Source organism: Vicia villosa, linkage group LG5 (assembly GCF_029867415.1).
Source record: "Vicia villosa cultivar HV-30 ecotype Madison, WI linkage group LG5, Vvil1.0, whole genome shotgun sequence".
Taxonomy (NCBI): domain Eukaryota; kingdom Viridiplantae; phylum Streptophyta; class Magnoliopsida; order Fabales; family Fabaceae; genus Vicia; species Vicia villosa.
The window spans coordinates 157,730,877-157,802,965 of NC_081184.1; the positions used below are offsets into that span (position 1 = coordinate 157,730,877).

Sequence of the window (72,089 nt, forward strand, 5' to 3'; positions counted from 1 at the left end):
ATGGCCAACAAATGTCTTCGGTGAAAAATTTTAATTAACGGATCCGATATCATTAAATGTATACCAATGTGCTCAAATTAAACTTTTAGTTTCTCCATTTCTTCTTTTACTGATAAGTACTTCAATTCCATGTGTTTAGCACCTTTTTAATACATATCATTCTTGAGGTAGTAAGATGTTGTAACTTCTTGTGTGACATCTTGGTTTGTTTACCTATTTGACAGTCTCCACAAATCTTCTCTTCTTCAATCTTGAGACTATGAAGACCAATGATGGCCTTTTAAGAGACAATCATCCTTATATTTTTGAGATTTATATGACCAAATTTTTGTGCCACAGTTTGATTTCATCCGCCTTAGATATCATATAAGTCGGATATTGATCCTTGGATTGTGAACACCATATATATCAGTTATCTAGTAATATGGTACCTTTTATTATTTGTTATTGATGTTTTTTAGAGACCTTACATTCATAACGGTTGAATTTGACACATGATTCTTGATAACATAAATGGCTAATGCTGATGAGATTTGTAGTGAGACCTTTAACAAGGAGGACATCTTCCAGATTACAAAGTTGTGGATAATCTAGCTTTCCATTTCCAATGATTTTTCTTTAACTACATCACAAAAAGTTACATAGTTATTGATGTAAGGATTTAGCTCTTATTCTTTTGTCCAATCAAATGTCAAGAGCAACCTCTAGCAAAATACCAACCTTCAAGAGAGGAATCACTCAAGGAAGTGTGGGCAATGTGGCTTGTAGTTACTTCTTTGAATTTCCATACTAGTTGGTGACAACCATATTTTGAGGTGTTCTTGATGGGATCATGCTGATAATAGTAGCATGGTCTACCATATAATTTGTTGACCATAATAGTGACACACTCATCCACTTTGATAATGCGAATATCTTATGCTTCTTCAATGACTATAAATTTCATATCAAACCTCTTTGGAAGATATTTGATAAATTTCTAGCCAATTCGTCATCTGATATTTTATCACCCGGAGAAAAGGAGCCAATAGCTATGTAACAGAGACATCATTAAGATTAGTAATGGTTTCATCATTTTTCATCCTCAAATTTTGTAGCGAGGAGTTGTAGTATTGACATGCAAACTTTAAAGGTGCCTTCATATGCAGTTTGGAAAGTTTCATAAGCTTATTTGGCGCTAGAGCAAGTATTAATAAGCCAAAAAATATTATTGTTACTTTCATTGTAAACAAAATTAAGAGCTCGCTGCTGCAAGGATTTTGTGTTATCTTCAACTGTAACCTTTGGAGGTATCCATCCTTTTAAGAATGTTTTCTAAGTTTAAGACATCTAGAATAGGTGACCTATTCACAGACCCTCATTCCTTATCATTTTACATTTTGAACGGAATATATAGAAACCCTAGAGCTCACCCTACAAGAACAAGGTTCATACTCTAACGCTAATTGAAATCGTATTCTCTAGAGAACAAGATGTCAGATATAATGTTGAAACAAAGTGTATGACAAGTGTAATGCATAACTAATGTAAAATGTAAAATAACACAGGAATTGGTAACCCAGATCGGTGCAATATCACCTACGTCTAGAGGGAGTTAACCTAATGAAAAGAAAATCACTATTAATAGTCAAAAGTACAAACTGGTTTGATTTGAACTTTTCTAGTTCAATGCCTCTTTCCTAATACTACCAGCGAACTTCAATCTAGGACCCTCTCCCCTAACCAGAGACTCGTCTCACTTTCACTCAAAACATTTTTCAAAGTGTTTGGACAATTACAAAAGATTATGAATGATGGAACAATGTTACAATGTAAATACTTTATTCTCCTAACTTAGAAGTAAGACACATGAGTAGAGTATTACACTAATCAAAACCCAACACTCAAAATAAATAAATACACCTAACGTCGATATGCAAGATATGAATTTCAAAATGGAGAATGTCTCCTTAAATAGCAACAAATATCCTACTTACAAATCCCATTAGAGTTTGGTCTTAAACATGAGTGAACTTCTCAAAGACGCAATAAACTAATCTTCAATTATGCTGATTGAAAATATTTAATTGATTAAATCTTGAACAAATTGGAATATTTAAAATTTAATCTTGCTAAAAGCGCTTCTAAGCAAAACTTCCTTATTCCAAAAAGCGCACAAAAGATAAAACTTGATTAAATATAAAAGGAAACGAATCCTTAAAGGTGCAAGAATTACTTAGATTATCTTGCACGTGAAGCAATTTAGGGCGAGACAGGGTGTCTCACATAATGAAGGATGTTATGTTTAACATGTTACTTTCTTACTTAAGTGTCTAAATCACATAAATACGTGATATCTCACATATTATCATAACATCTTGCTTCACATATTGCCTATAAAATGTTGTCAACAATATGTAATAACAATTTGAAATTACAAACTTTAACAAATTTGACTACTTTGATTATCAACAAATTCATACTTTAAAATTTTCAATTTAACCCTCTATCAATTTACTTAACACAGCATAATTATTATCTTTTTATGCAAATTAATTTTAAAAAATAAATAAAAGGTGCATCACAATGAAATGACTATTATTGTGTATTTGAACATTTGATTTTATGCCACTTTCAATTATATAAGTAGAACATATATATTCTCTCTTTGTTTTATAAAAGATATTTTATTTATGTTGTATTTTTTTAAATAAGTATTTGAATTTCTTTTAACGATAAAATTAATATCATTTACTTTAATATATTATTAAACATATTTAATAGAGTGGTTAAATGAAGGTTGTATTGATATTTAAGTGATAATTATGTCTTAAATTTAACAAAATTATATTAAATTAATATTATCATAAATGAGGATAATATTGCATGAAAAAGATAAGGGTGCTGCTAACCAGTGCCCCGGGGCACTGGATAAGAAGTAATAAATGATCTTTAACCACACTTTTATTTATTTGAAAAACACTTTTAATTAAATATATCTAATTATTAAGTCACTCAAATTAATTTATTCATTTATTGAAAGTAAATGACATTATGAGGAGGCAAAATATTATAACTCAATTCAATATTAACATTTCAAATGCACGTGATTTACTAGAAATAAAATAAAAAAATAATAAAATAATAAAATGTGAAGAACATCATAAAATAAATAAATAGAAACACATCATAAAATAAATAAATAAATATGATATTCCAAATAAATAAATAAATAAAAAGAATATATTTCTAAAATGTGAAGAACATGCACCTTATGCAGAAGGTATTTAAAAGCAACCGAAAATGAAAATGGAAAATAATAATATGTAACGTCTCAATTGTTTTTAATATGGTTTAAAAAGTTGGATTTCTTTTTAGTCATAAATACACTATTAATGATTTCATTTTCTAAATAATATTAATGGATTCAAATGATACATTTAATGATCCTTAACCAGTGCCCCTGGGGCACTGGTTAGCATTCCCCAAAAGATAAATTATGAGTTATTCATTCAACTTTTTATTATAAACTGTTTTAGACTTTTCACACATTTTAAAAAGGTATAAATGATTTTGTATGGAAAAAGAAATTGAGATTTTACAAAATTGTTTTTTATTAGTAATTTAAGAAAAATAAATTTAAAGTATTGAAATATAGGAGAGTAATAAATACTTAATAGTATATAAACGAAAAAATATCATTAATAATTAGTTGATATTACAAAACAACATATTTTTTATACATTTTTTAAGTGGTGTATAATAAAAAAATAGATGAATTGTTTAATAAAATACCTTACTTAATTATATATAAAAGAATATTTAAAATTACAATAAAATGGAGTAATAAATTGTGAAGGACATAAAAGGATAAGATTAATAAATGACAATTTATATAACAAATGGAAAAAGTAGTTATTTTAAGGTTTTTTCTTTATCCACTTCCTTATGGGGATCACCCCCGGCGAAAACCCCAGATTACCCCTGCTTCGGAAGTTCATTTCCGAAGTATTTTTTTTTAAAAAAAAATTTCAAACTTCGGAAGTGCATCTCCGAAAACCCCTCATTGGGGGTGTTTTCGGAGATGCACTTCCTAAAACACCTTTTTTCAGATTTTGGGGGGTTTCGGAAATGAACTTCCGAATTATGCAGAAACTGTGTTTTTTTTATGTTTTTGGAAATAGTCACGTATTTTTAATTAAAGGAAGCCGGGAAATAAAATAAGCGCATATAAACAGAATTCTACTAATATGATAAAAATAGTAATATATACAAACCGATCCAAATCCAAATAATAATAGTGTGCTAAAGATACAATCCGAAAACAAAAAGAAATAAACCCGACCACTACTGGGTATGCCTAACCCTCTTTCCCTGGGACCTCCTCTGCCGCCTGTATGCCTCCCCACGGCCCGCATCAGTGACGATCATCTCCATCACGGCGACTGCCTCTGGACCGCCCTGATGAACGACACCTCGATCAAACGCGTCCCGCCCAAGCATCTCTATCTGTTGGCAGATCGGCAGGAGATCAATGGCGTGGTCATCCTCGGCCTGCTGGTTCTCCAGGATCTCCTCGTGTGCTGGCCTAGGAGCGCCGGGAACGTCGGGTCTCAGCAGAGGATGTGACACCCGGTAGAACCATGTGACGTATCCCTCCACACTGTGCCAGTCCTGGGTGACCCGAGTGCGACGGTACTCCTCCGGTACCACATGACGCTCCCAATCCTCAAATATGGCAGTGAGCTGCACTCAGGTCACTGTGTCGGGAGCAGCCTCAAAGGGTGACCTGGGTATCATCTGCACAAATCCGAACTGCCGCATGCACCACTCAGGGAGATACCGGACCATGATGGTAGTCCCGCATGCCAACCAGCCAGAATATAGAGATATGCCGTCAAAGGGGACAAACTGAGTGTAGTCGCTGAACGGCCTCCAAGTGACGTCATCGTGCATCGTGCGGTCCAAGTACCCACGGTATGGTCCCACCGCATTGTCCCCCCTCTGGAGAACGTATCTGGCGGCCCTGAGCATGGCGTCAACGTACGCAGGATCGATGTGGAAGTCGTGGATGCGGGAGAAGTAGGAGATGATCCAGCTCTGAAACACAAACACGATAATGTATTAAAAATAAATACGAAACATAAATAAATACAAAACAATTAAAATGAAACGTACCGTAAGTAGTGTGCAAGATCCGACCAACTGCCTCGTCCTCCAGTTGGAGGCCTAATTCAGCTTCTAGTATAGGTATGCCAGAGTAGCTGCCCCCAAGTTCCACTGGTGAACGGTAGTCAGGTCCATGAAGTAGCGGAGGTAGGTCACGTCGACGTACCTCGCACTCTTGTCCACAAAGATCGCAGCGCCTACCACATGCATGTACCAGCACCGGAGAGCGCAGCCACGGTGATAATGTGTAAATAGATCGTCACCCGCATCCTCGGCATCGGCCAGCGCGTCCAGGTGGTGCTCGAAATAGCGGCTCAGTGTGGTGAACCGGATATGAGGCCCAGATGTCGTGATGCACTCGTAGTTAGCAGCTTCGGGCTCCATGCCCAAATAGAACGCCATCCACTGACTGGCTTCGACCCTCTGGATCCGGGAGTGGGTCAACAGCGGACCCCTGATCGGCAGGTGGAGAAGACACTGCACGTCATGCAAGGTGATCGTCATCTCCCCAACCGGCAAGTGGAAAGAAGACGTCTCCTTGTGCCAGCGCTCCACAAAGGCCCCCTGCATGCCGTGGTTGATGGTGGTGTACCCCGTCATGCAGAGCCCACTAAGCCCTGAAGCTCTCACCGAGTCGTTAAACCACTCAGCAGTCGGTTTAAACAGACTGAAAATCTTCCGGGCGTGGTTCACCATTTTCAACGGCTCTCTCTCCTGTTACAAAAAAAACAAATAAAAGCGTATGATAAATAGAACGTTAAGAAAATATCGAATAAACGTCTAAATTATAAACGGTTAAATAATGTAGTCTGGCAAATTATAAAAAATACCTCTCCCTCCCAGATACGCCGAGCGACGTGATCGTGGTAGGTAATCAGCACGGAAGTGTCAATGGGCCCTCCCGGGTAGCTGTCCTCCTGCTCATCCTCCTCCCTGAGTGGAGGGTCAACATCTGGTACCCCCTCCGCCTCGTGGTATGGCACTGCCACCTCCTCCTCCTGTCTGATGCGTGCTTGATTGCCTGACATATTCCTGAAAACAATTGAAATCGATTAATATGCGAGACAACAGAAAAAACTAAAAAAAATTGAAATTCTGATACACTTCGGAAGTTCATTTCCGAAACTGGGAATGGAGGTGTTTTCGGAAATGAACTTCCGAAACACCCCTGCGCGGAAGTTTTCTGCAACTTCCATGGCAGACCCAAAATCAAACTTCAAACCTATGTTTACACATTCTAAACATCCTAAATATCAGTACGAACCTAACCTAATACATTTTTTGCTATTTGTAAACACCCTAATATAAATTTTAATCATAGATCTTAGAATCAAAATGCTTACCGATTGAATAGATTGGAGGGCTTTTGAATGTAGTAGAGCAATTAGATGTGGAATATAATGTAGCCTTGGAAGTGGTTTGCACAAAAATCTCTTTGGGGTTGAGTTTGGAAGAAGATTAGGGTAAATGAATGGGGGAGGGGGACTGTTTTGCTTAATCTGCAAAACGCGCAGTATTTCAGAAATGAACTTCCAAAATGCTGTTTTCGGAAATGAACTTCCGAAATAAGACAATTTTTTCAAAAAAAAAGGCGCTTTCGGAGATGCATCTCCGAAAACACCTTTTTCTTGCATTTCGGAAATGCATTTCCGAAGTCAGGGGTAGTTTGGGTTTTTCATCAGAGGTGACTTAGAAGGTTGGGAGGTGGCCAAAGAATTTTCCTATTTTAAACAACAAAATGCAAAGGAGAGACTTTATTATAAGACGGATGGAGCCACTGGTATTTGTGACTTTAATTACATTTTTAATGCTAAAGAAAGTTTCTTGATCTCAATTCAATAAGAATGTAATGTCCACCACAAAAACTTCTACAACAATTTTAATATTTAGGTAGCTTGTACTACAAACTAATTAATGACGTGAAAAAATGTATAGCAAGTTTTTTCTTTAAGGTCCATAATGGATTGAGAAGGCTATATTTTCCATTTTTAATGAATCAAGTTTTGTTGTGTACATGCAAGTAAAGCCTAACTAGTATGGCTAATAAATGAAAGGGATGGCGATACAACTAAAAGAGTCATTATAATTTGAGACACCTTGCATGCTTTAGGCTTGAGATATTTGTGTTGATCAGTGGCATGTGGTCCATTTCCTTTCCTATGCTGTCATGTCATGTCATGTCATGATAGCTCGAGGTATCCTTTAGGCTTGAAAAAACATAATTGAAGAATTACTATAATATGCCATCATGGGAAAAGGGTTTGATCATGTTCACATATTTATCCTCTAACAAAATGTATGTGAAATTTGTCCTAATTATAGTTCCATTTCAATTACAAATGACCAAAGAAAAAATAACTATATTTGTGGTATTGTAGATATGGGTTTGATCATGTTCACATATTTATCCTCTAACAAAATGTATGTGAAAATTGTCCTAATTATAGTTCCATTTCAATTACAAACGACCAAAGAAAAAATAACTATATTTGTGGTATTGTAGATATGTTCATCTGAATATTAAAGAGTCCAACACTCTTGTGAAGAAGGATAAGAGATTTCCTACATTGAAGGAGCTTGATGAAATCTGCTAAGATTGTGTGATTGGAAAACATCATAAGGATTTCATTCGTAGAAGTAACACCGTAGAAGTAACATCAACGATTTTCAAAAGTATAAGCTTATATTTGTTAATCTTATATGTTGAATCAATAATGAGCACAGTGAAAATGTGTCGAACAACTTGACGGAATCAAAATGAATCCAAAATAAATCTCGAATGACCTCTTCATCCTTGCACACTATGTACCTAAATACGTAATGGTTATCATCCAAAAGCTTTAATTGTTGTTGCATTTCAACTCTTGAACCTCTTATCTCCTTGTTTCGGGCAAGAACACTGTATACTTGCTTGATATTTGAGACATTTTAAGGTATTTTCCGTTTCAAAGTTGCAAGTATATTTTTGGGCTGCAATGTCATGTCAAAAACAAGTCTCTTCTCTTCAGGATTAAGGCGACATGAAATGGTATGATCGACTAACTCGTAACAGATGTCATGATTATGTATACCACAAATCACATTAATTGTCCATGTATTATTCACCATAAGATACCTGCGTAACTTAAAAGGATACTCACATTTCCTCGAACCGATATCATCCCGTTTCAAATTTCGGATAGGTTTTGTGTACTTGTCACATCTTTCGCATCTCGGCGTTACAAATGCACGTTTCTACCAGAACCATTATCTGCCTCTCGATAAAACCCTGAACCCCAATTTGGCAGCCTTTTTGCGGGTCCACTGGAACATATGTTCTCGAACAACCAACTCCTGATCCTTTGTAAATTGTTTACCATTATCTACCTCGACATCAACTAGTTTAATATAGTTCTGAATGCAACATTCGTTCTTACCATTTCACCAAATTAAACATTGCACTAATCTGAAAATACAATTTTGTGTGACATTAACAACAATATGAAAATATAGTTCTGAACGCAACATTCGTTTGTTCAAAGAAAAAATCAGATTCTGCCAAGTAATGAGTAAGGAGATACATGTACATTACCTCAAAGTTTAACTTCTTAGGCTCCTTTTGATGTGAAAACAGAGGAATGTTGTTTTGAAGTAGAAAACTTGATTGAGTGTCGAAGAAGGTTTTGGTAGGGTTTGAAGAAGAATTGGTGGTATGATCATGATTGAAGCATACATGCAAGGTGGTGTTTTATTAAATTTTCCGCATGAAAAATTCATAAATGCACTTTCGAATTATTTATTGAGTTTTGAAATACATGTAAGGTGGTGTTCTTTTAAAATTCTCATTTGACAAATTTGGAGGTGCACTTTTGAATTAATAACTGAGTTGTAAAATAAACAAAATTAATGCATGTGTGAGTTCAGAGATACACTTTTGGTCCTAGTTTTAGGGAAATGGTGGTGTATCTCGCTTAAAACATGTTTTAATGTATAATAGATGCGTCCAAAGATGTACTTCCAAAATTATAAAAGTGTATTTTCGAGTTTTATTACGGTAGCTCTTCACCACTGAAGTGGGAAGAGAAATCCAAAAAAAAATCATAATGAAACTGAGTCCACATCTAACATTACCAAGAATATCAACTAGAGAAAAATCAACCTCTAAAAACAAAACAAAAAAGTGAGTCAATTTTTGCTTTTCAAAGTCTTGTTTTTTATCCTGATATATATGCATATAGTCGTTAGAAAACTCATTAGATGTTGTACTAAAATTCTTTGTCCAGTTTTATATTATTTTCAAATGTATCTCCAGCTATTTTTGTTTTCACCTCTCAATTGTTTAGTAGTTAAGAGTTACACTCAGACCTATTCTCTCCTGTTGTAAAATTGAACAATGTCATAAAACTTTCTATCTTTTGCTACTAATCTAGATTGATTCCAAGTATACATAGTCCACCTGATTTTGATGATAAACTCAAATCAAGGTATTTCAATTAGAGAGGTCTCTTTTTGGCTTAATAAAGAAATCTTTGAGAGCTTAGTTCGAAAGGTTTTCTATCTATGAAGAAACAAGCAGCAAGAAGTAATATAAAGGTCGAGTTTAATCCACATGATTCTTTAAATTAATGCATATTTCCCTACTATTTTGTTGTCTAAAATTCTCATTGAAAACTAACTATAATTTAATGTAATTTCTCTGTATAAACAGTCTTTGACTTATGAATAAACATAACTGCATTATTCTACTTTTTCTACAATAATTCAATTTAACCGTGATCATTAACACTCCTACCAGATAAACAATAAAATTTACAAGAAACTGAATAAATGAATCCGACTATGTTTTCCCCTTCTCTATCATACACATTCTGGTAAATAGGAGTTCTATGTTACAAATCAAAATTGTGTAGTTGTAAATTAAGACCACGTCAGGTTGCACTTGCATTTTCATTCTCAATTAGAAAGACCAGTTCAGCTCTCAGTAAAAATAAACAAGTAGCACAAGCTTGTATCAATACCCCTTCCCTTCCTTTCTCCTCAATCTGTACGGCTGCCTCTATAAAATCTGTCTAAGTGAATTTTACTAAGATAAGAAAACCTCATCCTTACCTGCAGCAATGCAACAATTCATGACAGATGATTCGATTACTTTCAATTCATGACAGAAGATTACGTCCAATCAGTGCAAAATCAAGGCAATGTGTACGATGCGAGTAACCATCCAAACTGTTTAAGATCAATGCACAGCCAGTTACTCATTACTTGTTGTCAATTGCCAAAGTGCAGAGGAACGCGTCAAGAAGATTGAAATCGGTTTCTAGCACTAAATGCTGTAGTTCCTCCCATACATGTTGCCAAGGGAGTGGGTCCTTGTGCGCTGCAGATATAATTGAAGTATTGTGGGCCAATCAAATAATCAATCAGTATGGAATGACATATGGCAGAGCAAAAACATCTGCTGGCTCTAAGTGCACAACTTCTGCCCATACTTGCGGTGTCTCCCCAGCCTCTGAAGTTACCATGGGTTTCCGTTCTTGCGAAATACTGTTGTCAAACAACCATTCTTGATCATCCAAAGCAGACCATTCCACTTTAGGTACTGAATATATGTGGTTTAGGTACTTGGTGTCTGGATGGGGTGATTTTGAAGATGCTTCAATTAACGGAACAGCTGGCATGGTAGTGGCGTGAGTCTTGTTTGAGGGTACTGCAAGTGGTTGAGCTTCAATGAAGCCATTTATTTTGCATTCCGTGTTTTCTATCTTAGCACTGCTGACGGCTACTTCTGGTCTATCTGAAGCATTTGGAATGGACATTTTGCAAGGTTCCAATATTCTTCCATTTTCTGTGAATGGGTGAGAAGAGGATGATCTTGGCAACTTACTCGGCCAATTCTCATTGGCTGTAAGAAAATTCAAAAATTAATTATAATCTGTCAGCCAGCATCAAAACAATGCATACAAACTCAAGAAAGTTGATACCAAATACCATGAATGAAATATTAATATCAATATCAATATAAGCACGTGACTTAGTGAAAACCCCACCATTTTATCTAGCAGGATGAAGGATATGATTATAGTCTATTAGGTCAGAAAAATACTACTCCAAACCCAACAAGAGAAACACCTTATTTATATGTTAACACAACATATAAGACCACTGTAAATCAACGAGAACAAGACTCGCCATAAATAACACTCACCATGTGGAACTCCATTTGAATCGATCTCCTTCCGCTTCTTGCTATTTTCGACACCAACAGAATTCTCGTGGCTGTTCTTGCTAATCTGTGTGAAGGAATTTGAATGTATAGGACCAACATTGTTGCTCTCAATGCCAACAGAATTCTCATGGCTGTTCTTGCTAATCCGTGTGAAGGAATTTGAATGTATAGGACCAACATTGTTGCTTTCTTTTAATTTATTCTGCTCTGTGGTTTTAACTTCAGTATGCCCCTTCGTTTTCTCTTTCTTTTTATCCCGGTCTTTGTCCTTTCCATGCCCTTTCTTCTCCTCTTTATTTTTTCTTTTTTCTCCCCGTTTATCATCTTTCTTTTTCTTGTCCTTTTCCTTCCCTTCCTCTTTCTTTTCCTTAACCTTTTCTTTTCCTTCCTCTTTCTTTTCCTTAACCTTTTCTTTTCCTTCCTCTTTCTTTTCATTAATCTTTTCATTTCCTCCAACTGTTTTGTCTTTCTTTTCATCAATCTTTTCTTTTCCTCCAACTGTTGCTTCCGAATTCCTGTCAATATACTTCCCCAAAAATTTGGGCATTCCATCGGCTTTAGGATGAAAATTGCCTGCGTGATTCTGAACTGTTGCATTTCCAAAAGGCCGTACCTCGGCATTAATTCCTTTCCCCTCAATCTTCTTAGCATCAAAACCCCTATCAGCATTAGGATGCAAATTGCCTGCGTGATTCTGAACTGTTGCATTTCTAAAAGGCCGTACCTCGGCATTAATTCCTTTCCCCTCAATCTTCTTGGCATCAAAACCCCTATCAGCATTAGGATGCAAATTGCCTGCGTGATTCTGAACTGTTGCATTTCCAAAAGGCCGTACCTCGGCATTAATTGCTTTCCCCTCAATCTTCTTAGCATTAAAACCCCTATCAGAGTTAGGATGAAAATTGCCTGCGTGATTCTGAACTGTTGCATTTTCAAAAGGCCGTACCTGGGCATTAATTCCTTTCCCCTCAATCTTCTTAGCATCAAAACGCTTATCCTTGAGTTTTTCACTGTCATCGTGCAAGGTGCCACTATTCCTAGCCAACAACCTAATGGTCCCCTCATCTTTTCTATGGTCTGCATTTGTAAACTTCTGAACCAATTGATTACTAGCCGCTCCATTATCATCCTTAATTCTCCTCTCAAACTCCAGGAGGAATTTAGAATCCTTGTTCTCCTTAGCCTGATGATTAATCTCTCTAGCCATCTCCCCATTATTACCAGTATACTGTTTGATAATTTTATTATCGACAAAGGCATCCTTCTTATCAGGCTTGATTTCCTTTTGGAGTTTGCCTGCATTGAGACCCTCAGCTTGTCCCGGAAGACCTGTGCCATCAGCAGTACTGGTTTTACTTGTATCTCTATCTCTTCCTTTGTCCTTGTCCTTGTCCTTGTCCTTATCTTTCTTTTTTTCCCTTTTTTTTTCCTTTTTATCCTTATCCTTAGATTTTTTATCCCGTCCTTCTTTCTCCCTCTTTTCCTTCTTCTCTTTGTCCTTCTTCTCTTTGTCCTTCTTATCTTTTTTGTGCTTTTTTTCTTTATGTTTTTCCTGCAAATCATATGGTCAATAGAAATATTAAGATCAAATAATGAAACACACACAATGACTTAGCAACCTCTACTCTACTCCACCTATGAGCAAATAAATAGAGAGAAAAATGAACAATATCAACAAGAAATAATGCAAAACGTGTTCTTCATCTCCTTGAATATTAAAGAAATCCAAGGAATAAATTTCAAAAATAACTAACCAACAAATCAAGTCAATTAGATACCCGCAGCTTACCCCTCAAAAATATTTTAGACAACTATAACGCCAAAAAGGGGGGAAACACACTTCTTTTGATGAATTTTTAATAAAAATAAAACTTCAGCAATATCTCAATTCTAAACAAACTTGATGACCAGATTCTCTCAACCCAACTAGCAATTCACATCTTCCTTTTGGATTATATTACGCATGTTACAGATTAAAAATAACATGTGCTACAACATTTTTAGGGTTGTTTGTTTTAAGGGAAACTCAATGAATAGATTTTTTCACTCTAAACCCAACTAGCCATTTCAATTTCCAATTCCCTTTTTTTTGGGAATATATTTCATATTAAAATTAACATGTGCTGACATTTTTATGTTTTTTTGTTTTAAGGAAAACACCGGGAAAGAAAATGGAAGCCGTGAAAACGAAAAGAAAAGTGTAAGAGCACTTGTTTGGGAGAGGGAAGGAAACAGGGAGAAAAGAAGAAAAATGACTATGGGGCCAGATAAAATATTCCAATAGGGGAGAAAAAATAAATTTGGATGACATAGTTAAACATTCTATCCACTAGGGGAGAAAAAACAAATTTTCATGACTGGGCTTCCCTTCTCTTCAAGCATCTATTTCTGTCAAAGGATAAAATAAGCATTACTTCAACTGTTCATTTCTTTCTTCACACTTCTCAATCCAACCAAACAAATGGAGAGAACTTTTTACTTTTCTTTCCTATATTTGAACAGCATATGAAATTTATTTTCCATTTTCTCTCAATACCCAAACAGAATGTTGAAGAAAGATCTTCAGTATAAATTCTGTCTCAGACATTGAAATAAAAATAAAGGAAATATCAAGCTTAGGCCATCTGTCATTAGATATTAACAGCAATAAATATGTCAGGATTATCAACTCCCAGTCTCCCACACATAATCAACAGCTTAAGAAGGGCAACTGACATGTTAAACTAAAGATTATAAAATACGAGACTCCAAAAAATATAGATGTCCAGTAATAACCAACAGATGAACAATCAGGAAACTTTAGCGAAGCCAGGGAAAACACCCTCCAATATCTTCTACTTGACCTAAAATGGATGCAAAGTAGAGTAAACTCTGATCTTTTTGCAACTAACAAAATTAAGGCACAGAACAAAACAACCAACAAAGCCTCTGCACTAATCTTCTCGATCACAAGAAGCAATCTATGCACCACTGTCAGTACAATTGTCTGCTAAATCAGACAAAAGTTTTATACTTAACTCTATTAACATTTTCTCTATTCTATAGAGAATCATGCTTAGCAAACCAAAATCTTTTTAGAATACCATAGAGTGACAGGATCAGCACTAAAATACTTTAAGAGACCACGTGAGAATTTGAACCCGCAATATTTCTAGTTCAAATTATATCTAATTCAACTACAGCTCAACCAAAAAAAACATTACCAAGAAGATATGACAAGGGATAAACATATTGTTCGGATTTTATATTTAAATAAGAATTTGATTCCAATTTTTGAGTTATAAATCCCCTTTATATTCTGGATGTTATTATAACATTTAGTGTAAATATAATATCGAGATTTTTTCCCACATAGAAAACATAAAATTCTAGTGAGAGGTACTACTCTATCCTAGAAACATATATGTTATAGGAGTATTTTTTTTCCCTAGAGGATTAATTTGGGCTTGTAATTCTTCATCATACGTCTCACCATTTTGGTTCAGTTCTTAAAATGTTGACACCGATATGCTCCATAACACAAGGAAGCTATAGTAAATTAATCATTTCAAAAATAAGGAACAGGTTGCTGCTGAATGCAATTGTGTGCTCTCAAAAGTTGAATGTATTCAACATACCACTTAAACTCACTTTGGTAAGCATTAACTAAATAATAAATGTTATCACATCTTTTTGAAAAAATCAATGTTATCACTACTTCTTGTGCCAGCACTAAATTGGGTAAAGAAACAAGCTCTAATGCCACATAGGGGAAGCTCCTAACAGGATCAATCTTTGCAAATGCACAGAAATTTGCAATTCACCAGATATTTAAAGTTGAAAATGATTACAAAAATGTTTTGAAAATAGAGAAATACTTTAGGCTCATCCATTCTATTTCAAAATACAAACAAATGTCCCTGGGGACCTATACAATTACTTTCTTGGAAAACTTTTACTCTAGCAAGAAACAGGGTTAGAAAAATAAAAGGCCATTTGAAGGGGGCTTTATTCTAGCATAGTTAAAGCAACATTTATGTTCCGATATAACTTTTTTTGTATGCATATTCTGCCTTAATTAAAAGTCAGACATTATTATTAATTTGTACTTCGGTATCAGTTTCTATCATATACATAACTTGATTATTGTCGATTACTTTTTCTCATTCAATATTAATAAAAAAACTAAGTTTACCCACACCCCCAACAAAATGAGCAAAACAATGCTATGAAAACGCTTGTCTACATATTATGAGAGACTGACCACACAATTATGCAGTTACTTCTATAGACATGCTAAATATTATAGACTGGTTTGAAGTAGACGATACACTCATCACTCCTAACATGAAAGAACAAATCAAATTCGCTTTAAAAAATAAACGCCCATTGTTTACTAAACAAGAAAAAAAAATGCCAAGGCTAGACACTAGGCAGTAAATGAAAAGATGGATGTGTATAAGGTAAGTATAGCATATAAACTTCTAATCATCCTAATATCATGACCTTCACCAGCCTTCAACAGTAGCTATACCTCAATTGAACAAGATCTTTTATATTTTCACTATGTATTAGACAATTTAAGAAAGGTCCCATGAAATTTTTGTCGGATAGCTATTAAGAAACATATAAAGCATTAGATACTGCATTATTAAATCAAACATGAATGCATGATAGCATCTCTTTTCTAGGTATACAATTTAGTGTTCCTTATAGAAAATGAACCTCATCGATCCACGATGTAGTGCAACTAACGAGAAACTCCATTTAGCGTCATAAAGAATATTATGCCAACCAACATGCATGATGCAAACATAAGAAAAGTATGTTAACCTTTTTTGGTAAGTCAACATCATCCGTTCTAGTCTTCTTTTCATACCCTGGTGGTGGAAATGGAAAGCAGCGCGACATTGCACAAAATCCAGATATGCCTAGTGTAAAATGATCCTTCCAAAATTGAGAGTGCTCCAATCAATTTCAAGCAGCACTGTTTCAGAACCGGACCGAACCAGCAACTATAATCCTGTCCATGCACCATGTCATGTCACTACATTCATTTCCGGCTTTAATATTCCTCCTTAAGCCTCTTGCATACACAAAAATATCCAAACCGCCTAGGTATACAGTATACTTGCCTTCACCAAAATAATCGAACAGCTCTAACTGTATTACTGAAAATTGATTCAAAACCAATGAGCAACAAAGCAATCACTCGGTCTAACTACTTAAAAGCCCTGTGTGAATGTTAATGGTTCAACACAACTCCAATCAGTGTAGTTTCAGAGGCACTATGGTACCGCGTAACCGTGTTAGGCTTAAATAAACTATCCCAACTCCTGCCTCAGAAACTATAAACGGACCACTGAAACACTGTAATATCAGCTTCCTTTTTCCTCTTAGAAGCCCAAAACCAAAAATACCCCCAAGTCAATAAGTGGGAAAAAAAACAGAGAAAAACCAAAAATGGTGACTAAGAAAGCCTTTGCACTGAGTCCAAAAACGGTTATCAAAATCTCAATCACTGATAACAGTATATACAATCTTGCTCCATGCTCACAGAACCAATGTTAAATACCATCTTAAGCAATCTCCAACTGTAAATACTCAAACCCCCTAGTTCCAAATCCACAATCTTTCACTCCAACAAAATCAGAGCTTTTGCCCATTTCAGGCAAAATCAACAATCACAGTCTTCCATTGAATCACACTCTCTGATCCAATCCACATCCAAATCCAAACCCTAATCACTCCCAAATTTTCCAAATTCAGTAAGTGCCCCTCAGATACGATCCAACGAAACCCTAAAAAAACACCAAACAAAAAAACTGAGTATAAATACCAAAAAAAACACGCAGAAAATTAAATTAAAAACCCTAATCCCAATTTCGAATAAACCAAATTAAACCGAATAAAGAGAATCGATGAAAAGGGAAAAAATAACGTTTGATTCGAAGCGTTAACTTGAAACAAAAAAAAAAAAACTCCAAAATTGGAGTGATGAAGTGAAATTAGGTATATGAGATTTACCTAAGTGGACATTGTAGAAGAACAAGATCTCTCTTTCACAATACAATTACAATACGAAAGAGAGAACAATAAAATAAATAATTTAATCTTATAATCTTATAATAATTTATACAAAAAAAACTATATAGATTAATTAATTTGTAATATAATATATAGTTTTTGGGATTTTTACTTTCTCTGATATGGTAGAGTTGTTTCACTCTTGAAGATTCTGGGTTTTGTTTTTCTTCTCTGTTCTCTCTTCTTTCTTTTCTCGTTAGCGTTTGTGTGCTTGAGTTTGTGTAAAATATTAATATATGTGTTTGTTGTAATTGTACACACAACACACTAGTGTTATTTTTTTTTTTTGTGTTTTTTTTTTTGGTAGTATTTTATGATTTTTCTATTACTAATGGCTATTGATTGGTGTTTGGAAGTTACACGCGAGGATGAAAGTATGTGAAAACTCAAATGTTGGGGGTTTTAAACACAAGAAAAGAAGGGCGGCATGGGGATTGTCATGGCAAAAGTTAATGGAGTGATTACACATTTGTATGTATAATCCTTTGCTTTAAATGTCAATTAGACACCACATAATAAATTAGGCGATTAGATACTAGTAATATATTATGGGTCATGCTAACGAGTGCCCCAGGGGCACTCTTTAAGCATTCTAAATAAAGAAAATATTCTTTCAAAAGTTCACCATTTCAATTTTCGATGCATTAATTACGCATATTTCCAAGAAAAACTTACTTTTTAAAGCTATTAAAGAGTGCCCCTGGGGCACTTGTTAGCATTTCCCATATATTATTTATCTATAGGTCGATTTAATATGTCTTAAATTTTGGGTTTTTCAGTTTTTTTAAAGTGGTAATTATGACTCTTTTAGAAAAAATAGCGTTGAAAAAATGTTAAACAAATTTGATAAGGGTAATTTATTGATGAATTACTTTAAGTTCTCATTAGAACGGTGTCTAATGACAGATGTAGAACTTGAGTTTATGTTAAAGGTTTCATATATTAGTGTTATTGGTTGTTTAATGCATTATATGATATGTACTAGACCAAATTTGGCACAAACTATAAGTTTGTTAGATTATCTCCAAATCGGGCAAGTGACATTGGGAAGTTGATAAGTGAATGTTTAGGTACTTGAAGGGTACAACGGGTCGTCATATCATGTTTAGCAGTAAACAAGGTGATCATTCAATTGTAGGACATGTTGATTCAGACCATGTTGGTGGTATGGATGATAGAAGGGTTACAATAGGGTATATCTATACTTTAACAAGAGGACCAATTTGTCAAAAATTATCGGTTCAATCCATAATGGTCATGTCGACAACTAAAGCATAAAATCCTTCATCGGTAATTAAGTATGCACCAGTTGCTAACTCACTATCTCCAATAGGCTAGTTCATCAAGTTTTGGAGTTTGACTCCCGGCTTAACCCAAGAGTCTTTCCAGACCCTGATTTTGGTACCCTTTCCAACTTCCCAAAAAGACATGTCATCTAAGATAGGCCAAATGCTCATTATATGCTTCCAAAGACTGGAGTCATAAGGTTTGACACTTACTTCACTACTCATCTGACTCAGCCTAATGTACTTACCTATCTGCATTTCACACCAAAGTGATTCATCACCTTTTTTTAATGTGCCATCCCAATTTTTCTATACAAGCCTTGTTCATGTCAACTTAGGGCTATGAGATATTAGGGCTATTTCTTCCAGCTTTCATACACTCCCATTTCTGTCCTCCACTGTATCATTTATCATGTGGTAAAGTTTATCTATACACAAGACAAAGAGATAATGCGATACGGGATATCCCTGTCTTGAACCTTTCTTAGTGTCAAAGTAATCTCCTTTATCTCCATCTCTGTCTTAAACCTTTCTTAGTGTCAAAGTTATTCTAGTTTGAGATTTCCCTTAAATGTACTTTGCTTCTTTGCGATAGTAATTTCCTCTTTGTATCCTTGAACCTAATAATAATATGAGTGTGATGATAGTTTTCTTTTAAATATATAAATTGCCCTTGTTTTGCATATTTACTTTTCACAATGCATCGTTATCCATCTTTTTGATGTTGACAAAGGAGAGAAATATACTCTAAGGAGGGAGGGTATATTTTGTATCTAACTCAGGGGGAGTGTTATCACTCCAAATATATATATATATATATATATATATATATATATATATATATATATATATATATATATATATATATATGTTTTTTTACCACCATCCTTGAGAGTTGCATTGTCATCATCAAAAAGGGAGAGAATGTGGAACTTTGCTTTGCAGGTAATATATCTTTAACCAAGGCATCGTCTTTTGATGATGACAACTATGGTAACAACTATAATGACAATTGTAAAGGCACTTATAAGGTCAATCATAAAATTCAACCATAAAGACAATTGATGATAAGTCAAGCATAAGTGGTTAGAGATATAAACCCAAGTAAATTGGTTTGATGAACTTAACTATTCAAATAAGGCAAACAAAGTTCATTATCTAAAGCCTCAAGTAATCTCAAGTAGTGTCAACACAAAAGATAATATCTGGCAAAGGCTTGTAGAATAAATTAATCTCCCAGGTTAGTAAGTGAATGGCCTTCTGTAAAAGTGAAGGACATCTTCGTAAAAGTACATGGTTATAAGCACGCACACACTAAAACCTTTTTTCAAATCCCTTAACCAAAAGAAAATATTTTCAAAAGTGTCTTAAAGTTGTGTCAGATGACTTAGAAGCAGTGGAAATAACTAGAGGGAAATATTTGACCAATCTAATTAATTAGGTCCTTTTGCTAATCTATTAGACCAGTTCAAACTTAAGCCCCAAGTTATTTAGACAGCGCCTCAATGATGTGCAATAACTATATATATATATATATATATATATATATATATATATATATATATATATATATATATATATCTTTTTTCCTTTTAGAATGACCACCAATGACTATTTTCATAATATAATCGATTAGACTAAAGTGTTAATCGATTAGCCAACGGTAAAAATAATTAAATGAGAATTTCGTCTTGGGCAATCCTATTGCCTATAAATAGAGGTCCCATTTCTCATTTAAAATCATCTAGAAAATATGTTTTTACACTTTCCTCTCTCACACTCTCTCTCTCTCTCTCTCTCTCACTATATGTAATAGCCAAACCCTTTTGTGAGAAAAGTAATTTGTGAGTGAGGATATCAATGTAATTTTGGAAAGGTAGCATTGTAAAATTCAACAAAGAAATTTTGTTTATACATCTTGGTTGAATACAGTCCATTTAGGGATAAAATATGTGGTTCGTAGCTAAACCCGATAAAAGCTTTGGTTAGGGATTGTGTGATCAGTTCCTATTTAGATTGAAGATTAGTTATTGTGATAATCTTCCCTTGGTTTTTAGTTATCTGATAAAACCAAGATTGATTGAAGATTAACCAATATTAAAATCTTCATAGGTTTGAGATTAACTTGGTTAAACTCTAAGAGGTTATGATTTATCCTATTAAAATAAATTCTGCTTTGAGATCAGCCTAGTTAAATATTAGATGTGTTTTGGTTATCCTGATTAATCAAAATTATTGAGCTCAGTTACTTTGGAACTCGAAAACTAACCGCTACAAGGTATGTGTTCATGGAAAGGAGACTAACCACTTCAATCCTCAATTGGGAAGAGAGAATGGCCATTTCACTCTCAGCAATTTTTTGGAGAAAAGACAGAAACTTCCATATTTATTGTCTTGTAATATTTGGTTGAATGTCAACCACCATTTTCTTGTATAAGGGGGTTCGTGAACCTTTCCTGCTAAAACCTCTCAAGTATTATTGGAAACTCTCAAGACCAAGTTTTGGGAAGAGGAGTAGATCCTTAAGTTTTGAATGAACCTCTATAATTCTCGGTGTTCTTCTTCTTCATTTAACTTTTACTTTCTGCTATTTATTTTTCCGCTGCTTATTATTTGAAAATGATTTTAAACTCTAATTTAAATTGCCAAAAGTTTTCAAAACCATGTCTTTCTAAACCACGCAATTCACCTCTCTTGTGTATGAAGCCTCAAGTCTAATAATAGATATTATTGAAGTATGCCTAAAAATCTTAAGTTACGAAGAGAAACAAGGCATGATTTGAGATACAAAAACGGGAAATTAATATGGAAGTTGAAGGAGCCCAATTGTGGGGTCGACAGGGGGTCTGGCTGTCTCCTTTCAATGATGGATGATAGATCAGCAGTGACATCGGTCGAGTTGGCTTCGATGGGATGTTGAGCTTGGTTGTTTCGGTTAATGGATCACTTAGTTAATGAGTTGAGCTTTTGTTTCATTAAGTATATGTCGGGTTTCAAAATGTATAAGTATGTATCTCCATTATTGTTGTCTTCAGAACCTTCAAACTTTAGAGCTGAAGACATACTAAATGGTTTGAGAATCCTAGTGGTAATCTTAGAGAGATAATGTAAGAGTGAAATTCTAAGAATGTGTTCTTACAATTTGGAAAACCCTTAGAGATATCTAAGGAGATTGGAAAATACTTGTAAATCCTTTGGACTTGATATAGATATATATATATATATATATATATATATATATATATATATATATATATATATATATATATATATATATATATATATATAGAGAGAGAGAGAGAGAGAGAGATTGAGATTGAGAAACACTTGGTGTAAATAGAAGTTGTTTTTGGGAACTTTGATAACTATTTTCTTGTAACTCATTTGTAATTTTTTGTAACAACTCTTGGAAGTAGTATAGTGAATAAGAGAATTGATATCTACCTTAGGGTAGATCATTTGATTGAATTGGGTAAACAAATTATTATATTTCTTGTCTTTTTAATCTTCTTCTTTCAAGTTAAATTGATCTCCTATTGCATATATAGTTATTTTTAATGAATACATTTATTTTGATTGTCATTGTTCTTTGTCCCCACACATAATATTTTTTATCTTATTGAACCTTTAAATTTCACAATAATATATTCAATTCCTTAGAGTCTTTCTACTATATAGTTAGTATTGTAATCTTCTAAGATTCATTTTGTTTTATCAACCTTCATGATGTAATTTTTTATTATATTTTTGTATGTAATTTCATTATAAATTAAGAAAGGCGATATCTCTCAGATTGAGACTAGATTGTTCGAAAATTGTAAATGTTACAAGCTTAATGTATGTTAAATGCTTGGTTATAATGAAATCTCAAGATACTCTTATTGGGACTGAGTGCAGGCATCGTTGGTTTTTTCCGAATCCGAAAAAAGTATGGTGTGATCTTTCATATACTTATATCCCCTAGTTTTCAACATCTTTGCTTCATGTCTTGTATTATATTTTATTCATCTTTAAACATTTTTGTTAAAATTCATTTTTTAAATGCTTTTAGATCAATGAACTTTAACCTAACTTCAATTTACTACAAAAATAAAAATAAACTCTGATATAACTTCACTTTAGCAAAAAAAAAATGGACTTCTCCCCATTTGTTTATATGTTAATGTTACGCTGTTTGATATGATGAATCAAGAGGACCATGACACTAGAACGGTGATCGGTGTTGAATATTATAGTTTGTCATGCAACTTTAAAACAACGATGATTTAAGAATTATGTTCTTAATACTTTAACTTGATTTGTTTCAAGATATTTGATAAAATCAAGATATGCATGGTTGAACCCATAATTTTTTATTTTTTTGAATTTGACTCTTGTTTGTTATATGTTTTTAATTTATGTTGATGTATTTTAGGTGTTGTTGATGTGTTATGTTTTTTAATTTGATTCAATTTAATTGAGTGCTTATTTTTGTTTAGTAGTTGAAAGCTCTTGCTACAATTATGAGAACACAAACATTTCTTATACAATGGAAACAACAAGAATAGAAATAAAACTCCTAAAACTAAGGGTAGGCCCATTTACTTGATAGTAATTTTTATCTTGTGGATGAAAAAACAATAATTCTTCACAAGTTGCCTCTTGTCCATAAAACACTCCATAATCACCATGTGTGTTACACATAACCAAACATGCAACCATTGGACAACAATGTTTGTCTTCTTCTATATATCAAAGGATGAAACAAGAGAGGTAGTTATAACTTGTAATTCAAGAAAGGTAGAAAATGGAGAAGCAAAATGCGAGAGAAAAAACAAAGGGGCCTAATGATTCAGGTAAAGGAGCCATTGAAGGGCTTGCAATTGAGCATAGTCCTTACTTGAATTATAAGGACTTAGAAGATTATAAAAATCAAGGCTATGGTGCTCAAGGTCATGAACAACCAAAGGAAGGTCGTGGAGCTGGAGCAACCGAGGCACCTACTCTTTCTGGTGCTGATGTTTCACTTCAAGGACAATTTAATGTTGCTGATGCTGCTCATAGGAAATCAGTTCCTTAAAAAATTGTTTATAGATTGTTATATTTTCTATGTTTGCATTTATATTTAGCGTTGTGTTTTGGATGTATAATATATTTTGGATGTTTTCTTGAATATATTTCTTACCCTTCTAATTTTAGAGGGTAGATTACTTTTTGAAACCTATAGTTGAGATAAAATTCGGAGGATTGAATCAACATGGCAGATTAAAGAAACCATATAATTGACACCAATATTTGTACCATGCACTTTTTACCATCTTTATATGGTGAATATTGTCCTTTTGTAAACTTTTTAAAATTAAAAAAATATTATTTATATAAAATATTATTTTCAAAAAAATTTATTTTGAAAACACAAATATAAAATTGCATGATTAATTAATTTCATTGTTATTTTAACCACAAAAATATATTCTATTAATAACTTATTTTATTTATAATTTATTAATCAATTTCACTATTTAATTAAATAATAAAATATATACTATTAATCAATCATTAAATTATAAAATATACCATCTTTAAATTTCATTAACCATATTTATTTTACTATGTAAGATTTTTGTAATATTTGTGTATTCACTAACTAAATTTAATTTATTATTTAATATTTTTACAATATTTGATCATTCATTAATTATATGAACTTTATTAACAAATTTTATAAATACTAGTTGATTAGTACGAAAAATTATTTTTCAATGTCATAGCACTCAATAACCAAATTATAAATTAGATCAATAAATTTATTACATTCAATTAATCAACTTTATTTTTCCACTTAAAATTACTTTTTAATACATATTAACCAAACTATAAATTGTATTAATCAAATTTTTATACATTATTAATCAAAGTTGTTTTGGAGAGAAAGAAAAAAAATTAAAATTAAAATTAAAATTAAAATTATGAACATCACTATTTATCGTATTTGTGAACAGTAATATACACCAGATTTGTGAACAGTAATATACGGTGTATGTGTAAAATTCCCCTCATCAATGAGATACAATACTGAAATTAAGTATAATAGCAACAACTGACTGTAAAAATTATATCACTACGAAAGTCTTCATTTTTTTATTGAATTAATTATGAATTTTAATTAAAAAAATTTAAGAAGTAAAATGCGTCACTTTTATTTTTCATGAGGTGTACAAAGGTAAAATCAGAGTAATCATCAATAAAGATGATAAATTATGGTCTTCTATTTCTAGTCAAGGTGCCATCAAGCTCAAATATATCAAAATGTATTAAATCAAAGAGCTCTGATTATCTAATTATTGATTTATGCGGTTATTTGGTTATTTTAGCTTATCTATACAAAAATTCATTTTTCAAAATTTATCTAACTATAACTTTGAAACTAAACCTAAACTACTCAAATTGGAAATAACAGACTTGTTAACATGACAAAGTAAGTGCCAAATATTAAAATCACATATCTTATAAATAAAAGGAGACATTATATTCATTTCAACGGTAAGTTTAAACATGTCGTCAATGGAATAACTTTTCCATACAAAATACCATTCTTAGAAATGGCGTACAAATCTTCTCATATAGTTTGTCTAAACTGAACCTTTTTCAATAGAAATCCAGACAGCGAAGTTTTTTTTTACTAATATCCAAAGCATGATGTTTTTGTTTTCTCTTGTATGCTTCAGAAAACAGTGAAGAACAAAGGAACTTGACTTATATTCAAGTGATCGAGACCAAGATTGAAAGTTCTTGTAGAAAGAAGAAAAAACTAAACAAGTGGGCAAAAGTTAGTGAAAATTACGGCCCACACGTAATAACTATGACAACCGTAATTCTTAAGGGCACAAAGGATTAGAAAATGGAGAGCGAGCCACGTGTAATTCCTTAAAAGGAGCGTAATTCTTCTAGTACCATTGAATGTTTCAGCTTCCTGACTATTTCACTTTTAAATATGCTTGTTATGGACTGAACGACCACTGCATTATTGTGACTAATCACCCAATATCAATATTTTTAGGCTATAAAAAGAGGCTTGGAGCTTCAATTTAGGGATTTAATTTTGTTAGAATTCACTGATAAAATTTGTACTACATTTTACTTTAATTTGGGAACAACTACTATTGTATTTTCATTTTATAATCAATTTCAGGTTTTATTTGCTTTATCATTATTCTACTATACTTATGCCATTGTTTATACTTATTGTTTTGTTGATTTCTATGAGTGAGTAGACTCGCATAGTCTTAGAATTATGAAAAGTGTCTAAATGACAGACCTTATGTAACTCTTAGTTTCAAACTTCTTATGAGAAGTTAAGCTTTGCTCTAACTTTTGTTTTTACGAATGTTTCTATAAAAGTAGAGACAATATCACATATCAATCGATGGTTAGAAAGATAAAGATTGATATCTTATGCATAAAAGTCTGATGATTAAAATAATTCATGAAAAATAATTTTGATTAAATTGAGAAAATCTTGTTTTCCCTTAAAAATAACTTTGTTTAATGGATCTTATGACTAAAGCAACCATGAAACTAGATGGTTCAGTTGACTAAGATACTTATATGTTCTTAAAGGAGATATAGTTCACATTTATCTATTTAAAATCTGCAAACTCTAAAATTCTAATAATATAGTAGAGATGACAGTTAATTTACATGGTCAGTCTGAGATAGAAAAATCATAATCCTAAGATTATCTTTTATTAAAACTCTGAACCTATAAAATATCCAAACCATCAAAATTATATCATTTTAGCTAATTAAATAATACAAAAGAATCGATAATCAATCATAGTCCCAAAGAAACCATCTTATTTTATTATGCGAATGTATCGTGCATTTGTGACATATTAGAGCGTGCATCACATTCTTGATAATCAACTTCTTTGGGGGTGTAAATTGTAGCTCCACATCTCCAATGACAATAAGCTCGGTAGTTTGTGAATCTACCAACATCCATTTCTTATCTTAAGTGGGAATGTATTTCTTAAACATAGCATGGTCGTAGCCGACATAGAGGGAGGCATCAGTGACGATCCACTATCCTCCTACAAGGTTGACCCCAGTAATCATAGTCATTTATGGCTCTTTAGTAGCCATGTTAGCTCGTGGTGGACCAATTGCCTTGTTTATACACTTGTGTACCTATGACCTGATTTTCCATAATTGTTATGCGAGAATTGTGATCCAATATCATTTCTTGGAGGTGGCAACAAATTTTTGAAATATTGAAGGGTTCTCATTCTTTTTGCAGTTAAAGTTCTTATCCATATAACCAGGGCCGTCTCAAACGATTTGGAGGCCCTGTTCTAATTTTAAAATTTGACCTCTAATAAAAATTTTGAGACCATATTATAAGGATAGCACGACAATTTACTAATGGCATATATAAGTCTAAATTATCAATAGAAATAGTCAATTTAGTTTATTGATTTTTTTTTGTTTAATAATAGTGACTTAATTAAAAATAATACTAATATTGCTAACTTTTTAATATATTATTATAAATAAATTTAAAGAATATTACTTTCTATAATATAAAAAACAATGGATTAAATCACAAAATAATAATGTGTTATATTTCATCTTAAAATTTAATAATAAATGAGTTGGTCATACAATGAATATTAAATATGAACTATAAATGATATATAAATTTTATAATAAAAAATAAAATAAAATTGTAAGAATTAAGAAAAATCATTTTTTTAATTTGGCTATTAAAATTATATTATATAAATTAGTTCTAAAAGAAAATAAAATTTGATTAAAAAATAAAAATTATATGAATAGATTTCAAAAGAGAACAAATATTTGATTAATCAATAAAATAAGAGAAAAAAAGATATGCACTTTGATAAATTTCCAAAATAATAAATACTAGTTCAAATAAAATAATAAAAATTAGTTTGAAACAACTACCATCAAGTCTCAATTTAAATGAAATAATTAAAATTAGCTTTAAAATGCTGCCACCAAGCCTTGAAACCTCAATTTAAATGAACTAACAAGTTACAGTTCAAATAAAATATAAAGTTTAGCTTAAAAAGTGCTGCCAGAAAGCCTCAAACAGACATAAAGTTTAGCTTAAAAAGTGCTGCCAGAAAGCCTCGAACAGACCACGTGCTTTTGCCAAGCGCTTTTCATTACCACTGCGCCATTTAATATAGCTGATTAATATTTTCAAACGGTATATTTTGATAATATTTTAGTTTTATATTTTATAAAATCAGCCAATTAAATTTGAGGCCCCGATTATTTGAAGGCCCTGTGCGATAGACCAGGATGCACGGGCCCAAATCCGGCCCTGCATATAACAATTATAATTCTTAAATGGTGTGTCAGATGGCTTCAGAGCATGACATGTGAATTTCTTTTTAGTGTTGTTTTTTTAGACAACAAGCCATAATATTCATGATATAATTTTTTTCTTCTTCCTTGATATGAAAGCGGGTGATTAGAATTTATGAAAAGAAATCCTTAATTTTAAGTCTAAGGAGGTTCTTGAAATCTTTCCAAATGGAAAGGAGTTTGTCGGGTGCGCATAGATAAAATGGACCCTTGGATCATTGGATCAAATTCTAGACATCAATTGTTATTACTCAATACTCACCACTCAATACTCAATACTGGATTAAAAACATGATCCAATGGCTTATGTAGGCTTATGCATGGTGCATAAGGAAAATCCTTATGCATATTAGCCAAAGCCGAGTTTGTCTATGATAACAACCACTTAGACAATTTATCATCTTTTGTTGCCATATTTTGAAGTGATTCCCTTCAACTTGAAATGGTCAGTTGTAGTCAAGAACATAATAATTATAACCAGTATTTCTTTAGTAGACATAAAAAATAAGGAAAACGTCTTAAAATAGTTTGAACAGTATTTGAAAAAACATTTAAAAAAAAATATTTTTCAGCCATTAAAAAAATTATGGAGATCAGTCACGGATAATCATCTCTTTAAAATGTTGTGATACTCTCAAACAATGTATAAGCAACCCTGCTATTCTCGAGATTAAAAAAATCAATATACATTGTATTCGATTTCTACGACATTGTAAGATCCGCTCTAAAAATACATTGACTATATAACAACACTTAAGCCACCTAATATGATTCAAGACTACTCTAACTTTTGAAGGAACATACATATGAAAGAACTATGGAAAATTAACCAATAATAAGTGAATCACACCCACAACTCAATTCCTCTCTTTTCTACTATGTGGGACTCTTAACACATATAATCATACCTAAATCCAAATCCAAAAATGAAGCAAAACCAATACTCCACACTAGATATCATACCAGGTACATGTATTTACTTCTGAAGATAAAAAAGCAAGTACAGAGCACAAGGACAAAATTCCTGAATTTCAACTTAAGGAGATGCATCTTCCATCATTTTCCTAAAGCTAATAAATATACTATAAAAGTTTTTGTTTATCTTATCTCTCTGGCTACTAGTGCTTCCACAAATTCAATGAACCAAAATGAAAATGATTCATTTCTCAATAGGATATGAAAACAATTAACCCCCTTACTCTTTAACAGTATATTGCCACAATAATCACGGGTTACATGAAATCCATCAAAGATTCAAGAATCAAAATAACATAGCACTAGTAGTAACAATATTAATAATAATCAAACACCTAAATCCAACAAATGAAAGAATCAATGTTGTTGTAACTTATAAACCAAACAATTCATTACACTTGAAAATTTCATGCCCAGTTCTTCAATTCCTCTTCACTCTGAACCTTCCCACTCCTCATACCATCACCACCACCACCACCATCTTCCTCATCAGAATAACACTTCAAGAAAAACGCCAATATCAAAACAACCCACTCCAACAAAAATATAACACCAGCAAGTCCACCACACAGTTTCAGTATAACCGAACCATCTTCCTCCCTCACATAAGACTTCAACTCCACAAGAAAATCCGCAGTTCTAGTAAAAACCATCACAGAAACCGAACCTTGAAAAATGGCAGTTAACACAGTGACAACCATGTGTGCGGAGTACCAGCGGGTGATGGTGGTTAGGGAGGATGACCCGGAGGCGGAAACGGCTCCGGCGATGGTGAATGCGTGGAGGAGGATTAAGAAGAAGCCGCAGATTGAGGGGAAGAGGTTTAGGGAGAGAGTGAGGAAGATGCAGCTAGAGGATAGTGATAAGAGTATGTAGTTGCAGAACAAGAAGGCTTTGTGAATGTTGTATTGGTTTTGTTGGTTCTTCATTTTTTTTTCTGCTTTTCTTTGTTCTTTCTAAATTGTTGTAATTAAGGTAAAGTATGAGATGAGATTTATGAGTACGATGATGTTTAAGGAAGTGGTTGATATATATATAAGATAAAGATTAGATTCAATGTAACGGTCTTATGTTCATTATTACTTCACTTTTGTGTTTTTGCAATTTGATTTGTTTTGGGGTATGTGACCGTTGAGAAAGGAAACAAAAATGATTTAACGGATATGAAAGAGTTTGGTTGATTTAACATTTATGTGTATTAAATATTTGGCAAAGAAAAGTGCATTAAATCAATTACTATTTTTGACCCAAAAAATCAATTATTTTACTAAAAAAAGTAATTCCTTAGGTTTACTAGAAATTATGAAATTGTATTAATAACCCTGACAAATGATTGTAGCTAAGTAGTAATCAATTTTATGTAAAAAAAGAGTTTAATTTATATATTATCCGTGTAAAAAGTAAATCATAATCAATTAAATAAAAAAAATAGTATAATGAGTGACATATTGGGACACAAGTTAAGAGATAAATATAGTAAAATTTTCTTGGAAATTGTGTAATGCATTTAATACAAGTTTATAATTAATGATTTTATTATTATTTTTAATAAAAAATTTCTATTTATGGGTTTATTATCTTGTGCCCTTGGGGCACAAGTTAGCATTACCCTAAAATAAAATTGTCTTAAAATGAATTTTATATGCAATATTAATTATTTTTTTAATTTTACTCTTTAATTATTGTCAGGTTCATTATTCTCAATACTTAATAAATAATATTTTAATAAAATCAGTATTCTTTCTCCTTCATTTATATATTTACATTTATCATAAATAAATATACTAGTTTTTAAATTTCTAACAATTTCATAGATATTAAGAAATATAATAATTATTGTATGGAAGACAAATTTATGAGTCTCTTATAAATTATCATTATTTAATAATATGCAAAAGATAAATTAAAAAATAATAAATATTCAATACTATAATAAGAAATTAACATAAATGATAATATAGTAAAGCAACTTATAATTCAAGTTTAATTATAGTTTTGCTTTCTTAATTTATGTGATTCACATAATTAACCTATCCATTTTATTCATTTAGTTATTTATTGGTCAAGTATTAATCTCTATTCTCTATTTTAAATTCAACCATTTTATCGATTTTTTAATACAAAAAATTGAGGAAAAATTAAAATTGTTTAAATTTAAAAAAGATTAATTTTGTGAATCAGATAAAATAAAGAGATCAAAATTATAATTAAGTTCATAACTTAATTTATAACTTTTTAAAAATAAATACATATAATAAAAAAAGAAATCGTAGTTGTTAATGATAGTGTTCTTAATAAGAATATGTATTGGGCACGGGAATGTATTTGGGGTTACCTTCGATGATCGGTAGAAGTAAGAAGGCGGTGTTCTCATTTATCAAAGATAGAATTTGGAAACGCATCAATACTTGGAGTGGTAGGTCTTTGTCAAGAGCAGGAAAGGAGGTTATGATTAAATCAGTCCTCCAGTCGATACCGGCCTATATTATGAGTGTATATTTGATTCCGGATGGGGTGGTGAATGATATTGAAAGAATGCTTAATTCGTTTTGGTGGGGAGGTGGTCGTAACAACAAAGGTATTAGGTGGTTGGCTTGGGATAGGATGACTAGTTCGAAAAGTGAAGGAGGTATGGGCTTTAGGGATTTTAAAGCTTTTAATATGGCTATGGTTGCAAAGCAAGGGTGGAATATTGTTTCAAAACCTGACACTCTTGTGGCTAGGATCTTTAAAGCAAGGTATTTTCCTAATTCCTCTTATCCTGATTCTAAGATTGGTAACAATCCAAGTTATGCTTGGCGGAGTTTGTGGAAGGCTAAGGAAGTCCTTAGAATTGGTAGTCGGTGGAGTATTGGAAGTGGGAGTAGTATAAAGGTGATGTATGATCCGTGGATCCGGGAGAAAGATGGATGGTGGGCAAATGGTCCGCAAGGTCAAAATGTGTATAACCTCTTTGTTAAGGATCTTATGCTTCCAACCATCAAGCAGTGGGATGTTATTAAGGTAAAACAACTTTTCGACAATGAAGGGGCTGAAGCCATTCTTAGAGTTCCCTTAGTGGAGGATGTAGTGAACGATAGGTTGATTTGGCACGAGGAGAAGAATGGGGAGTATAGTGTGAAATCGGGTTATAAACTGTGGAAAGGATGGCTTAGTAGTTCTCGGAACCACGGTATGGAGAGTAGGTGGAAGAATATTTGGAGTATTTCCGCGCCACCTAGAGCTAAGCATTTACTTTGGAGAATTTGTAATGGATGCCTCCCAACGCGCTTAAAGCTTCAATAACATCATGTTCAGTGTCCGTCTTTATGCCCTTGGTGTGAGGTGGATGATGAAGATGAGTGGCATGTATTTTTCGGATGTTTTTGCACTCTTCAAAGTTGGCGTGCAGCAGGTTTATCTTCTATATTAGATCACCGGTTACATAATTTTCATGATGCTAAGTCCCTTATCTTTGATGTGTGTAGCCGTGAGGATCGTAGGGATGCGGGTAGATTTGCTGTTTTGTTGGAGGTGCTTTGGAGAAGTAGGAATAATGTGGTTTGGCAGGATACTCGGGATGATGCTATGAGAATTGGTTTACAGGCCTACCATAATTGGTATGCCTACCATAATTGGTATGATTGGTTCTCAGCTAGAGAAGAGAACATCTCAGGTGTTGTTAATAATATCTCAACCGTGTGGAGTCCGCCTTTGAATAATTATCTGAAATGTAATGTTGACGCAGGTTTCAGTAATGTGCATGGTACTACAAATAAAGGGTGGTGTTTTAGGGATCACTCGGGAAGATTTGTTTCAGCTGGTGTGTCCTGGGATGCGGGATTTTTTTCCGTTATTGAAGCGGAAGCTATCGCCTTGAAGGAAGCTATCCAGAATGTGATTTCCCTCCATCTATCTCATGTTATTTTTGAAAGTGACTGTCAAATTGTCATTAAGTCTATTCACGATTCAAAAGTGGGTAGTTCTGAATTTAGTGTTATTATTAATTCCATTCGGCAGTTATTAGCTTTATTTCCGAACTTTGAGGTAAAGTTCATTAGGCACCAAGCGAATTCGGTTGCCCATGCTTTAGCTAAGGCGGCCAATTCTTGGGCTAGGCGTAGCTTCATTAATAGTGTACCTCCTTGTATTGAACCTTATTTGTTGAATAATATCAGTTAAGTTTGCTTTTGTCAAAAAAAACTTAATCAATACGTACTAGTTAGGTAATGAGATAACGGACCTCATTGTTTTAACTTTAAAAAAATAGTTTTTTTTTAATTTTTTAAAACCGTTTTTTAAAATATTACAAATTTTTATTTATTCGTTTTTTCTAAAATGAAACACTAATTTTGACATCCTATAACATAAACATACATTATTGAAGACCAAAACTTAGTCAAAATTGTAATTTTTTTAAAAAGTTGTATTTCAAAAATGATTTTAATAAAAATCTATTTGAAATAGTTTCAAAATTAAGAGATTTTTTGAAATTTTGATGTCCAATTTTTTTTCCATAAATAGATGAAATACATAAAATCATATTTTAAGAATAAATATTGAAATAAAATTTTTATTTGATTCGAAGCTTTTATAAAAAAAATTTTTGTAAAATTTATTTTTATAAAATTATATAACACTATAAAAATTATTTTAAAAAAAAGTCAGAACAATCAGGCCTAAGAGAAACCCACCAATACCATCGATTAACCCCCATTTCCTAGCTCAAAGGAATGAGACAAACAATAAGTAGCATACCAGAGATGTTAGATTAGATTTGTATATGCAGGCAGTACTTGGGCGCAAGGGTCTGGGTTATGAACAAGTTAAAACAAGTACTAAAGACTTCAAATTACAATAATCTACTTTATTCTGTTAGCTAAATTTAATATGTAGGAGCAGGCTGCTCGCGTCCATTTTTTTATACAATATGATGAAACAAACAAGCCTGTAAGCATAAGGAAAATAACAAATTTTGTTTTGATGTGATACTAGTACTAAGAAAAAAAATAATCAGGCTAACAAAAACATGAAAACAAAATAGGAAAAGCTTATTTATATTCTCCATTTGTCTTCCACCATGTTTCAAACTTTGAGCGAAATATTTGAGAGCAAAGTTTAATCCTTGTACTTCATCTCAGATACCTGGAAACCAGGCATACCAAATGAGGAAGAGAACTTCTCAACATCAGCTTTGAGTTGTTCAATGTCTTTGTTGCCAACCAAGCCCTTGTTGAAATCCTTCAGAAGTTTGCCATGTTCCTTCTGGATCTCTAGTGTGAGAGTCACGGCACGGTGAAGGAACTCTCCAATCTGCTCAAAGTCCTTTTCAACCAAGCCTCTAGATGTCATGGCTGGAGCACCTGTTAACAGAACTCCACTCAGCCACCTCAAGTAAACATGTAATTTGACAAGTTTATATCAAGTTTCTTACCAACTCGTACTCCTCCAGGAGCCAACGCGCTGCTATCGCCAAAAACAGCATTTTTGTTCACTGTGATGTTACAGAGGTCACAAAGTTTCTCCACCTTGTTTCCTGCAAAGAAATTCAAAAGGCGATATTAAGTTTCAAACCGATTGTACGCAATTTAAACATGAGATATTTTTTAGGTGTGAGTGAGGTATTTACCGGTTAATCCAAGAGGGCGAAGATCCCACAATACAAGATGGTTCTCAGTTCCACCAGTGACAAGACTGTATCCCTTGCTCATCAAGTAATTTCCAATGGCGACTGCATTGGCCTTAACTTGCTTTGCATAAGCTTTGAACCCAGGTGACATGGCCTGTTTCAAGGCAACAGCAAGGGCACCAATCTGGTGATTGTGAGGACCACCTTGAAGAGAGGGGAAGACTGCAAAGTTGATCTTGTCCTCAAAATCATAAACTGCATTGTCAGGCTGGCCCTTCTTGGGTGGCTTAGGTCCTTTCCTGTAGAAGATCATACCCGCCCTAGGACCCCTCAAGCTCTTGTGAGTTGTTGTCGTCACTATGTCACAGTACTCAAACGGATTATTAACTTCCTGTAAACACAACAACAAAATAAATTTATCGTCCATTCACACCCAACAAAATAAGTCATATTAGCTATATGAAATACGGACACGACACTGATACTGACATGTTGACACTAATAATCATTTGAAAGAACCGAACAACATGTGTCAGTGTACACACATTTTTTTAGAGGTGTCAGTGCTACAAAGCATATTAGTATCCGCAAGAAATGCTGAGCTATAATCGGACATGCCTTTTGATGAATTCTTACATCACCAAGGTAACTAACTACTCAAAAAGATTTATTAACAAAATTTCGCCTTGATAAATCCATATATTATTGATTATTGATACTCTTCGATTTTGAATTCTATTCATCATTACTAAAACTGCAAAGCAAAGATTGGTAATGTGCATCACAGCAACTGCAATCAACGCATCACAACACCGACAAAGCAAAGATTGTAAACATGATATGAAATTTTGTACCTGAGCAGCAACAAGGCCACTAAAATGAGCCATATCACAAAGCAAAAGAGCGCCACACTTATCAGCAACATCTCTTAACCGATTATACTCCCAATCCCTAGGGTAGGCACTACCACCACAGATAATCAACCTAGGCCTAAAATCCAAAGCCTTCTCTTCCAACCGATCATAATCAATAAAACCAGTCGTCGAATTCACCTTATACGGCAAACTCTCAAAATAAATCGAAGTCGCCGAGATCTTCTTCCCGCCGGACGTATAATAGCCATGCGTAAGATGACCACCGGACGGAAGATCCAATCCCATGATCCGATCATGCGGATTAAGAACCGCCGTATACGCAGCGAAATTCGCCGGAGAACCGGAGTAAGGCTGAACGTTAACTCCCCACGCTTGTGGATCAAGATGGAAAGCTTGCAGCGCACGCGAACGACAGAGGTTTTCAATTTCATCAATGAATTCGTTCCCGCCGTAGTAACGGTTTCCCGGCAGGCCTTCTGAGTATTTGTTGGTGAGTGCGCTTCCTAAGGCTTCTATGACAGCGAAGGAGGTGAAATTCTCTGATGCGATGAGTTCGATTCCGCGGCATTGGCGGCGTTTTTCTTTTTCGATGAGGTCGTGGATCTCGGGGTCGACGGTTATGAGAGGTGTGTTTCCCCATTCGCTAACGGGATCCATGATGGGAAGGTAGATGGAGATGGATGAATGAAGGAAGAAGAAGAAAGAGAGAGAATTGGAATGGAAATGGAATGAGTGTTGTGTTTATAAAGGAAAAGTTTGTTGTAACCAAGGGTTATGGAGTAGTGTTGTGGCCATTGCTTAATGGTTGGTTTGTTAATTTGGTAATTTGTAACCACTTATTCAATTTTTTTCTTTTCTTGTCTTTCTAAATTTGTAAATTGTCATTTGCTCACTTCATTCATTTTTTGTGTGGTCTTCTTAAGTACGTTTACATGTGGTCATGTCTTAGAATAGACGGGATCGTATATTCGGGAATAAGAAAGCTTTGCAAGAATATCATATTTTGGAGTACTTAACTTGTTAGAGAGATGCAATTTGTCTTGTCAAATTAGTTTATAATGTGTTGGGTAGCTCTGAGTAAAAAAAGTTGGGTCATGAAAGACTTCATATTGACGAGGGGATGCAAAGGTGACCTCTAACGTCAAGCAATATTTTCGTAAGGTTGCAGATGGTCATTTCGCAGTAGATGTGAAAGTGTTGGCTTTAACGGGTGTAGCCCCTATAATGCATATACTACGAAGGATTTGGAGGCTAAACACTCATACAAACCACATGCCTCCATGTCGTCCACATTGTTCTCCGAAACTTGATACACTGATATTTGATGTCTTAGAATGATTTCAGTTGCAAATGCGGTTGATTCGGTAAAAATGGGATTGAAAGAATTTTGAGAGAGATAAATGTGTTTGTTTGTTTTTGAAACTGTTATAGGAATGAAAGAGACAGCGCGCCTTTTAGGTGTTCGATGAACCGAAAATATACTTGTGGTTCCACACAGTAGTTATATTTTCGGTTAGTTCCAACATTAATGACAATAACGGTGCACACTGGAAATATACTTTCGATTTTGAAATACATTTTTGAAATTTCACGTGATGTAGAATAAGAAATTTCCTAATTTTTTAAGCTCGATAGATTAGTCCATGTGAGTTTTTAAGAGCTCTCCTGAATACGATGATCCATTCACCATTCTAGTAGCCTAATATGCGATAGGCACGTTTCCACTTATTGTTAGATAAATTACAACACCTTTAAGCTACGAAGTACATACCGGCAAAACACCAATATTGTTTTTAGTTTATGATGACCAACTTTACCATCTCAATTGCATATCAATTACTGAATTCATATTTTATTCTATTAGAACGTGGCACAACTACTACTGATATAGATTGTAAATACCTAACTTTGTAGTCAAACAATTTAAATTTATGCCAAAGGTTTTAGATAGTTTTGTTTTGTTTTGTTCTTCAATTATTTTAGTTTTTTTTTTTCGATGGAGAAATTATTTTAGTTCTAAAACTTCATTGTATTTTAGTTGATAAAAATACTTATGCTCCCTTAAAAACAATCAGTAAAATACTAAAAATAAAATAAAATAAAACTTAAAATTAGAATTAGGAAATGCGACTTGTCTAACAATTAATAATTAAAAACAATTAAACGATCTTGCTTACAATTATTAACAATTAATGATATATTAATTTCGTCTAACTAACGTTAGTCAACTTGAAAACACGATGATATGTGAACTTTAACAAAATTAATAAGTAAATTACTTTTTGATAAATTTAAAAGAAAATTTTATTATAAAAGTTCTATTATTTTAAAGCTAAAAAAGTTGTTTTTTTTTTTAATTTTAAATTATATGTATTAAGTAAAAAAACTAAATTGACACTTAAAATATCTTTAATATATTCTTCAAACTAATTTAAGGATCATTGGTAATGTTTTTGTATTCATTATAAGGAGTTGGAGGAAAGATTGGGGGGAGGGGCTGCTCCATATGGTGGAATAATACGTGCAATTCAATCATTGGTGAAGGAAATCCTTTTGCCATTTATTCAGCCAAAGAGGTTTATAAGGAGCTTATTAGCAATATCCCAAGCTCTTTGCACCCAATATGGTTGAAAGCTTGGCATAAGGATGTTCTGTCTAAAATTTCTTGTTTGTTGAGGAAAGTGTTTCAAAATAGAATAGCAACTAAAGATAATTTAGCCAAGAGAGGAGGGTTGGGCTAAGGTTCTCTGTAGTGTGAGGGTGGGTATGAAAGTGAGGAATCGGTATCTCATATGTTCTTCGAGTGTCTAATTTTTACAAGTATATGTTGCTTAATTTGTCAGTAGATTGGAATCAAAACGACATTCCAACAAGAAAGCTTATTGCATTTGGAGCAGTTTGCTGGTTTATTAGATTATGTTAAGACAACTCCAAAGATAACTATCATATTCTGGTTTGCTTGTATTCGGAGTATTTGGAAGGCAATAAATAGTAAATTATTTCGGAATAAGGAAGTGTGCTTAGACAAGATAGTGGAAAATACAAAAATTACTTCATGGAATTGGAGAATTTAACTTGCTCCCCCCATTTTATACCTGTCACCCCCTTAAAATAGGACGTTTTTATCAAATTATCCCCGTAAAATACCGGATTTTTTGAAATTTTCGGTACCGTACCGAAAATTTCATATAAATACCGGAAATTTTGTTGATATTATCAATTTTACCGTGTCTGATGCTACATATCGGAAAATTAAAATTTTCGGTACCAGATTTTTCAAATTTACGATATATGTAGAAGTTAAAATTGATACTGGAAATTTGAAATTTTCGGTACATAAAAAATTAAAACCATCATGGGAATAGTGTATAAGAGTGCACATCACCACCACATGTATGCAAATTTCCGGTTGATGTATAAAATTTTCCGGTATAAGAGTGCACATCACCAATATTACCAGAAATTTAAAATTTCCGGTATATGAAAAATACCGGAAATTTGAAATTTCCAATAATATTGAGACTTAATTTTTTAAATTGCACCGGAAATTTTGAAAATTCCGATAAATGGATATTGGAATTTTGTAAAAAATAAAGAATTTCCGGTATCGACCAAAAAGATGTACCAGAAATTTGCTCTGCGGTACCAGAAATTTATTTTTTGATGATTTTGGCAACAGTAATTTTTTTCCAGAAAAAAGTAAATTTTTTGAATAAATAGTGTCAGTGACATTTTAAAAATAACGTAAAATGGGAATGACAAATATAAAAAAAAGGGGTGACAAATTAATTTCTCATGGAATTGGCTAAAAATAAGTTTAGCAACATCAAACTAAACTTAGGTATGTGGTGACAAAACCCAACAACAAGTTTAATCTCTCAAGGACCCTAGAGTTTTTCGTTGAAGAAGTTAGGTGCAAATTGGCCAATTCTTCATATGGTGTGTGGTATAGTCTAAGGAGTCCATAAAATGTTCTAAAGGTAGCTTTTGTTATGATATCTCATGGTTTGTTGTGTTTGTCAATTGCATAATGTTTTTTTGGAGCTTGGTGCAAGTAGTGGCAACTGATTTTAGGCTTGTTGCTGGTGTTTTTGCAGTAATTTGTGTGTGTTTTTTTAGGTTGAAGCTAGCCGTTTGACTTTGTGTTTGGCCTTTGTTTGTCTATCTTTACATTTTAGCACTTCTTGTGCTATTTTTTAATGCATTTTAGCTTTTTCAAAAACAAATTAATGAAAGTTTAAAAATAAATATCACATGCTAATTTTAAAAAGAATTAGTATATTATAGAAATTGAATACATGACATGTGATACTAGGGGTGGCAAAATGGATGGATTGGATGGATATGGATTGGATTGTTAATGGATGGATCACACCAATCCATTAATCCATTATGAATCCACTAAACTCTCTTAGTAAAAATCCAATTCAATCCATCCATTAAGAGATAAAATCCATCCGATCCATCCATTAACATATTTCTAATGGATGGATATCCATCCATCCAAAAAATTAATTTAAAAAATCTTAATTATATTTTTAAATTTCATTAAAGAATTCTTAATTATATTTTTAAATTTCACTAAAAAATTCTTAATTATATTTTTATATTTCATTAAAAAATAATTTAAATATTCTAAATTATATTTTAAATTTCATAAAAAAAAAATTTCACAATAAAAAAATTATATATTCTTAATTATTTTTTAAATTTCATAAAAAAAAATTAAATTTCACAAAAAAAAAAATATTCTTAATTATTTTTTATATTTCATAAAAAAATTAATATTTTTAATTTTATTTAAAAATTTTAAATTTCACAAGAAAATAATTTAAATATTCTTAATTGTAAAAATTTCTCTCTCTCTATATATATATATATTTATATATATATATATATATATATATATATATATATATATATATATATATATAAACAAATAAATTAATCTTTTAAGTAAATGGAAAAATGCATTGTTCTAAGAAGTAAATTGTACATACATTAGTATGAAATGACACAATTATTGTGTTACACAAATTTAATAGTCTTAATAAATTAATCTTAATGTTAATCTTAATGAAGTCTAGAAAAAGTGAAATTAAATTCAACAATTTTGTCTTCAAGCTTTTCAGTAGCAGAATTGTTGTCTCCTTCAAAGAGAAGAACCTTGAGTCCCTTTGAAAAATCTTTCCTCCCTTGTAAATCATTGGCAGTGCAAACCATAGCTGGTTTAACATCCCTCCTCTGAAGTAGTAGCATATCAACACCCACCTGCAAGATCGATTATGAGATCACAAATTACAAACTTAATTAAATAAAGTATTAACTTTAATGTAACACAGAAAGAGATAACTATTCTAAAAATACTATGCACCTCTACCTTAACTGTTCTAAAAATATTAGGCACTAACAAGCTTTTAAATCAACATAGAACTAGCACAGACTAACTGTATAGTACTTTAGCTTAAAAAAACAATTTGAGACTAACTGTCTCATAAATTGGTAGTAAGATGTTAAAACAAACAATGCGTTTATTCAATGGTACGAAAATGACTAGAAGTAGGACTTTTCACAATCTTGCCTATGTGGGACTTTTCAATAAGAGACTCCACCATTCATTTAAGTTGTATAGTCATCAAAATCAGAATTTTCGGTGCAAATTAACTAACTACTTGACTTTATGACAATTTTCTTCAGCTAATTGCTTGGTCGAATGAAAATGAGAAAAATTGATTTTATTTGTTGTACAAGTGAGAACATATGGTGCTACATATCATTAAAAGCAAATTGATTTATGACATTAGTATATGGATGGATGTTGAAATAGAAGAGCTTTGAACATTCATTTAAATTGCAACTTTAAGCATCTCTAAGTTTATAAATAAGTGCAATCAAGGAGACTTCCCTGCTCTGTGACACCAAAAGCTGAAACAGATAAGAGAGTGAAAGATATGCAGAGAATGAAAAAAATGGTTGAACTGTTTTTACTGATGTCATTGGATAATGACACTTGAATTTTTCTAATGAGCTCTAAAAGATTGTTGAGTCATTTTTGTAATGTGTTGATAAAACTAAGGTTTTTTTCCAACCAACATAGCTATTGACTAGACAACTAACAAAGTAAGAAAATTCATCCATCCATCTTAGATCATGAAGCTAAGATAACAAATACATGTTCATCCATCCATCTTAGATCCACAAAAACATTACATGAACTTATTGCAAAGTACAAAATTATTTCATCATAGGTAATAGAAACCATATAGCCTAACAAAATAACTATTCTAACAGCTCACAAGGTATGCCTCTCAACTAACAAGGTCTGACTAATTGGTTAAATGCTAAATAACTTCTATAAATTTTATTCATGCAAGTCAGCATTCAGTGCAAAGCAACAATAACAGTCAGATGTGGCAACTGGTTTATTTTGTACAATGTTGAACTACCATTAAAGACAGAATTGTTTGAGAAGACAAAAGACACCTATCTCAAGTTTAACATAGTTTGAATTTGTTTTTCGGCCCAATCATTTCAGATTCAAGGACAATAACAAATAGTCAAGAATATGTGTGTGACTAAATTAATTTCATTGGATCTATTTCCGAATCCAAAACAATGAGAGCAGAAACTCATCTGAATAAAGTTTGACTATAAGCTCACCATATCAACAACTCTTGAGCCCAACCTAATTAACAATTATCTAACACAATACAAGGCAGATAAAGTGATATAATCTAAAACAATTTAGTTGTGAACACAATATATAACGCGGGAAATACCAATGATCTCGAGTAAGAAGCCTACTAATGGTGTATGTTAAAGCTCTCTTGATGAAACTTGATGATTTACACCTGAAGCCACAACCGAAAACCTTGATTCCACCTGAGCAAAACAGCCACAAGAACAACATTGAAATACGAGTAACTATCAGATATTTTATAGTTGATTGCGTACCTACTCATTCATGGATTTTTCCAGAAAATACTATATGTTTACCTTTGAAGTAGAAAACGCGAAAAATAGATCGACAGTCGCCGAAGAGAAATCTTGAAAAGCTAAAGAGAGAATATCCAGCAGAAGAGACAACGATTATGAGAATACGAAACGTTGAGTTGTGATGCTGATTTGAATTCGCGATGCTGAGATGAATTGAGATTGTAGCAGCGAAACGTTGAGTTGAATTGCGATTGTAGCACCAAAATGTTGAGTTGAATTGCTAGCTAAATGGTTTCATCAAGAAATTGGGGAAGATGAAATTGGGGGAATACGAAATTAGGGTTCTTCGTTTGGAGAGCGTGGTGATTCGTGAAGTTTGGGGGAAAAAGAAATTTGAAAACAAGAAATTGAATCTGAAATGTTTTTCTAATTTTCAAATATATTTTATTTTCTTTTTGTGTTTTAACAAAAAAGTTATATGTTTAATATATTTTTTTATTAAAAAGTTTTATTTAATAAATGATAAAATAATATCCAATGGATTTATAAAATAAGATGGATGGATTGAATCCATCCATATGATTTGATGGATGGATTGGATAAATCCATTAAATCATTCCCCTATGTGATACTATGAGATGAGAATAAAAAGGATAAATATTATTTAATTATTTAAATAAATATTTTTTAATATAAATAATCTATAATATAAGAAAATTAATGGTTGTGGAAAAGTCCAAAATACCCTTATTTGATTTTTTGACACCACATTAAAATTGTGGTTTTTTGGTCTTTGTACCATAAAGTTCTTAATTTTATTATTAAAATAATACAACTCTTATATTTTATCAAACTTATCAAATCTCTCTCTATTATCTATTTTTTTCTCTTTAATCACTTTTTCACTTCTTTCTTCCAAAAAAATCAATCTATCTATCTATAATATAAGAAAATTAATGGTTGTGGAAAAGTCCAAAATACCCTTACTTGATTTTTTGCCACCACATTTAAATTGGGTTTTTTTGTCTTTGTAGCATAAAGTTCTTAATTTTATTATTAAAATAATACAGCTCTTATATTTTATCAAACTTATCAAATCTCTCTTTATTTTCTATTTTTTTTCTCTTTCATCACTTTCTCACTTCTTTCTTCCAAAAAAAATCTATCGATCTATAATATAAGAAAATTAATGGTTGTGGAAAAATTCAAAATACAATTATTTGATTTTTTGCCACCACATTAAAATTGTGGTTTTTTTGTCTTTGTACCATAGAGTTCTTAATTTTATTATTAAAATAATACAACTCTTATATTTTATCAAACTTATCAAATCTCTCTCTATTCTCTATTTTTTTTTTCTTTCATCACTTTCTCAATTCTTACTTCCAAAAAAAATCTATCCATCTATAATATAAGCAATTTAATGGTTGTGGAAAAGTCCAAAATACCTTTATTTTATTTTTTGCCACCACATTAAAATTGTGGTTTTTTGGTCTTTGTACCATAAAGTTCTTAATTTTATTATTAAAATAATACAACTTTTATATTTTATCAAACTTATCACATCTCTTTTTATTCTCTATTTTTTTTCTCTTTCATCACTTTCCCACTTCTTTCTTCCAAAAAAAATCTATCAATCTATCTATAATATAAGAAAATTAATGGTTGTGGAAAAGTCCAAAATACCCTTATTTGATTTTTTGCCACCACATTAAAATTATGGTTTTTTGGTCTTTGTACAATAAAGTTCAAAATACTCTTATTTGGTCTTTCACACTCCGTGTGTATATATATATATATATATATATATATATAGGGGACGACTCAAGTGAGAACACTTGGTTATTATGAGAAATGAGAACAATGAATCACGACCATTAAATTTGATTTTAATGGACTGGATTGGTTTCTCTTTCTAAGATCCAGTCCATTAACTATTAAGGATCTTAGAAAGAGAAACCAATCCAGTCCATTAAAATCAAATTTAATGGTCGTGATTCATTGTTCTCATTTCTCATAATAACCAAGTGTTCTCACTTGAGTCGTCCCCATATATATATATATATATATATATATATATATATATATATATATATATATATAGTGTACTACTTATTCAATTGTAACATACTACTATTATTTATAGTCAAATTCTATTAGTATCAAATCCTATTGAATGCAATCATTTTGTTAATAATTTTATTGATGATAATTATTATTTGGCAAAGGAAAAATAAATGCAATATAATTTTAAAAAACTCATTTTCTTCTAATATGAAAATTATATAAAATAGAACAATGAAACTATTAATTCAATTATTTAAATATGAAAATTAATCAACTATTAAAATATTGAATATTAACAGTAACATGAAATTACTCATCAAAATATTGAATATTAACGGGAACACGAAGTTATTGATCACAATATTGAATATTAACGGGAACATAAAGTTACTATTTAAAATAGTGAATATTAACGGGAATATAAAGTTACTGATCACAATTTTGAATATTATGAGAACATGAAGTTACTGATCACAATATTGAAAATTAACGGGAACCTAAAGTTAGTGATTAAAATAGTAAATATTAAAGGGAACGTGAAGTTACTGATTACAATATTGAATATTAACGGGAACTTGAAGTTACTGATTAATTAAAATATTGAATATTAATGTGAACATGAAGTTACCGATCAAAATAGTGAATATTAACGGGAACATAAAGTTACTGATCACAATATTGAATATTAACGGGAATCTGAAGTTACTGATTAAAATATTGAATATTAACGGGAACTTAAAATTAGTGATCAAAATATTGAATATTAACGGGAACATGAAGTTACTGATCACAATATTGAATATTTACGGGAACATGAAGTTACTGATTAAAATATTGAATATTAACGGGAACATGAAGTTATTGACTAAAATATTTAATATTAACATGAACATGTAGTTATTGATCAAAATATTGAATATTAACGGGAACACGAAGTTACTGATCTAAATATTTTAAAATTAACGACGGGAACATGAAATTACTGATCAAAATATTGATTATTAACGGGAACATGAAGTTACTAATCAAAATATTGATTATTAACGGGAACATGAAGTTATAAAAGATTGTTTAGACACAATTTAATTTTGGTGCTTTCAATTTTCTTCCTGAATTTTTTTATACACAATTTAATTTAATTATTCTTATTTTTTTCCACAAAATATTAATTACTTTTAATATATATATATATATATATATATATATATATATATATATATTTTCTATTAAAAATATACATCTGAAATAAATGCGCGTCTCATACCAGAACCCGTGCGAACGCACGAGTTTGTTACTAGTTTATAATAAAAAACAATTTAAGGAGTCACGCAATTGATAATTAATTTTTTAATAGATGTAGATATTTGATATGTATGGTGCCATGTTGTTGACACTATGTCGATCAATGAAAAAAATCGTGCCCTCAGACAGCCGACAAAACAAGCACATGGGATTTTCTCATTAACGAACATATGCTCACCTCACGTACTACTGTACTTGCTTATCTAAGTAACATAGTATTGGTATATTTTATTACGTATACTTATAAACTCTTCCGGTTATTTATTGAAATTTTCCTAGATTTCATGAAATTTTATGTCATGGAGGGCCACTCTTTTTTGTTAGTCTTTCGTGGATGTTTCCTTTGGTAAGAAAAATAAGGAAATGGCATTGAAGGGAAAACAATTTTAAAAATGACATGATTGTGATAAATTAAGTGTATTAAATTTTTATTTAATCTGTAACTTTTTCAATATTATTAAAGACATGATTATGATTGTAGAGTCATGATTATGATTGTGGGTGGCCAATACCTTTTTTTCTCTTTGGTTGGACCAAGTGTACCATGCTCGTTGAACGGGGCCATACTCGTTTACATTTTTCTCATCACATGTCACAGCTCACAACAATGTTTTTGGCCATATGCTATTGTTCACAATTTGGTTGTGTCTTTCATTTATGATTATTGGTTTTCAGGATACACACGTGGAAGATAGACGACATAAGTACACACTTTAGATTTCGATTGATGCACTCGTTTAGAGAGTCTACCATTAATGGAGAGTGTCTAACTCCAACATGTAGTTATGTGTTTATTTTTTAGAGTGCGAGATCAATCTGTACCATGTGGTATTTGAGAAGAAAAAAAAAATCACTCACCACGACGTACGTGTTTAAAATTAGAAAAGTCGATGAGATCTAATTCAAGAGCGCGAGTATCAAGACATTGGAGATTCAAGGTACTCGCAACTATGATACATGTGTTCGATCCTCGCCTTCGGATGATCACCCATCGTCAGATATAATTGGACAGTATCTCGCGTAAAGTGTCAGATCACATGGAGACGGTTTTAATCACTCACATTATATATAGTCAAATACTCGTCATTTTAGGTATTCTTTCATACACACACTCAATCTATTTTCTCACTCATTCACTAACTTAGGCGTTGGAGTGCTAACCTTGCAGGTCCATCCCTGTTTCGTCGTATCGGAAGCTCACTCCACCCCATCAGAACTTTGTTTTATTCGACCTACACCTTTTTCTGGCTCTTGTACGAAATAGTAACAACGTTTATGGGAATTGACGTCTGATTTTCACTATCCGATTCTTTTAATTTTAAAGTCATAAACACTACTACAACCTCACTCGAAAGAAGATGATTGTGTCTGATCCAGCTGTTGAATTCACTACAGATCTATCAACTCTAAGATCACTATCTTACTTTGATGTCTCTCTTATATATGGTGAATTGTTTAGCAAGGAAGATGAGAATAAAAAGTATCCACCATGAAACTCTTTAACACCATCATTGATAACTAAGAGGCATGAAGAAGACATGTTTATCTTTGAGTTTTGAGACCACGAGAAAGTGGATGAAGCTCCTAATGTGACGCTTCCACTTTTCGTAATTGTTGTTGTACTTAATCACTCAGTTTTAGGGATCTACTCGATGATAATTTGATGAGTTCGACCTATTTATGAATTGATTTTACCATTTATGGGAAGAAATGACTCGTCGTGTTCCTTAAATTTAATGTAAACCTCTTTGTAGTTTCTCCAGACGAGATGCCCGACATAGACCCTATCGTGGCTTAGCACCAATTAATTATTGACCCCTTTGTCTGTTATGTGGTCCAACAAAGAAGACGACTATCTCCTGAAAAGGATAAAGAAACCATGAGTACGACCAGAGGTCTACTCGACACAAACTTTATTTATGAAGTAAGAAACAATGTATGACTATCTAATATTGTATTAGTCAATAAATTTTCGGAGAAATAGATAATGTGTGTAGACTACACCGACCTCAATCAAGCATGTCTGAAACCTTATTGTCTCATAGACATCTTTTTTCATGAGAAGCTTTTAAATAAATTTCATCATCTTCGCTGGAAGAAGATTCTTCAAAGTTTCTACCAGAGGTTGATTCTTCTCTATATGTATTGTTCATTGAGACACGATCAGGCGAGCTTTCACATTTCCTCTCTTTCATATTCTGAAGCTTCAACTCCTTTGCCTAGTAAACCAATCACATAAACATTTCACTTGAATCTTCTTGGAGAATTTTTTTTAGATATCTTTAAGGCATACACCATAATTAAAGGATATTACTAGTGATTATCAAACCTCAACTCTTCAGCTTTATTTAGAGGAATAACTTGATCAACCATATTGTGCATATTTGATTGCTTAAACCTTAGCACTTGCTTGTCTTTATGCGTCGTTGTCATCAAAGTCACTTTAAGGGATGTTACATCTTCAGGTGTTGTCGTCATAAAAACCATGATGTTATCAAGGTTAGGCATACTTTGCATATCTATGAGCTTTCACCACTTCCTGATTAAACCTACAAGGATATAGTTCCACATTATCTCCCTGTTTGATAATGATAATGCATCTCTCAAGGAGGTGGTAAAAGAAGACAAGTAGATAAAAAGTTGGTGATTAGTGGTTTTTACACGTTTATTTACCGTTGATTTTAGTTATCTTTGCTTTATATTGTCAAGTGTTTTACTTCATTCTTCTACATTTTATGCTTTGGTTGTGTATTTTACTGTTTGCAGGCTTAAAGGAATAAATCGAGACAAATCAATGCCAAAAAGTACAAAAAGGGGAGTTTCGAAGGAAGTGAAAAATCAAGCTACATGAGGTCTGACACGACCACCTGTGTCACCTGAAACTGACCGTGTTAGGATGAAGCGTGGCAAAGAAAATGCAAAAGAGATGAAAGTCACGGGGCTGACATGGCTTGTGTTAGCAAGTGTGAGATCTGGAAATTTTCAGCATGTTTCTCATCGTGATATGCGTGTAGTATTTTGATCATAACTAAAGCTTCGTAACTCGGAATGACGCGGTTCCGGTGGCAAAATTTCACTAACGAAAAGGGCTACAACTTTAATGTAGAACACAAAGCCAAATTCTGAAGTTAAGGGCTTACACGGCCCATGTTAATCAACACGGCCACCCGTGTTGATAGGTCTGGGCAGATTTTCAAAATTACGTCAGTCAGTGAATCAACACGGGCACCCGTGTTAATCAACACGGCCCGTGTAGATGGATGCGGACAGAAACTTTACTTTTTGATCTGTTTCAATATGTCCTGTCATTAAGGGTACTTTAGACTTTTTGTGGACACTGAGACTGATACTAATACTATTTAAATGAAGTTTGTGGAAGGAGAGAAAGACTTTTTGGCCAAGAGAAGACACGATTGAAGATTGGAGAAAACAAGGGTTTAGGAGAGAAGAAGGTCTTCATGAACGGAAGTGATTGAAGATCAACTTTCATCTCAATTCTTGTAATGTATCTATTTTATAATTTGTTTTCTTTGAACAATATGAGTAACTAAACCCCAATGCTAGGGGTGTCCCTGATTTGACTCTGTAATGATTTTGAATTCCTGAGTTCATCAATAGATTTGTTTTCTTATTTAATTTAATTGTACAAGGTTTTTATGCTTTCTTTGTCGGACCAACAAGATTGATTTACGGTTAACAACTAGCTGGACAACGGTTGTTAAGGTTTTTGTACGATTAGACTATAGTAGATATCACCTAGGACTAGGGATACCCTATAGTTACCGGTTAACTCTTGATAACATAAAGGCTTGATTTCATCATAATTCTCTAAGGACTTAGGAGTTAGGATGAATGTTCAAAGGTTTTCCCACTAAGGACTTAGGGGAAAATAATCTAAAGGGCGGTAATTAAAGGTTATGAACTTGTTGAAGAGATCTAAATCCAAGGTTATTACAGGAACAATCACACACTATACCCCTAGCATAATACTCATATTTGTCAAAAAGCCAATTTACTTTTCTGCTTATTTTAATTATTGTTTAGTGACAATTTGCAAACAAAACCCCAACATTAGTTTTTGTTTAATTGAACTATAATTTGAACTCGATATTACTACGCAGTCCTTGAGATCGACATTCGGGGAATTTCCCTATTATTACTACAGAGACAAAATAGTACACTTGATATTTTTCCGATCAGTTGGCGTGTTTAAACTCTCACTCACATGAGTGAAGAGTATACTCTGCTCCTCTTTAGAGTATACTTCTCCCCATCTGTCATAATAAAAAGGCGAGTGGAGATGCAAGACAAGAACTTAAATATGCATGCACTTAGATCATTCAGTCAATAATTTAGAAAGGTAAACGTTTCATTGATTCAAATTATACTGAAATTCAAATTACAAAAGTAGTAAATTTGAAGGAATTTAAATAGAACAAAAAGATTAAAAAACAAACACACTTAAAAATTAAGACACATACGTGAAATTACTCGTAGCCATAAGTATCATCATTCCTTGAGGTATTCTTGTTTATAATATCAATGTCTTTTTCCCGATTCTATATGGCTAAAGCATTTTGTTGGCACATCTCCATACAATTGTTTGTTGTTGTGTCTTTTGCAGCTGGTTGTGCTAAGTGTTTGTCTTCATCCATTGATTAGTTTCTTAATTCTAAGTGTTAGAGACGAATCTTAGTTCTTCTAAGTGGGGAGAAATCAATCTTGTTGTTTTCTGAATACATTGTTTCCCCCATATTGTCTATTCCAAACGTAGCAAAATTTTTAGTGATTAGAGCCTTATATAGAAGTCCTGCTGTTTAAGTTTTCTTACAATGGTTCATGTGAAGAACTATGCCTTCAACCCAATTAGTTTGAAACTGTTGAGTTGGGATCCAAAGAGGAACGATACCTTGATAAGAAGTTTCCTATCCTACATGGTATTCATGATGAAAGATGAGATATAATTAAAGCATTTGAACTTTTTTAATTTGATTGGTCCTTCGTGGGTGTAGTATACCCCTTGAAAGGACAACTCAAACATCTTTCCAAACTAATTTCTATGAATGTCGATTTCAATTCCTTTTACGGTTGACTTTAAGGATGTCCCTTCAATCATTAAATTTGAGTACGATTCTTTTACGAGATTTAGAAATATTTGATCAGGCACCTTAGTGAAGAAATCTATTAACAATCCATGACAAATATGGATTTATGGCTTGTAGCTCATGAGTATCATTTCCTTCATAAAAGACGGTTGAATCACTCTTCAATTGGTCATCATAGTTCTTTGTTGAATTCTTGATGCTATACCTTCTACAAATAGCCTTCTTGATGAAGTGTCTTCAAATTGAATATGTTTTGACGACGCCATGATAATACTTACGACTTAGAGAGAGATTCACGCAAGAACATAAGAAGATAAAAAGAGTATGAGATGCAAAAGAAGGGAAAGTGGTGACCTATTCATAGCAAAACTTTTGGCGATCTTGAGTGTGCAATACTTGCACAAAATCAATTAGGATTCAACCTATCAAATACTAGAACGAAATCTTTCCAAAAGGAGATATCTAATATATTATATTAAGGCCCTAATCAATTAAATCCTAACAATTTTGGATATCTCACACATTTTCCATTAATGCACAAATTTGATTGTCTTGGAGGCAAAGTTTGAATATGATTTGATCTAAAACTTGAAGCGCGTAGGTCATCTAATTGAGTAGGCCTTTAATATTCAGTCTCATTGATTCTTTTTGGGCCTTAGGTTAAGTTTTAGCTATGTCTTACTTCTTTTTGCACCCCTAACCAATTTGTTAGCACCCCTTTCTTGACATAAACTAGACAACCTGTCTATGTTGTTAGTACAAATATTTTAATGGATGAGAGAATATTCAACACACTTATTCAAATGGTTAGTTAGAGTTTTCCAATTATTTAACCTTTAAATAATGCATTACTTTTATTACCGAGTAGAAACTCGCCCTTTTGAGGGAACAACCACAAAATGTTGCACTTTCTTCACTATGAATAGTTAGATACGAGAGTTGATTAAAATACGAGATATATATGTCCATTACAGACTTATCTTCTCACCCTACTAAGTGGTTATATGATAATCACACATAAGAGATGTTTAAACTATCCACATCAAAACATTTTCTTTGATCACGGTCATTAATATACTATCAACGAGCATCCCTGGATCAGAAGCTTCCATAATAAAAGAGATATTGATGTATACTTTAAGGTACCCACTTTTCTTTGTGCAAATTCATTTAATATGAACCAATGTTTCATTTAAGTTGCAAAGCATATTCAAAACACACTAGGTTTTCACCTTTGGTACTAAAATCTTCTCACGTCCTGGTGTGTTAGTGTTTCTAAGACGTCTAGGGTTACTAACTTTCAACCTTCTTAACTTATCAAAATAAAACGAATCTAGATGACTAAATCAATTGCATTAAGAACATTTATAAACAAGTCGATTTAATTTCTTCCTATTTAATTATTTATTGTGTATTCTGTCTAACTTAAACTCTAATCCAATTTATTTAAGGAATACCTTTGACTTGATAGAATCATGTCAAAGTTTTCTTTCCCCTTAGTAAATTTAATTAGGATTTCATGCAAGTATGTCACTTCATTTTTCATCGAAACACAAGTGTCACAAGTTCCAGCTAGGTTTCTAATATTGGTTATTTCGTGCTTAACCTTCTCATTACTCTTTCCTTAAGGTCTAAGTTATGCCTTTTAATATTATTGTTTTCTTCTATTATTTCGTGTATGACAAATTTGTTACCTCATGGTCATCTTCTTCATGAGATACTTTTAAGTAAACTTCATATTCTTTGTTAGACAAGGATTCTTTGAAGGTTCTATCGAGGTTGACTCATCGAGGTTCCTCCTTGATGTCGAATCTCTGTTATTTATATATGCTTTCTTTACTTTATTTTCTCAAAGATATTACTAGACGGAGCTTCTTCTTCACATCCTTTTTTAGATTAAGTTCCTTCATTTGATGTTGAATTCTCTAAGGATCATTCAACCACGGAGACTGTTCTTTTGAAGGAGATCACTGAAGTTGACTTGTTTCTGCAAGAGTTTGCTGATGAAGTTGATGAGGGTTGTTCCAGCCTTGTGTTGATGCCTTTATCCTTAAGTAGTTGAACTAATTAATTTAACTTCTCTACAATTTCTTCCTCCTTCGATTTTTCTCCAAAGTCATCAACATTCCCATCTCCTAATTTAAGGATTGGATTAGATTTCTGATTCAATTTCTTAATTCTTAGATATTTATCAGCAACAGAAGTTCTAAAATTATTTCCTACACTTCTAAATTTAGATAAGCATTTATGAATGAAACATTCATCTTCTTTGCCTCGTGTGTTCATTTGCTTTTGTTTGGAGAAACTCCATATATCATTTTAATATCGTCCCTCATTTCCTTGATGGATTTACAATTTAGAATATAAAAAAAGTTAATTATCATATAAAGACATGACTAACATTTTTTTTATATTTTGAAATCAATTTCAAATTTTCTATTTTCCTTTATGGTACAAAGGAAATTTGGTTTATCTACTACTTATCCATTTATGCGGTGACTAGGGATAAATGAATCATTGATTATATTTTCTCATAATTCAAGATCAAGACTTTGAATTAACATTTAAAATCTAGTTTTCCATAGTTCAAACCTATTAACATTAAACGATATAGGCAAGTTTAGGAAAATCCTCTTTTTAAAAATAGTGTTGGAAGTCATCCTCCTCCAAAGACGATTAATCTCTGAACACGAGTTAGACTCTGATGCCACTAATTGAACATATGACGCCACACATAAGGGGGGAGTTGGTTGAATTGTGGGATGTTGAAAAACATTGGTTTGAAACAAAACTATTTTTTGGATCAGAGTTTAAAAACATTTTCACAAAATATTTGAAAAAGCAACTGAAAAATAATAAATGAAACACAAAAATTTAAAGGAAGAGAGATAACACCATATACTTATAGAGGTTCGGTCTTAATGAGATGACCTACTCCTCTCCCTAAGAATTTATCTTGAGAGTTTTCAATAATGCTCAAGAGCTTTTAGGAGGCTAAGCCCAAGAACCCCCTTACACAAGGAAAATGAAGTTTTAGGTTTGCTTTTAACCAAATAACAAACAATAGAATGAAATGGTTAGTCTTCACGTCAAACAACAAACATAACTTCAAGTGGTTAGTCTTTAAGCCAAACTGATATTTTATACGAACTTATCTCAAACCAAGGTGGAGTTTTGAATTGGATATTCTCATAACTAAACCAAGGCTTTATAAAAGACTGACCACAAATCGAATCGAGATTTATACCAGGTTAATCTCAAACCTACTAAGATTTTATATCGGGCTAAGCTCAAGAATCAATGTGATTTTTTTTCTTCTGGTTATTCTTCAAGAACCTAAAACAAAAGTTTTTCCTCAAGTGACAAATCTCACTAACCAAACAGATACTTAACACTTATCCCCCCAAAAAAGGTTTTGATAGATTTAACTCCAAACTCAAACAAACACTTTCTAAGAGAGAATAGTTCACTCAAGAGTAAAAATGAACCTTTGGTGAATTTATAATAATACCTTTTCTAGAAAAACTTCCTCACTTAAACACATGAACTTTTTCTCAAAGCACTATATGATTAAAAATATGTGAGAGAATTGTAAATAGAGATTGAGAGAGATAAATGTGAGATATCTCATATTGTATGGATGAAAAGAAATAAAAGAAAAGATCTCTATTTATGGACTAAAGGATGATTCAAAAAAAGAAAACAATCCATGAGTATAGGGATGACGATTTGACTCATTCTCAATGGATACTCGCTAAAATTATCCATAACGGATAGGGTAAAAACCCGTAAAATGGGTACGGACAATTATCCACAAAAATAAGTGGGGACGAGTACCTTAATACCCACCACGCCCTATACTCGCACTATATATATTTATATATTTTTATTATTATATGCACATGTATATTTATCAATTTAATAAAATAAATCACCATTAAACTTGTGTGCATTTTAATATAAGTGTTTGTTTATTTCTTGACTCAATAATAAACTTGTACGAATTTTAATGATTATTGTTAAAAACTTAAAATGACATGATAAATTGTAATTGATGGATAATTTTTATTAGAAATACGCGTGAACGGGTATAAGTATGGGTACTTAGCTACCCATAGAATACATGTACAAAAGTTAGTGCCCACACATATATGAGCTCGGGTATGGAGATTTTTTCAAACTACGGATATGAGGACGTGTACTATAGTATCCTGTCCTAAGTCTAATCAATTAGGTACCACAAATAATCGATTGTTTAAGCCCAATTAGAAAGATTTTGATAGAGAACCATTATCATTTACTCATTCCGTCCAAAAATAATTGTCATAGTTGGTCATTTCACACAGATTAAAAAAATATAATAAATGAAAGCGAAATAATAATATTTTTTACCAAAGTATCCTTATTTACAATTGGTGTATTTGAATTATGATAAAGGAAGAGCGAGGGAATAATAAATTGAGAGTAGTAAATATAGGACATAATTGAAAGATAAAAATTAGAATTACATTAGAAACTAAAACGTCACTTATTTTGGGACAAATAACTTTATAAAACGCGACACTTATTTTGGGACTAAAAGAGTGTTAAAAAACTGTCATAATTAATTACAAATAACAAAATATAATGAAATATTATTTTAAATCTGAAAAAATCGAAATACAAAATAAGAAGAAGACATACCAAAGAAAAATAATACCAAAATCAATATTGAATCGCTAAAAAAAGATATGTAAATTTACCAAAATATAACAACAAATTAAAAAGGTTAAAAAAATATGTTGACATTCAAATATAAATCTTGAAAAATATACAAAATACTATTAAAATAATATAAAACTTGAAAAATATACAAAATACTATTAAAATGTAAAACTTGTAATAATCTTACTTTATATTTAGATTGTTCAATATTTGTTAACAATATTTCCTCAACAAAATTTAAAATAAATTATCAATAGAATATGAATAACAATATATAAGAAGTTAAGACACAAATGATTATGAGAAGAAAGAAGATGAAGTTGGAAGGAAAAAAATAAAAAAAGAAGAGAGAGGGAACAAATGAAACATTCCAAAAAAAAAGAAAGAGATGCAAAATTTAATTTGGTAATATGTCTAAAGAAGAAGAATGAAGATTTGTGTAGTTAAATCATGAGATTTAAATTAGTAAACATTTTAAAAGTGATACCGTAAAATTTGATTTGTTGAAATAAAACTCTTTTTGATAATTTTATACTATATTTAACATTAAATAATTTTGAATTAAAAGAAAAATAGTGACATGAGGAAATATGGAAGCAACAAAGATAATCTTAAAATTTTATGTTGATTAAGATTTTGAGATTAAAATAAGTAGATTTATTAGAATTTATAATATATAGATATAGATAATCAGACAATTATAATTAATTAATAATAAAAAAAATTATACACTAGCAATATGTAAAAAAAAATTATCCCTACTTAAATATGAAAAATTATTTTATTAATATTTTATATTTACTATTTTATCTTCGATAAAAATATAAAACTATTATTTTTTTCATTGCGACAACTATTTCAATTTTAATGTGATACAAATATAAATTTATCAATTTATTTAACAATTTTTGTTTTTAAAATAATCTTTTCATTTTAAAATAATCATTAGATTATTAATATAAAATCATAATATTTTTAGTAATTCAAGTGTATGCTATAGTGTGTTATCTACACACAAACACAAATACTTCATTTTTAAACAATATTGATCTTTCTTATTCCAAAACACCATGAGACAAAAACAATAAAGAAATATCGTCCCATATCATGTGATGCACAACATTTTATAAGATTGTCTAAAAAATTCTTGATGATAGACTTAATAGAATACTGCAGAGCATTGTGAGTAGCAGCCAAGCTGCATTTGTGCCAGGGCAAAGAAAACATGACCATGTGCTTTTAGCATATGAGCTGATAAGGGGTATACTAGAAGGATTCGTGTCCCTAAGTGCACGATGTAGATGAACATATAAAAGGCATATGACACTTTAGATTGACATGCACTCAAAACCATCCTACAAGAGATAGGAATCCCTAGATAATTCATCAAATGGCTTATGGAGGTTGTGACAAATGTGACATATAAGTTCATCATTAATGGGATTTGCACTAGGAAATTGATAGCTAAAAGAGGGTTGAGGCAACGGGATCTCTTATCCCCCTTGTTGTTTGCTATTGTAATGGAGTACCTCCGTAGGAAACTCCAAGAGCTAGATCACATACACAACTTCAACTACCATGCAAATGTGAGAAGCTCAAGATAATAAATGTAAGTTTTGCATATGATTTGTTATTGTTTACCAGAGGGGACTTAATTTATCTGCAATTGGCTATGGACAAATTTCGAGAATTCTCCCAGGCTATAGGTCTCTGAGTAAACCCGAGTAAGTGTAAAATCTATTGTGGGGGATTAGAAGCTAACATTAAAAGAGAGATTATGGACTATACTAAATTTGCAGCAAACCCTTTACCTTTTAGATATTTGGACATTCCCATGACAAGCAAGAAATTGAATAACCACCAATGTGAGAGCTTGGTTGAGAAAATTGTTGGGAAGATAAAGCACTGAAGTGCCCACTTACTGACTTATGCAGGAGGGTCCCAACTCATTCAAAGTGTAAGTTGTGCAACTTTAAATTACTAGTTGCAATGCATTCCACACCCTAAAGGAGTCATAAACAAGATTAAGGCTACTCCTATAACATTTCTGTGAATTGGAAAAAGTAATAAACAGACAAAGGTACACGTGGCTTGGAGGAAAATTAGTCATCCGAAGAAAACAAAAGGGGGCTGAATGTGATGGCTATAGCTGAATGGAACCAGACCCTCATGATAAAATTCTTATAGAATATTTGCTTAAAGAAAGACAGCTTATGAATAAAATATATTAACATCTATTATGTGAAGCAGGATAGTATCATAACTGTACCAATCAACACAAGTTATTCTTGGATTATGAAAAGAATCCTCCAACAAAGAAGTGTGGTGCAAGGGATGCTTGAATGACAACAGATGCTACAGGGAAAGAAGTTCCAGACTTGAAATTTTTATGATTCTCTGCTTGATCATGAACAATAGGTGAATAGGCATAGATGATTCTATGATATTCTTGCGAGACCTAGGGTAAATTTTGTGTTGTGGCTGGCTTGTCAAAACAGACTGGAAACTAAGAATAAACTGATGAAGTTTAGTATCCTGGGGGACGATTGTTGTGTGTTTTGTAAAGGTAGTGAAATAGTCGACCACCTTTCTTAAGGAAATTCCAATTCAATCATGAACCTGAAGTTTGGCAGCAGGAACTTAACTAGATGATACAGATAAGCAAAGGCATACATTGGAAAGCACATATACTGAGACCTGTGTTTGTCGAAACGATTTCTGCGTGTTGGAAGTATATAAATGACAGAGTATATGGAAATACTGTAAATGATACAAACATATGAAAGAGGTCTTAGATATCATTGTGTATAGTTTGTGGTGTGTTTCTCTAAGGTGTAGGTGCTGGATCCCCTGTGATCGCTTTGTAATAACAATTTTTTGATAATATATATTATACTACCTCCGTTCCAAATTATAAGACGTTTTTATATTTATTTTATTTGACGGGCTTGTCCGCCCCGCTCGTTTTTTGGCGGACTTAAAGCGGGGCGAGCGACCCTTTTTGCTACCCCTAAAAGAAGGATATTAGACAAAAAAAATCATTAATGATGTATTGAGATTGTTGAGTGACTTATAATTTGAAACAAATATTTTTGACAAAGTTACTTATTATCTAGGACAGAGTGAATATTTTATTTCTAAAAAAAAATCTTTCTTAAAAAATAAATTCCTCTGCGTCATCATTTCAATTTTTATTTATTTAAAAGAGCACAAATGAATAGAAAGTGCATGAAACAGACAAGTATTGAAAAAACAATGAGTTTTTCTTTTTGAAACTAGTAGAAGACCCGTGCGTCCGCACGGGTGCCATCATTTATATCTTTGATAATTTAATAAGGTTTGATCGCTTCAAAAAAATAAGTATTATGGTGATAGTGACCCATGAGCCGCACTGAAAAATTCGTTCATATCTTTCATTTGATAAGACTTGCTCACTTAAAAAATTAAGTATTATGGTGTTAGTGACCCGTGAAATTAAAAGTTTAACTAAATTTGAATGAGTGAGGTTGAAATTTATTTAGACAAATGTAAACTTGAAATGAATGATTTCATTATAAATAAATAGTAATCATATAAATTTTACTGTATTAAATAATCATATAAAAAATGACATAAAATATATCTATGATTAAATAATCATAGAATTTTTTTTAACAAATGCAAAGTTTTAGATATAAATATAAAATTTGAAATAATTTATTTATTTGTAAAAAAATTTCTACTTACGGGATAACTCCAATCAAAAGTCTGATCGTGATTATCTTAGAAATGAACTTGGAAAAAAACTCAATTGCCAAAACTGTCAGTCAGATATAGCAAAAACATTTTAAAAATCATCTATATTTTTAAGAACCAAACCTTACGCCAAGTGGAGACACGTTGGAGTATAAATTCAAGTATGTGGTAACATTAGAGTATAAATTTAAGTGAAGAAATCATCAAAATAAAATGGAACACTTTTAGTCATTTGTATGACATGCATGCAAGGAGAAGATGTAGTTGTTCTCTTTGGGAGAACAATGATAATAATCCAGATATCTCTATAAAAAATTGTTATCACTTACTTAAAATTTGGTTATTGTCCTTGTTTCACCAAATTCCTAAAAATATTACTATTCGTTATAGATTTTTAGAGGTATATTATTAATGAGTCTAATATTTTTTAGAACATGATTTTACGGTAGCTTCAAATATAACAATATAGGTAAAATATAAGGCATTTCAATGATAAATTTTATTGAAACATACATATAAGACAGTAGCAGCAATGTTCAGCAATGACAATTCAAATGCATGTCCATTAGTCTAGTTTAGGGTGATAGACATAAAGAAGAGAGACATTACATGAAAAGTAAAGGTATATTGTAACATAATTATAGCAATTATAAATTTAAAAGAACAATGTTGTTGGTTGGAGCCTAACTAAGTACATGAAACCACACCCTTTCCACCACAGCTGTATCCAAAATTCATCCCATACTTGGTTCCCTTCTTGCAAATCTTTGATTAATATTGGAGGCATTGACATCTACTTGGCACAAGAGTTACGATTAAAAATTATGAACAAAAATAGAAACAACTAATATGAGGTTTGAAAGAAATCAAATAATGAATTGAAAGAAACAATATCTTAGTTAGTTGTAATATAAAGATCTGATCTGACTCACTTATAAAATATCAAATCAATATAGTTAATGCCACCATAGCTAGAATACCTTTAAACCTTCTCTGCAGAACAAACCAAGGACAAGATTTCTATAAATTTCAAATTCACGACAATTTTGAACTATGATAAGATGTATCTTTAGTGGCAGCTCCATTGATAATAAGCCAACAATTGTGTCTTGTCTCTAGATAACACCCATTCACCACCAATATTCTCTCATAATCAACATTCCATTGTCATGAACTTTTGAACCATGTGAAAAAACACAAACTTTTGAACTTGAAAACTAATAAAATTTGATCATAAAGAAATTGATACTCGTCGTCGGTAACTAAATTGAAATATAAATATTTCAACATTGAATCATGTTGCACATGTCTTGTGCTATCTACAAATCAACATGAAGTTTTTAATATCATATATCTTGATATAGTGAGGCGATCATATTTTTGCATTATAATTCCAATGAGTAACACTATAACATAAAACTCCAACCATAAATAACATAATTTAAATAACAGTATCAAGTGAACGTTTTATCTGATGGAAACATTAAACTGCAAGCTCATATAAAGAAGATAATGCAAGCAGACAAGGAAGCTGGAAAGATAGCCTTAGCAATTCTTGTTTTAGTTTGGGAGCTTCTTTTACTTACTTCGTAGCCAACCTTTTGCCATTTTCCGCATCTTTTATTTCATATGTTGTTGACCATGCTCTTAATTTTTTTTTTACAACAATAGCTCTGAAACCATTTTTGCAAGAACTTTGTAATCGTGCTTATGAAATAACTCTACAAAGAGGAACAAAGACCATGAATGCATTGCATTTGTAAGTCATATAATATTCTAAACTTATGAAATAACTATGGAAGAAAATTTAAATTGAAGTTTAAAAAACATTGCTTGAAAATTTCATAGAAGAATTATATCAACCAAGTAAAAGACACAAAACTAAGAAGATAAAAACTAATGTTTAAAGAGGATATCACTGTACTCTAGTTTTTAATGTCTACCACATCTAGTGAATTTTGTTTCTTTTATGTATCATTAGTCCTTTAACTTTCTCATCACAAAATATCATTTCAGACATTGGCTCAAAAACCATAGGATTAGTAACACCTACCTGCATTTAAACATTAGTAAGAGAGGTTTAAAAATCAATATTTAGTTAGTATAATCAGGAAACGCAGTAGCTAAACCTTTTCCAATTGTAATTTTGAGAAAGTATTATGTAAACGAAATGAAGCCAAGAAACACAACAACTAAAAATTTCCCAATCACAATTCTAAAAAAGCATCATGCCATACAGTATAGTGTAGACTCCAATGGTACCCTCCTCGCAACTCACCAAACTACGACGTCTTTGTAGATCAAGGCACGGTCAAGTTTCCAATCTCAAGTTGCATTCCATTTTACCCATGTTTCCATGATAAAATTGCATTCCTGTAAAAAAAGCAAAGTAATGTAAACATTGAAATATATATTTAGTTATACTATAATAAACAACACACATTATGTAAAGCATAACCTACAGCTCAAGACAATAGTAATGAAATTGTAGCTCTCAAAAAAATCAAAAATAACTAAGGGATCTTTAAACATGTAGATTCAAAATCACCAACACCTGAATAACTGCAGGTAACTGTAAACCTGCGTGAAAATATACACAAACCATTAGGAGACACATCACATAATCAGAATATGGAAAATAGAGAAATGCCGAAAACAACATAAAATTGCTCCAAAATAAAAGATGTTTGGGTCTCTAAAGAGAGCATTCGGAGAAGAGAAAGAAAAATGTTTTCTTTTTCTGTTTCGAGCTATGAGGATCGGAGAATGAAAATGGGTGTTCGAAGACAAGATTCGCCGAAAAAAACACTATTCAATTTATTAGGAAGGTCGTGAGATGGGAAGAACGGATATGCGTTTGGTTTCGCAATCGGGGGTGGTGATGGGGTGGAGAAAGGGCGGCAACAGGATAGGGTGTAGAGGAGGGAAAGAGAGACGTGAACTGAAAGGGGTTGTATGGAGAGAGAAGTAGAAAATAAAGTACAATGAGAGAGAATAGGATTTGGGTCTGAACAATGAGTAACAATGATGCCACCTTGCAAAAGCATTTAGTGTGATAGGTAAGAAATTTTTATTTAGTTAATTACTATAGTGTCCTTTTGGTAGTGTAATTTTTATTTTAGAAAAGGGCACTATTGGTAGTATGCTCAATTGATTAGTAATGGGTAGATAGTTGATTGATAGTTGATAGTTGATAGTTGATTTTTATTTTAGAAAAGGGCACTATTGGTAGTATGCTCAATTGATTAGTAATGGGTAGATAGTTGATTGATTGATTGATAGTTGATTTTAACTAAAAAAAGGATGAGTAAGTATTGCAAATTGACTGAAATTTGAAATACTTACGATGATTTAATTTAATTTATTTTCAAGTCCATAATATTTAAAACGGTAAGAAAAACCAGATCTGGTCCGGCCTGATCCGGTCCGGTCCAGTCTAGTCCACCAACTCCCAATATCTTAAACCCTTATTTATACCCACTCTCACTCCCACTTCATCCCTCACCTCTCACTCTCCTCTCTCTCCAATCCGTTACACTAACACAGTTTCTTCTTCTTCACAACTGTGTTCAGTGTAATCAACCATGTCTCTTACAGTAGAGAAAACCACCGCTGGCCGTGAGTACAAGGTCAGAGACCTTTCTCAAGCCGATTTCGGCCGTCTCGAAATCGAGTTAGCCGAAATCGAGATGCCCGGACTCATCTCCTGCAGGACCGAGTTCGGCCCATCCCAGCCCTTCAAAGGAGCCAGAATCACCGGATCTCTTCACATGACCATCCAAACCGCCGTCCTCATCGAAACCCTAACCGCCCTCGGCGCTGAAGTCCGTTGGTGCTCCTGCAACATTTTCTCTACCCAAGACCACGCCGCCGCCGCCATAGCACGTGACAGCGCCGCTGTATTCGCCTGGAAGGGTGAAACCCTACAGGAGTATTGGTGGTGTACTGAACGCGCTTTGGATTGGGGTCCCGGTGGTGGTCCTGATCTGATTGTTGACGATGGTGGTGATGCTACTCTTTTGATCCATGAGGGAGTTAAGGCTGAAGAGCTTTTTGAGAAGACCGGCGAGGTTCCTGATCCTAGCTCTACTGATAACGCTGAGTTTCAGCTTGTGCTTACCATCATTAGAGATGGTTTGAAGACTGACCCTCAAAGGTACAGAAAGATGAAGGAGAGACTTGTTGGTGTTTCGGAGGAGACTACCACTGGTGTTAAGAGGCTTTATCAGATGCAAGCTAGTGGAACTCTTTTGTTCCCTGCTATTAATGTCAACGACTCTGTCACCAAGAGCAAGGTCAGTTTCTTTACTTAGATCTGTTTTTTGTTCATGTTTTAGTTTGGATCTGGGGTTTAATAATTTCGTTTTAAGTAGAAGTTCATGATTTTCATGCTTGGGGTTTTGGGTTTGATTCAGATCTGGTTTATGTTATGTAAATTAGTGTGGATTAGAGTGTATAGGATGTGGAATTGAGTATTGAGTTTTGGATCTGCCAATTGTTTGATAAATGTCTTGAAAGAAGTTTAGTATGTGTAATTGTGTATAATTGATATAGCTAGGCTTTAGATCTGCCAATTGTTTGATTAATGTCCTAGAACAGGTTTGGTATGTGTTATTGTGTTTAATTGATATAGCTAGGGATTAGATCTTGAATTTATCAAATGATTATGTAATTGATATTTTGAAAGTTACTTGTGTGATGTAGCTAACTATGATATGGATTTTCATTTTCTGATCTAACTGTGTTTGTGTTTTGTATCAGTTTGACAACTTGTATGGATGCCGTCACTCTCTTCCAGATGGTTTGATGAGGGCTACTGATGTTATGATTGCTGGAAAGGTTGGTGTTGTCTGTGGATACGGAGATGTTGGAAAGGGTTGTGCTGTTGCCTTGAAGCAAGCTGGAGCTCGTGTGATTGTGACTGAAATTGATCCAATCTGTGCCCTTCAGGCTCTCATGGAAGGATTCCAGGTTTTGACTCTGGATGATGTTGTCTCTTATGCTGATATCTTTGTTACCACCACTGGTAACAAGGACATCATCATGCTTAGTGACATGAAGAAAATGAAGAACAATGCCATTGTTTGTAACATTGGTCACTTTGACAATGAAATTGATATGTCCGGCCTTGAGAACTACCCTGGTGTGAAGCGAATCACCATCAAGCCTCAAACCGACAGGTGGGTTTTCCCTGAGACCAACACCGGCATCATTGTCTTGGCAGAGGGTCGTTTGATGAACTTGGGATGTGCTACCGGACACCCTAGTTTTGTGATGTCCTGCTCCTTCACCAACCAGGTCATTGCTCAACTTGAGTTGTGGAATGAGAGGAAGTCTGGAAAGTATGAAAAGAAGGTTTACGTTTTGCCTAAGCATCTTGATGAGAAGGTTGCTGCACTTCACCTTGGCAAGCTTGGAGCTAAACTCACCAAGCTTACTCAATCACAGGCTGATTACATCAGTGTGCCAGTTGAGGGTCCATACAAGCCAGCTGCCTACAGGTACTGAGAGGTGATCAAGGTGGTGATGAGATTGAGGGACAAGAGTATTAATTTTATGAAACCTTTTGATTGTTTCATCTTTCCTTGTTGGATTTTTGGTGTTAGATTTTATTCAGAATTGTGATTGTAGAATGTTAGGTTTTTGTGATGTTAGATTGGGATGGGTATGAAGAAGATAATCCATTGGTTTCTCTTGATTGAGACCAAATGGGTTTGGATAATGCTTTGGTTGGGGGTTGTGTGGGTAATTTAAAGTACACCTTTAATGTTTTTAAAAAATGAGTAAAACGTTTTCTTGCGTCTAGAAATGTTTGAATTTTAATAGTAGTATCTGGATTTCGCTGTATCATTTTCATGTTCACACGCGTACTAAAATGTTTGAATTAGGATTTTTTTTTTAATTTGTTGATAACGCTGAATAGCACAAACGGGCGTTGGTTGGTTACTTTTTCATATTTTATCTTCTCCAGTAGAAAACAAACCGGTGGCTTTATAACAGTCCAACTATTTTTCTCTTCATAATCTAGTAAGTGTTCAACACTTAAGTTACTGTTTGAAAGTTGAATACACCAACTTACAATCTTCGGTAGTACTCTTTTGCTTCCAAATGAGTTTTAAAATGGGTGTTGCTTTAGCTAATAAAATTTGTTTTAAAACAAATGTCATTTTCACTTGAAAAATAAAATGATTGCTATTTTTTTAATTTATATCTTTTAATTATTATTATTTTCTACACTACTTTCAACATATTTATAATATTGATATATTAAAATTTATTGATATATTAAAATTTAAAACAGTAATATGCAAAAAAATTTAACGACTCATTTTAAAATGGAGTTTAATACGGAGTGTTGGAGCATGAACTTACTATATTTACACAAACTTTATGACAATAGGTATAGATAGGTTATTCACATGTTAGTTTTTTATTTTAAAAAATTTCTCTTCAAATTGAATATGAATCTCCCTAGAGTAACATGAATATTGTTATTTTAAAATTTTTATAATTTGGTTTTGTATATTATAATATTTGATATGATTTACCTAATATTTTAAAGTGAATTGTTCATTTTAGTAGGGTAGAATTTTTCAGAAATAGTCCAAGATTAAATACTGTATTGAACATTTTAAAATAATCTATTAAATAAAAGCTTGATTAAACTATTAACTGAAGTGATCATGGAAGTAGTGTTTGGAGAAAATAATTTTTATAATGTATTTCTAAGTTGATCAGTTTAAAGCTAAGTGGCTATCAAATAAGCCGATAATATATTAACAATAAAATATAAGTCACCTAGAAAATGCAATTTTTTCCGACTAAGAAAAAAGAGATTAATTTGATGGTTAGAATATTATTATGAGTCAAACTACTGATTATTAGATATTAGTCTTAGGAATATTTTAATTTCTTTTTCTTTTTAAGGCAGACACTAAATATAAACTTCTATGTTGTATCCGTATTTGTTGCAGGTGTGTATGGACCCTCAAGTGGCAATCTAATGTAATAATCAGACGAGAGAGCTTGGTGAGCATATCACTAAGTTGGTCTGCTTCTCATCAAGGTGTTTTAGGCAAAACGTAAACCTTATTTTCATGCTTTACATTATTCCTCTCATTCTACAACTTAAGTTGGTGAAGGAGCAGGGCATCACAAAACCATAGGGTCTTCAGCGGCCCAACACATAACCATGTTCAAGAGAAACAACACTTACTCAAATTGTGTGAGTAGTCTTACATAGTCTATTAAATCAATTTTATTTGGCGATAATTTTTATCTATTTCCTACAGGAATCAGAGATAGGTGAAGATCAATCGAACTTGAATTTCGATGTGGTGAAGTGAGTTTCCGGTAGGACGAAATATGGGTGGCCATGCAATGTTAGCACTCCAACAATCAAGTCAGTGAATGAGTATGAAAGTAGTTTGAATGCGTGAATGAATGAATACCTGAAATAACGCGCGTTGAGCTTTATATAGGATGGAGGGTTAAAATCTCCCCATGAGATAAAACGCCTTATGCGAGTGACCGTTCGATTAGATCCAATTGTTGAAAGTGTACGGGAGGTTGAAATCACGTGCCCTCAACTAAGGTGAAGTATCACATGTTACACACACCTTTCTGCGTTATGCTAAGTATTGGGCCTTTTATCGCGAGTCTTGTGAGCGACCCATAATAATTGCCGCTCAAGCCCTTGTTCATACTCGTAGATGAAGCATAAGAGCTTCGATGGGACGCCAATAGTGTTGAAATGCCTTTCTCGTGATTAACAACGTTTAACAGGGGAACCTTGATATGTGGCCCTATGCCCAACAACAATGGTGCCTTCTTATACTAGAGTATTTGGGTATTTTGACCTATCTGAAGTAAGATCTCGACCTTTTGTGGTGTGGTTCGAGCTTTCCAATATCTATTAATGTGGATTGCGTGGTTGCCTTGTTATAAGATATATGGAGTGCCATGTACTTGCCATATCCCTTTTTGTTGTCCGTGAATCTTGAAAACTGTTTTTTTTTGTGTTTACAACATCTTTCATCTTCGTTAACATCCATCAGCGACTTATCGTTTCAACCAATTTGCGCCACCTCTTCTGGAGGAGTGTTAAACAAGCAAACTTTCGAGTTTATCTCCTTTAAGGTACCAACTCAAAACCTTTTTCTCCCTCTACATCTATTTGCTTTGCTAGGATTTATGGAGAAATGAGTATTGAAGAAGAAACTCACTCATTATTGATGGTAGGACATTAAGTGACAATGTCTACTATGCAAATATGTTAGGGTTTCAGACCTTCATGAAATTCTTTGTCATAGATAAATTTTGACAAAGATGCGATATTCGGTTTTATATCAGCTCCACTTCTTTTATGGTGGTTTCCATTTATATGATGGCAGGACTTTTAAATGGATAACTCTTGTATAGGAGTCCGAGACGCGATAAGAGACAACTCAACAATGTGGGTAGATCAAGAGACATTTGATATCATCTCCGTTTTCTCCGACCAGGGTAGTCAAGAATATATCTTCACCGAGGTGTGTAACAAGTATAATGGTATGATGGATGAATTATCTCTATTCTTGAATGCCAGTTTTCTTTGATAATTTTTTTCCTTTCTTTCAATGACTTTGAGGTGGATGTTCTAAATCACTCAGCCATAACTCATTTGGAACTGCACCCGATTAACTGGACTTACATCAAATTATTCTAATAATGGTGCGAGTATATGATAAACCCATTTTTGGTCGTGTTTTAAGTCAATTACTATGTTCTTATCTGTGTTGTAAGTCTATATCTATGTTTTTCCCCTTTAATTTCATCTATCTTTTTCTTCATTATTACTTTGATTTGTTTGTTTGTGTTTTTAGAAAATGTTGGAACATTATGCATATATTCCAATATAGGGAGATGAATTGAAAAAGTTCATTAAGTCAAGTCCCACATTGTATATTAGTTGAAAAAACTCCTTAGTCCCACATTGCTTAGATTAGAAATCTTGGCTAATTTACTTCATTATATAAGGAAGTCACTTGTTTCATTTCAAAACACACCAAAAACTTATTTTGAGTTTTTCCTTCCTCATTCTCATAACTCTGCGTCTTTCGAGTTGTCGAAGCGCCAACTTCTCCCCCTTTCTTTCTACTCGTTGAATTTTCCGAGTACTTTCTTGAATTCTCCTTAGAGAATAATGTTAATTTCTCCTCATTTGAGTTGAGAAATTATCAAGTATAATTTTTTTTTGGATTCTCTTTAGAGAATTATTGAAATTTCTCTTGGTTTGAGAAATTACTACGACTGGTTGTTATACCAGATACTAAGATGGTATGTATACCATATTTGAATGGTCTTAGTACCATCTGAGGGTGTATTTCTAGACCGATTATCTACCGTGCAAGTAGTAATCGTATAGTATAGAACTGGGCTGTTTTATCCTGGAGGCGTCGTGGTTATTAAGAGCTGCTTTGCATAATTTGGGCAGTACCGCGAAACGTCTTAAAGAAAGCGTACCGATCCGCGACTCGACCCGGTAATTTCTTCGGTGGCAAACTTTTTAGAACCGTGATCCAACAATTTTAAGATGTTTCGAATTGCCATGGCTACTGAAGAAATTATTGGTACTTCTGTGGATACTTTCTTTGAAAAACTATTGATGTTTGAGAAATGTCACTTCAAATGTTAGCAAAACAAATGATGATTTTCTTCTTAATGTTGAAAAATATAACTAACATTCTGACCGAGGACATTTTGTTGCTCCTTCTGGATCAACCGAACAAACTAACGGTAAGAATCTGAGAATTCAAAAGGAACACATAATAGTGTTGAAGTTGAATCTGTTGCACAGGTTAAAGCAAACAATTTACAGCTTAGGAAAGAAATCACCTTATAGAAAGAATGATTATAACATTCTGAATGGAATCATAAATGATCTGTATGACTATTACAATAACTGTGATACTTCAAAATATGTTTAAGAGGCTCTGAAAAACAAGTATGACATTGAAGAAGCAGGAGAACAAAAGAATTATTTTAGCGGCTACATGAAGTATCAGATGATAGGATGAAAGGTTCGTGGAAATCCAAAGTCACAAATTTCAAAAGATTGCTCATAAGATCATCACTAAAGGTATGTACTTATATTTACAATTCAAATTTCTTTTATTATTGACAAACTGCCCCTAGTTTGAAAGTTTTTATGAATTATACCTTGTTAGAAAATAAAATAATTTTTATTTAGAGACTGATTATTCTCATTAAAGAAGAATATCAGAGACATGATTAAATAGAAAAGTCTTGGTTGTTTTAAACAACAAAAATAAATTCGGTGTGGTTCTAAAGCCATATGGCAAATCATTATAGAATTAGAACTGCAATATTGTGAACCGAATTAAGAATGGGAACCCTTCTATGGCCCCAATTGCTCCAACTAGACAACAACCACCACCTCAAAGAAATGACGTTGTTTTCCTTTTGTTTCAACTGTGGAAAACTAAGTCATATGACTAAGAAATGTATCTTGTAATGCTTGAACTTGGTGTAGCCCGTAATGCACGGGTTAACCTGGCTAATGAAAAATTTATTCATATGATCATTGAAATAAACATGGTTGATAGATATGATTGTTGGTGGATAAACACAGGCATCTCTCGTCGTATTTGTTATGATCGTGTTATGTTTAAAACATACACGAATACTAAAAATAAGAAAGTGTTGTTAGAAGATATCCACACCACTAATGTTGTCGATATTGGAGAAGTGGAACAAGGTCCACCTTAAAAAGACTTCAATCTTGAAGGATGTCATGTATGCTCCCGAGATTAAAAAGAATCATGTTTATGTTTTTTTTCCTTCTTCTAAATAAGGCAAGATTGAGTCAGTTTATTGGGGTAGTTTTGTACACCATCATCAGAAAGAATGATATTTTTGTGAATGAAATTGATAAGTTTTTAAAATTTGTAAAGAATTTTAAAATAATTCAGTAAGAATTTGTAGTGATAGGTAATATGTATGATTCTAGTTTATTTAATAATTTTTATAAACATGGAACTGTACATGAAGCGACTGCTCCATATTCCCCTAAAATAAATGGTAAAGCAGAAAGAACGAATAGAACTTTTACTGAACTTGTTGTTGCAATTATGATGATTTCTGGTGCTGCACCTCACTAGTGGGGGAATTTTACTGAATGTTTGTTATGTCCTGAATAGAGTTCCCAAGTCAAAAATTAATATCTATCCTTATGAGATATTAAAGAAAAGACAACCAAACTTGTCTTATTTGAGAACTTGGGGATGTCTAGCTTATGTCAGAATTCTGGCCAATACGAGTTAAACTCGCTAGTAGAGCATATGAATGTGTACTCATCGGGTATGCAACAAACAGTAAGGCATATAGGTTTTATGACCTAAATGCAAAAGTGATCATAGAATCAAATGATGTTGATTTCTATGAAGACAAATTTCCCTTCAAATCAAGAAATAGTGGGGGCACTCAATCGAGTCATATTCCTGTGATAAGAAACACAGAAAGCAACAACAATGTAGAAACAAAACTTCGACAAAGTAAAAGAGTAAGGGTTTCTAATGACTATGAGCCTGATTATGCGGCCTATAATATAGAAGAAGATCTAATAAATCTTCAAGAAGCACTGTCATCTATGGATGTAGACTTATGGCAAGAAGCTATTAATGATGAGATAGATTCTCTGGAATCTAACAAGACCTGACACTTAGTAGACTTGGTTCCTGGTTGCAAACCAATCGGTTGTAAATGAGTTTTGAAAAAGAAACTAAAACCTGATGGAACTATTGATAAATACAAGGCTCGCCTTGTAGCCAAGTGTTTTAGACAACGAGAAAATGTAGATTTCTTCGATACCTTTTCTCCAGTCACTAGAATAACATCCATTAGGGTACTTATTTCAATTGCTGCTATTTATAATTTAATAGTACACCAAATGGATGTTAAAACTGCTTTGTTAAACAGTGACTGAAAAGAAGAAATCTATATGGAACAACCAGAAGGGTTTGTGATCCATGGACAAGAAAACAAGGTCTGTAAGTTAGACAAATCTCTGTATGGATTAGAGCAAGCTCCTAAACAATGGCATGAAAAGTTTGATAACTTAATGATATTGAATGAGTATAAAGTGAATGAAAGTGACAAATGCGTTTATTACAAATCTGAGAATCGCATTTGCATTATCATATGTCTATACGTAGACGGTCTACTTATATTTGGATCAAACATTCACGCCGTTAATGGTATGAAATCATTGTTGTGCAACAACTTTGATATGAAAGACCTCGGAGAAGCGAGTGCGATTCTTGGCATCAAGATCACAAAATCCGAACGAGGAATTTCTTTGGATTAATCACATTACGTGGAAAAGATCTTAAAGAAATATAAATACTTTGATTGTAAACCTGTATGCACACCATATGATCCAAGTGTGAAACTGTTTAAGAACACTGGTGAAAGTGTGAGACAAACTGAATATGCGAGCATCATTGGCAATCTTTGATATGCCACTGATTGTATTAGACCCGACATTGTATATGTCGTAGGATTGTTAAGCACATTTACGAGTAGACCGAGTAACGAGCACTGATAAGCTATTGAGCGAGTCATGAGATACCTTAAAAGGACCATAGAACTCGGCCTACCTTATCAGAAATTTCTTGTTGTACTTGAAGGATACAGTGATGC

General features: G+C 32.6%; 5 protein-coding genes and 1 long non-coding RNA gene across 9 annotated transcripts; 2 read left to right on the top strand and 4 right to left on the bottom strand.

Annotated features, from left to right (window-relative positions):
* Positions 1-9,887: 9,887 nt before the first annotated feature.
* LOC131603437 (uncharacterized) lies at positions 9,888-17,689 on the bottom strand. Of its 3 annotated transcripts, XM_058875745.1 has the most exons (5): positions 17,532-17,689; positions 16,166-17,133; positions 11,760-12,905; positions 11,333-11,726; positions 9,888-11,029 (listed from the first exon to the last, which is right to left on the bottom strand). In XM_058875745.1, the coding sequence occupies exons 2-5, from the start codon at positions 16,241-16,243 to the stop codon at positions 10,548-10,550; spliced, it is 2,100 nt and encodes a 699-aa protein (XP_058731728.1). In that variant the 5' UTR covers positions 16,244-17,133; positions 17,532-17,689; the 3' UTR covers positions 9,888-10,547. The 3 variants fall into 3 exon arrangements, with proteins under 3 accessions (XP_058731728.1, XP_058731726.1, XP_058731727.1); XM_058875743.1 differs by having other exon boundaries at positions 11,333-12,905; XM_058875744.1 differs by lacking the exon at positions 17,532-17,689 and adding an exon at positions 17,360-17,517 and having other exon boundaries at positions 11,333-12,905.
* A 5,790-nt stretch (positions 17,690-23,479) lies between these two features.
* Positions 23,480-23,978, top strand: LOC131607921 (uncharacterized). Its single transcript, XM_058879871.1, has one exon. The coding sequence runs from the start codon at positions 23,492-23,494 to the stop codon at positions 23,762-23,764; it is 273 nt and encodes a 90-aa protein (XP_058735854.1). The 5' UTR covers positions 23,480-23,491; the 3' UTR covers positions 23,765-23,978.
* Positions 23,979-29,257: 5,279 nt separating this feature from the next.
* On the bottom strand, positions 29,258-30,048 carry LOC131607922 (uncharacterized). Its single transcript, XM_058879872.1, has one exon. It carries the CDS (start codon positions 29,982-29,984, stop codon positions 29,463-29,465), a length of 522 nt encoding a protein of 173 aa, XP_058735855.1. The 5' UTR covers positions 29,985-30,048; the 3' UTR covers positions 29,258-29,462.
* Positions 30,049-33,883: 3,835 nt separating this feature from the next.
* LOC131607923 (serine hydroxymethyltransferase 4-like) lies at positions 33,884-36,336 on the bottom strand. The gene is made up of 4 exons (XM_058879873.1): positions 35,518-36,336; positions 34,664-35,054; positions 34,469-34,570; positions 33,884-34,397 (listed from the first exon to the last, which is right to left on the bottom strand). Exons 1-4 carry the CDS (start codon positions 36,193-36,195, stop codon positions 34,153-34,155), a joined length of 1,416 nt encoding a protein of 471 aa, XP_058735856.1. The 5' UTR covers positions 36,196-36,336; the 3' UTR covers positions 33,884-34,152.
* Positions 36,337-40,522: 4,186 nt separating this feature from the next.
* LOC131607925 (uncharacterized) lies at positions 40,523-42,866 on the bottom strand. 2 transcript variants are annotated; one of them, XR_009285445.1, is made up of 3 exons: positions 42,535-42,866; positions 42,343-42,420; positions 40,523-40,809 (listed from the first exon to the last, which is right to left on the bottom strand). It is a non-coding gene; the product is annotated as an uncharacterized LOC131607925 (long non-coding RNA). The 2 variants fall into 2 exon arrangements; XR_009285444.1 differs by having other exon boundaries at positions 42,318-42,420.
* Positions 42,867-62,881: 20,015 nt separating this feature from the next.
* On the top strand, positions 62,882-65,196 carry LOC131603439 (adenosylhomocysteinase-like). Its single transcript, XM_058875746.1, has 2 exons — positions 62,882-63,682; positions 64,149-65,196. The coding sequence occupies exons 1-2, from the start codon at positions 62,972-62,974 to the stop codon at positions 64,893-64,895; spliced, it is 1,458 nt and encodes a 485-aa protein (XP_058731729.1). The 5' UTR covers positions 62,882-62,971; the 3' UTR covers positions 64,896-65,196.
* The last annotated feature ends 6,893 nt before the right edge of the window (positions 65,197-72,089 follow it).

Bases quoted from the DNA above. Each gene is read 5' to 3' on its own strand.
- LOC131603437 (XM_058875743.1), bottom strand. From the start codon at position 16,243: ATGTCGCGCTGCTTTCCATTTCCACCACCAGGGTATGAAAAGAAGACT. The intron at 12,906-16,165 runs GTTAACATACTT...TATGATTTGCAG, and splicing joins ATGTTGACTTACCAAAAAAG to GAAAAACATAAAGAAAAAAA. The intron at 11,030-11,332 runs GTGAGTGTTATT...ATTTTCTTACAG, and splicing joins TTCAAATGGAGTTCCACATG to CCAATGAGAATTGGCCGAGT.
- LOC131607921 (XM_058879871.1), top strand. From the start codon at position 23,492: ATGGAGAAGCAAAATGCGAGAGAAAAAACAAAGGGGCCTAATGATTCA.
- LOC131607922 (XM_058879872.1), bottom strand. From the start codon at position 29,984: ATGAAGAACCAACAAAACCAATACAACATTCACAAAGCCTTCTTGTTC.
- LOC131607923 (XM_058879873.1), bottom strand. From the start codon at position 36,195: ATGGATCCCGTTAGCGAATGGGGAAACACACCTCTCATAACCGTCGAC. The intron at 35,055-35,517 runs GTACAAAATTTC...TTGTGTTTACAG, and splicing joins GTGGCCTTGTTGCTGCTCAG to GAAGTTAATAATCCGTTTGA. The intron at 34,571-34,663 runs GTAAATACCTCA...ATTTCTTTGCAG, and splicing joins TCGCCCTCTTGGATTAACCG to GAAACAAGGTGGAGAAACTT.
- LOC131603439 (XM_058875746.1), top strand. From the start codon at position 62,972: ATGTCTCTTACAGTAGAGAAAACCACCGCTGGCCGTGAGTACAAGGTC. The intron at 63,683-64,148 runs GTCAGTTTCTTT...GTTTTGTATCAG, and splicing joins ACTCTGTCACCAAGAGCAAG to TTTGACAACTTGTATGGATG.